Source organism: Thalia democratica, chromosome 8, assembly GCF_965202585.1.
Source record: "Thalia democratica chromosome 8, ktThaDemo2.hap1.1, whole genome shotgun sequence".
In the NCBI taxonomy this organism is placed as follows: Eukaryota; Metazoa; Chordata; class Thaliacea; order Salpida; family Salpidae; genus Thalia; species Thalia democratica.
Window position 1 is genome coordinate 56,393,118 of NC_139172.1, and position 72,089 is coordinate 56,465,206.

General features: G+C 26.6%; 1 protein-coding gene across 1 annotated transcript; it reads left to right on the forward strand.

Annotated features, from left to right (window-relative positions):
* Nucleotides 1-22,096: 22,096 nt before the first annotated feature.
* Nucleotides 22,097-30,653, forward strand: LOC145843328 (prolyl endopeptidase FAP-like). The gene is made up of 19 exons (XM_082950789.1): nucleotides 22,097-22,190; nucleotides 22,350-22,463; nucleotides 22,892-23,076; nucleotides 23,282-23,419; nucleotides 23,529-23,655; nucleotides 23,929-24,034; nucleotides 24,233-24,364; nucleotides 24,538-24,691; nucleotides 24,843-24,893; nucleotides 25,005-25,213; nucleotides 25,474-25,658; nucleotides 25,970-26,131; nucleotides 26,446-26,515; nucleotides 26,859-26,983; nucleotides 27,778-27,908; nucleotides 28,361-28,472; nucleotides 28,826-28,884; nucleotides 29,143-29,301; nucleotides 30,492-30,653. The coding sequence occupies exons 1-19, from the start codon at nucleotides 22,097-22,099 to the stop codon at nucleotides 30,651-30,653; spliced, it is 2,475 nt and encodes an 824-aa protein (XP_082806915.1).
* Nucleotides 30,654-72,089: the final 41,436 nt, after the last annotated feature.

Genomic DNA, 72,089 nt, shown 5'->3' on the forward strand with positions numbered 1-72,089 from the left:
ATCTCAAAAAACGTAGGAGGAAATAGATGTTTAGTGATTTGTACTTGTTCCTGTTTTTAGTTTTTTTTCTCTCATATGGAGTCTATTATACTCTCTGAATTTAACTAGGTGTATCTCAAAAAAACTTTTGATTTTAAAATATGTAAAAAGCAACTTATAAATTAGTTAGTACTTTACAAAATAAAATCAATTTGTGAAAAAAGTGAATTACCACCTTATAAAAATATAGTAAATTAAGAGATATAAGCTTGGAAGTGTTAGCAAATAAGTACTAGGCTTGAACCATAAATGAACTAATTTTCATTAAGCTTTGCTGAGTAATCTAAAAACAATTCTTAAACATATGAGTAGTCAACAGATAAATTATCATATAAAAATATACATACATTTACTACAACAATGGCAACTTTTTCATTTAATCTTAGTGATAGTCCATTAGTTTTTTATTTATAACTTTATAAAATACTAGTTTGCTAAATTTTATTAAACTATATAGAAAATATAGAGCTGTTGTTTATTTTTTTGGGTAACAAATTAAATTCTGCTTATAATAATGTAACAAGGTAATAAAGTCAATAATTTACAAACTAAAAGAATTTAACTAACTACATAATGACTTTTTACTTTTATATCTTTTACAATATAAAAATAAAATGAAAACTTACAATTCATCATTTGTTGTGGATACCATGGTTGCCTTAGTGTTGTGAAAGACATTCTTGACAACTAAAGTTTGAATTTAAATTTGAATTAGCCAATCACAAACAAGCAAAAAATACTAGTACTACTAAACTACATTTTAAAGATTTAGCTTTGTAAACCAGGTCTACATATGCAGCTACAGACATGGGGTGTAATTTTTTATAACAAAGTTTTATTTGAATACACTATATTAGTCACCAATTATGACAAGGATCCGCAGAATTTTTCAATAGAAGACCGAAACTTTAAGAACAAGTTTTCGCAAGCCACCATAACTTCGAAAATTTTACTAAGTTGAAGACTTCTTTAGAGGCAAGTTTTTTTGAAATAAGCGTTACTGTTTTTCTCAAAATTAAATTAAAAGTATATCCGATTTTTTTACAATTGGATTTTTTAACTTGTGTCTTTGACACTTTAAGTTTTCTAACTTGGGCCGCAGTTTTTCAACATCTGAGCTGAACTATATTGTTTTAAATTACCATCTAGTGTTTTTTTGCGTAAACAAAAGATTTTTGTTAATTATTTGTTATTCTAAAATAGTGATTTTTAAATTGATTATAAAAGAACAAATTTTAAGATACTTTAGTGACAAAAAATAAAAAAATTGTGTTTTTTAAACAAACAATCAAAACATTGTTTATTGAACGACAAAAAAATTGCACTCAAAATAATAAGTCTGGTGTAAAAAAAATTTTTGATTATTGGTTCGTATCGTACACCACTTGAATACAGTTTAACGTCTCTCTCTATATATATATGTATATAATAACACATGTATAAAAAGAACGTGCTGGTAATACTTAACTTATTTTTTTTTTGACTGACTAAAATACTTTTTATCAATAAGTCGTTTTTTCAAACTGTTGAATCACGCGTATGAAGTTTATTTTTGCAGTTTAAGTTACTAAATTTTTTGATTTCATTACTGAAAAATCATCAGTTAAATATAAACATCAAAAACACAAGTCACAAACTTTTAACTTGTTTACTATAAACTGATGATTTTCATACTTCATAGCATAAGCATTAAGATATTTACATAAATTATGTTTAAGACATATTTTCCTAACATCAGGAGTTAAAACATAATTTCCAGAGAATAAAACTACTTTTGAAAAATATACCTTAAACTTAAGCTGGAATATGACAAATAATTAATGTGATATTTAAAATAAAGTGTAACTTGTATAATTGTTCACAAAGTAGTTGCAGTTTTATAACTTTAAATTAAATTAGATAACTTTAAATTATTATTATTTTTGTTGTTGTTTTATACTACTACATAGTTAAAGTTTTTGTTTTTTCAACATAACAAAAAATTCAATGTATAAATAGAAGTTTATAAGAAAAGTTTAAGTAAAGTTTGTAAACTATGGACAGAAAAACAGTACATTTGATATTGTTATGTAAATAAGAACAATTTATAATCTAAAGTTTACATAAAAAGCTTATAAAAGCTCGCTTATTGTAAAATTTTTTGAAAATTTTTACCGCGTTTGAACAACTTTTGATTTGTATTGTGTGGTAAGTTGAGCAAATGAAATTGTTTAACTAATTTATACGTAGTTAAACATGGTAGTATTTAAACCAAAAAAGTAAAAGTATCCCAGTAAAAGCTTTTTAAAGTTTCCATAACGGTTATTTTGTTTCATATGCTAAACTTTGATTTGGTAACTTTTATAAATAATGTGTACAAAATTTGTTTGAAATTGTTTACAGTTACAAAATCTTAAGAAAAAATAAATATATATGTTTAATAAAATTATCAAAAGTCGTTTAAATAATTTTAGCCAGGAAACACATTGCCGCAAAATATTAAATACAAATATCGTTCGTAGGTCAAATAAATTCCGTGAATATTTTGACCTCTTACATAAAAAACCACATTATTGTGTAAAAGAAAAAGTTTCTGATGTGTTCAGTGCTTAGTTTATTTTTCATTGTTTAGTTTAGTGCTTATAAATATCTATTTTTAGTTTTTAGTAAAATATTGTGTTTATTCAACTTAGTTTTACTAATTAGAGTACTAAAAAATTTATTTCATGATTTTTTTTGTGTTATGTTATTAATTTTTTAGCTTAAGTATGGTCCTCAATATTTCTAGTTGCTTATTTATGACATAAAAATTCGTTTTATATGTTAGAAAAATGTAATAACCTTTTTGTTTAAAGCTTGTTGTCAACTTTTAAAAGAAAATAACTAGCCTTGATTTGTAATTTTATACTTAAATTAAAAGCAAAACTAAAATACTGAATTAGTACAATCTAAAAAGTTTTAATATCAACTAAAAGTTTACCTTCTGTAGTTATTTTGTATGTAGTTCTTTTAAATAAACTGTTAGTCATGACTTAAACTAGTTTAATACTAGCTTATAGTCAAATTAATTCATTCAGTTAGAAAGAAATTAGTATGTTTAAATGTTTTTAAAGTTTTTTTTGTGTGTTTTGAATTATTAAGAACTAAATTTTAAGTTTAAAAGCATAATTATTCGGATATGTAACAAACTTAATATAAAAAAAAGTTTGAGAGTGTTAATAAATTTGACTGTTATAAACTATCATATAAAAAACTATATGAAAAGTTAAATTGTATAGAGACTATTTTAGTTACTTAATAAATATAAAAGTACTTTTTTTAAACGTATTTTTAAAGTAAAGTTAGTTTACTATACTTTTTAATGTTTAAAATGCTTGTTAAAAGATTAAGTTCAGTTTAAATCTATAATTTTTTTTAAATTAAACCGCTGATAGGTAATACTTTAAAATTTACAGTTGTATACAAAAAACAAAATATGGGTAGAGAATTATCAGCAATGCTCCACATGATAACAATTATTGTTTTTGGTCTCGGAAGGGCTCGACCTGCTAAATGTTACATCAAAGAAAACGGTGAAATTTCTCTCATGAAAAGTAAAAAAGAAAAGGAAAACAAATTGAAAAACAAAACTGCTAAATAAACAATTTTGTTGTAGTTGTTGATTTTTATAATTACTTCTTTTAGTTGATATGTTTTATATTGACTTTATTTTTCTGTTTCTGTATTAATAGATCTAAATTTAAAAGTATACGAAAGAAGTTATGATTTACAATCTCATCTTAAAATTAAAAAACAGTCTTTATTAAGTTTTCTTACATTCTAAGCTGCGTAATTTTTTAAATTGTAAGTAATTTCGCAACGTATTTTTTTATTATTGAAACACTTAAATGTTTGCTTAACACTTAACTGTGTAGCTGTTTGAGTTTATAAACTATGTGACAAAAACTTAAGAAATAGAATACTTTAAGCAGATATTTTTTATAAAACCTTCTGATTTTTATTTAAAATTTTTAAACTAAATCTATTTAAAACCAAGTATGCAAATTTTGGTATAACAACAAAACTTTCTTATCTTTTTTGCAACCTGATTTAACTAGAACACATTTTTTTCATACTAATATAGTTTAGTACTACAACTTTCATGCATAGTGTTTTATTAAAACTATAAAAAAAAAGTTTATTTTTTACTATATAAAAAACTAAAGTATAACTAAAAGTCTGTTAGACAAAATAAATACTTACTCAAATTGCTGGATAAAAAGGTTTAAACAGAGTATAAAAGTACTGTTTTAATCGACAAAAAATGTGAATACTGTCAAGTTTAAAATTGACAAGCATAAAAATATATAGTTGAAAATGTATTAAGCTAAAATCTGAAGTTAATCAATTTAGCATTGCAACTCTTCAACAATTGAAACTTTAACTTATTTAATAAAGACTGTTGCATTAACTTTACAAAACCCAACTAAAAGTTTAGAATTGGGCTATTTGTAGTGTTACATCCCAAAAATAAAACTGATTGAAAATATTTAAAAACAATTTAAAATTATCAAATCAGATTAAATTTACTAAAATTACCATAACGCGCGTAACAACACAATTAAACTAATGACATGCTTATTAGTATTTGGACAACCTTAAAGTAGAAATATATTTTGGAAGAAATAAAAGGACGTTAAACGAAATATTTTTAAGGTAATTTGCTAAAAGTGTACGGAAACTCTTTTTTTTGTTATTAGACGAATATGAATGGTTTTAATATCAGTTTTTAATAGTAAATACAAAACAAAACCAGTTTCCACTGAGTATTTAGTAAAGTGATAAAAATTACTATGTTTAATATATATGTTGTACTTTTTTGAAATGTCTAACTAACAGAGTTATCTTTAAGATATTTATTTAAGAAAACAGTTAGTTTATTTACTATCTATGCTCTACATTTAATCTAAGTCTGTGAACAGTTTAAACCCAAAATTATGTTATTGATTTTTGTACAGTTTTAATGTAGTTTTGAACAACTGAAAGTAAATTTTTGTTTTTTTTTTAAACAATATTTAAAACCTCTCAAATTTTCAAGTTGTTTTTGTTTTTATTATTTTGTATTGATCAATTTAAACATTATTGACCCTACTACACACACTTTCATAGAAGCAATTAAACTTGTTTTCTAGTAAAGATCAAAGTTTTATTATATTTTAAGAAAGGATGCGCTGTATGTTTTCTGCAAACTAGTTAGTTTTTATAGTTGTTGCAATTTATCTAAATGTTATGAAATAGTAATTGTTACCATACTTGACTTACAAAGAATTTTTTTAAAAGTAGTTATATTCTATTTCTTAATATTACTGGTCCAATATCGTTTAGTTTTCGAAAAAAATAAAATAAATTAACAACAAGTTTAAAGCAATAACTAATTTTTTAAATGCAAATAATTTTTAAATATTTTCTTCTAAGTAAAAAAAATATTTTAGATATACTTTATTTATCACTTTAAAGATTATTTAACAAAAGGTGTACAGTACATTGTATATTCTTAAAATATAGCATTTATTTTAAACTAGGTGAACGTTTTCAAAAGAACATGGATGAGAAATATTGTAGTTTAAAAATAAAAAATCTTGTAAGCTTTTTTGCCTTATATTTTCATTTCATCAAATTTAAACCTTCGAAATTATGGCTAAAATATAATTAAATTATATAGACTATTGAAACTAACAAAAATTTAACAGACTACTACTTTTTAAATTTTGCATTTAAATGTTTATTTTATGAAATAGTACTCAGCTTGTAGATATAAGTTTATAAAATATCTTGAAGAATTGTTATAGTCAATAGCATAGTCTTTTTCAAATTATTTTTAAAAATTACCTAAAAATTTAAATCAGTTTTTTTTAAATCCTAACATTGTCGTTAAAAAATTAATCTAAAAGTCTTATAAAAGTATAACGTTTTAGCTTCTATATTTAACAAACACAATTTAAAAGTAAATCTAACATAGTATTGTTATTTAGGTGTAACATAGTTTGGCCTGTCAGTAAAAATAAACTTTTGTAGTAAGAGAAAATAAGCAAGATTATTTTGACATAATTTGAAATAAATGTATCGCTCCGATTGATACCAGGCTATTTATAACTTTAATTGATCAATACATGTTAACTTGGCTGTATTTGAATCAAGTAAACAATTTATTTTGTTTTCAAAATGTTCACTTGCCAAGTTTCATTGTTTGTAAAGAAAGTTTTCTTTTCATTTACAGATTTACCAGAATTTATACAATTTGGATTTTTTTTCATCAAAAACAAAAACTTTTATCTTTTTTTACTAGTTATACCTATATGTGCACTAAAATAAATACTTTTTTTTTATATCAGTGTAAGATTTGTAAAGTAATGATTTTTTTCTTGAAGTTTATACCAGCTATGTAGATTTTAAATATTAGTACAAGCAATTTCGAACAGTGAACAGCAGTTATTTTTAAAAGATGTATAAATGATGATCTAGCTAGAACATGTCAACTTTTTATCAGTTAAAAATATACAGCTTTTAAACAACTACTTTATCGAAACAACGACTTATTTATGTTAGTGATTTACAACAAATATTCATAAAAATATTTCATTAAAACAAACATAAGTACTTCATCTACGTTTTTTTAGCAACATACATCATACCGTGGTAAAGTTGTAATAAAACAGTAAGTTTGTTTGTTTTAATATTTTTATATGAATTTCACTATCCTTCAATGTCAATCAAAGAGTAGTTTCTACCGAAACCAAAACATTTGAACAAGCTGTATACACCAGTAGATTTAAGGTAATGTATAAATTTTTAACCACTTTTTATGTGTATAAGAAATTATTAAAACTTTAAAAAACTTTAAGCGTTAATTTTTGTTCGGAAAGTTTTATAACTTAAAGATTATATTAATAAATATAGAATAAAATTATGGTTAAAAATAAAAACGCTTAAAATTGATAATCTGAGTTTTATGTTGTAAATTGTGTCTAAGTTTTAAATACACTAAAAAAATACTTAGATACCTTTAAGAACAGTTTATAACTAAAAAACTTTAAGTAAGCATTTGTAAATATCTTTTTATTAAACAATGTAAAGCAGAAAAATATTTTTAGAAAAGCTTTGTAAAAAATTATAAAACGTTTTAACACATTCTTACAATCGGTAGTACTTATTTTTTGAATAATTTTTTTTTGCTTTTAAGTCTTTCTTTTAAACTAAATGGCAAAAATGTTTGGCCTTTAAAACAAAAATAAAAAAAAAAGTATTAAACTTTCCTAAAAAACAAATTAACTCAACCAAAATTAAAAACCAAAACCGTTTTAGCTTTCGATTAGTTAGTTACTAAAACCAAGCATAAATTAAATTAACATTGTTTTTAGAGAAAGAAGTTCATAGAAATTTATAATAACAAACAAACGACCAAAATAATAGTTAGAATAACAAAAATAATGTTCATGTTCTTCAATCCGTTAGTTAAACTTCCGAGCATACATACTTTGCAGTATAAAAATATTCTAAAGATGCCAGCTTTATTAATAAGCTATAATTTGATAGATAACTAGTTTCGACAAAAGTCTAACAAAATCTAGTTTTTCTATCAAAATTCAAGTAATATAATATTCTTTAATAATCCAACTTAATTTGTACATAAAATAGTTCGACACAAAACGTTATGAAAAAACTGTAAAAGATAGTGCTGTAATAACAAATTGAAGTTTTATTTTTACTTGTGAAAAACTCCGTTAAAATTTAAACATTATCTATTATTCAATCAGATTTGTTTTAACGTACTATTTAACATTTCATAATAACTATACTATTATTTTAGGTTTGTTTGAAAATATAGCTTGTAATGTTTGTCTGAAAAGGTATCAACAAGTAGTATATGTTAAAATTTAATATATATGGTCTAAAAAAATTAATACGCTTGAATATTTTTAGAAAACCAAAATCTATAAAAATGTTCGAAGTCGGATAAAACATTTTTTTTGATACATTTAAAGTAGTCAAGAAAAGCTTATAAATCAGTTTTTAAGCTCGCACGAAAAAGTTGCAAATCGAGCAAAGAAAACAGAGCAGAGAGAAAAAAGGGGCGAATCACAGCAATTATGACGTAATAGAGATGCAAGCTGATTTGTTATTTCACCTGTTGTTACAAGTAGATTAAGCTGATTGTTACGTTTTGTTTTAACAGTTTGACATGTTGGATTATCTTTTTGATTTTTGCAGTTTTGAGTGTTTGAAAAATAATTTATTTAATTTTCAACAGCAACCTTTATATTTCACTTCATGCTTATTAGAGTAGATATTTTGAAAGTTACTTATTTAAGGTTTTAAAATTTTGAACTTTTATACGTGACAAGCTAATTTTTATTGCAAAAAAAAAAACTTCAAATATTTAAAAGAAGTAACTTTTTACTGTATATTATTTTAATATTTAGAATTAATTACAAAACTCTTTAGTTGTTTAAAATTAGTAAAATTTTATATAAACAAAAACTAATTAAAAAGTTTAATCACGGAAGTCTTATATTTTAATGTTTTTAGAATATATCTTAATTTTGTTTTTAGAAAGTTATATATGAAAAGATTATTTAGCTTTTAATTTGTGTATCTATAAAGTAATATGAAATATAACTTATGAAATTTTTTTGAAAGTATAAGAAAAATCAGAGAGAACTAGTTTAGTTAGTTTGATATAAAATACTTACTTGAACCAGATTAAAAGTAAGTTTTTTGTAAAACAATACTTAAAAAAAAAATTAAAAGTATTAATTTTGCTACAAATGTTATTATTTTGAAAATTTAGTCTATGAACTTAAAAAGAGCATTAAGTTTGTTGAAATAATTTAAGAATCATTTATGGTACTTTTTATTGGCCTTTTTTTATAATTGAAGGCAGTTTGGTAGTTTTAGGCTAAATATCGATTAAATTTTTGTTAAAACAAATAAGTTTTATAAAATAAAACAAGTTGTTAATTAATTACTTAAATCATTAGATTTTTATAATTGCAAAAGATCAAATTAAGCATCGTAGGTTTTTTTTGCTTCAACAGCTGAAAATGAGTTTAAATTCTAAAGTATGTACAAATATTTGGAAACTATTGAAACAACTATATAAACAATTTTTTCTTTTATATTAAAGTAAGGTACATATAAGGGCAAAACTAAATTTTATAAGTAAATTACGTAATTTTAAAGAGACCGTTGGAAAATTTCTGCTTTATGAATTAATAATTTAAAATAGGTTATAATCAATAAATCAATTTAAACACGTTATATCAACTTTCTTAAAGCTAAACTGGTGTAAATTTAAAGGGGTTTAAGTTTTAGAGATAAAATATTTAAATTAAAGCTTAGCAATGTATTAAATCTTGCTTAAAAAAATACATTTTTCAAAGAATTAATTAAATAGAAGCAAAAAAAAACGAGCTAAAACTTATCAGTAAGAGTTTATTAGAACTCGTACAAAGATGTAAAAATAAAAGTAATAAAATACTTTTAAGTAAAAACGAAACTTGTTTTACTTGCACTTCCTTTAGTTTTATTTTATCTAGATTACTTATTAACTTTGAAATATAAGAATGAAAAAACGTTTTTTTGTAATTATTGTTATGTAAGTTGTTTTTAAAATTGTTTACACAATTAGTTAAAAAAAAAATTAGATGGCCATATTCTATTTATGGTTTTATAATTTAGTTTCCTACTTTAATTCTAAACAAGTTTAAAAACTTTAAGTTTAAAATGCTACTCAAAATATGTTTTCTGCAAGTAGTAATAAATAAGTTTTATAAACAAGTTCAAGTGTATATATAATTAACTTTTGTTTATTTTTGTTCATACAAGTTAAGCATTTTATTTAATGTCAGCACTCAGCAGTATACTTTTAAAAGTTGTATTTTAGAACAAAAACATTTTTTTCTAGAACTTTTTTAATAAACAAGTTTTATAGAAAGCTTAACCTCATAATTAGTTTAAAGTATAGTACAGTTAAACTACGCATACACAAAAACATTAATTTGTTCAGTAAAAAAATATTTTAGAAAACTTCCATAGATATTCAGCTTTAATAATTTGTTTTAAATATATCATTTTAAAAGGATTATAAGATATTTAAGTATATAAAACAGTAAATTTTTAAAATAAATAATGTTATTTTCATAAAACATTGTTTCGGATTAAAACCTTGAACAATGAAAAACTGTTTGTGGGTACGTTTGGCTTTGTTTTATATTATAAATCTTTTTAATTTGTTATTTGTTATTCAAACATGCGCAAAATATAGCATTGTTATCTCAAAAGTATATAAGAACTTAAATTTTCGAAAAGTTTGTAATCGTTATAATGTTTTTTTAAACAACTATTTGATATGGATTCAAATATCTTTTTTAAAACTTTACTATAAAGTTTTTAAATTAAATTAAGTTGTTTACATAAAGTGTACATATGTGCTTTTATTTTAAACTTACTTATGTGAAGGACATAAATGTATGGGTAGTATTTAAAGTTGAAGTTGATAAAAATTGTTTATAAAACTTAACATGATCTCAGATTAATTTCTAGTTGTATTGCTGTGTGTGTAATATAATATATTTATAAGCTGGCCTATAGAAAAAACTTTCATAAAATATTATGTGTATTCAAGAATTAGTTAGTATTTTAGGTAGTCTGTGAGTTTTGTTTCTTTCTTTATTTTTTTTCATGTATATAATGTTGTAAAAAAGTGAAAAATAAATCATATTAATTAAACGTTAGATTGTAACTCAAAAAGTTAATGATAGTTTTTTTCCAAAATCTGCGTGGTCAATAAAATTTTATGAGTATTTAAAACATCTATTTTATAAAGTTGTGTGTTAATTCGAAGGTAAAATTAATCAAATTATTAATTTAAAATTCTAAAGCTTAAAAATCTTTATGCTAACTAAATATATATATATACTTTTAATTCGAAATAAGATATTATTTAAATTTAATGTGACTTATTTAGGAGTGCACATGTTATCAAATTAAATAAATGTACAATATTTCAGTTAATATTTATCAAAGTAATTTTGAGTGACTATTAATATGCTCGTAAAAAAGTTTTAGTAATTTTCTGTTAAAAATTTAAACCATTTGTTTTTTTAGTTTCTACTTATTTTCAGCCTAGTTAAGTAGGTATTATTTGTTCTAATTTTTAAACTTTTAATCTAAACTGGTAAATAGTATTCTTAATTGCAACTAATTCGTTCTACTTAAAAGTAAAACTTAATTTATTATGAATTTTAAAAGTATAATTAGTATAAGTTTCGGTAAACGCTATACAGAATAACACATCAGTTTAATACTATTTCGTATTTGTTTTTAAAGCTATAAGTAGATAAAAACAAGTATTTGTTTACTCAATTTTGTTTTTTTACGTAAATTATGTTGTGTAATTTTTCTAGTGAGTCTATATAAACTCTGAAAGCACAAATGTTACAAAAAACATGTTTATACGAGTTGTTTTAGAGAAAAACTCAATAAATTTTTTCACATGTTTACCAGCGATTTTTGCTATATTTGGCTGTGAAGTAATAAAAAGTTTGATCAGTTTATTTTCAGAATGGTACGGCCATCAAAGTAGCTCAGAAGGGAAGTAATTTACCTCAAATGCTTTTGGGGAAAAGTCTTTAGTGTTATGTTGAGAAAGTTTCGAAAGATCATTGAAGTTTAAAAGCAGATTTATTCTTAGAAATTTGGCGTCGAATTAAAGGCAATTAAAACTTAAGTTCACATTAACTTTTAGCTTAATAGAATTTTTAACAAATGTATATAAAAAAATTATTCTTTTTATGTAGATACTAAAAAAGAAAACCTAGTTACTTTACTTATAAAAAATTGAAGACTACTTTGAATTATAAGCTTTTGACATATAACTTAAAAAGTTTCAAAACCAATTTTTAACAATTTTTGGTAGAATAAAAGGTAAAAATTAAATAAACTAAACTTAACAAGTTAGTTAAAACTTTTTGGCATAGTTTACATGTGAAAATTTCTATTGAAGCCTAAAAAAAGTTTAACTAAACACAGTATACTAAAAATAAAATAAGTTTATTATGGTAAAAAAAAACTGCTTAAATCTTAACAAATTGCAAAAAAAAAACAATTTATTTTAAGAAAAACTAAAATGCATAGCATGTTTATCTTAAAATTAAACTTTTAAGCACTACATTAGTTAAATCAAATTTTAAAACTTATTAACACATTTTATTTCAGAATATATAATTTACGTAAAAATCTAAACTAAATCGAAAACAAATATGAAGCTATTTTATTACATGGCACTATTTGGCTTTATTGTGCTGCTTACAGATACTAAAGTGAGTTTGAACTAGTTTAATAAGATAAACTGAGTTAGTTCAAATAAGTTTTACAAGCTTTAAACTTCATCTAAAAGATACAGTATGAAATAATATAACTGATATATTTTATATTATTATAGTGTTAAACGTTCAAATTAAACTGTTTCAAAAAACAGTTTTATTACTTTGAAGTTTAAATTTTTGATCGTGTAAATTAAAAGTTAAGCTATTTATAAAACGGTATAAAACTAAATCTTGTGATAATTAGTTAGGTTTAAAAGTACTTTTGTTGTTATTAAAATCAAAAACTTTAAAGAACTTGTTTCATGCATTAATATGCTTAAAAATAGCCTTAATCATTATTGTGTAAGGATATTTTCAAACTATGTATTTATCAAAATGTGTTAATTTCATGAAAATTGAAATTAAACACAAAACTACTGACATATATCTATCGAAATAAAATGATATTTATTGAATTTACTTTAAATACAGTAAAAGCTAGAACTTAAATTAAGTAATTTTGTAAAACTTAATTAAAAACTATTTTTTTTTTTTTCAAGGCACAACTGACCAACGATGACGAAGAAAACGAAATCGGAAGCGGAGAAGCAACAAAAATGACGACAGTAGAGGCGGCTACTGAGAAGGTGATGACAGCAGAGATGACGTCAGAAGTGGCGACAAAAAAGTTGGCAACTGAGGAAGAGACACCAGCAGAAGAAACCACGGAAGTGGTGACATCTCAGGAAGAAGAAAGTGAAGCCACGACAACCACCAAGAAGGCAGTAGAAGCAGCAACGGAGAAGGCGACAACTGAAGCAGCAGCCGAAGTCGTGACGGAAAGTACTGCATCAACTGGAACCTGCTCAATAATTTCTCTCTGCTGCCTCTTCGTGTTCGCTTTCTAAACTACTCCTGAGTTTTCTCAACTTCTCCTGAGTTTTCTGAACTCTTCCTGATTTTTTTGAACTCTTCCTGAATTTTAAATCTGACTTTTCTAATTAACACTCGTCAGTTTTTATGTTTATGATTAAAGAGACCAAATGTTTAATTTGTTTTTAATTACTTTGTAGGTTTGAACTTAAATAAATTGAACAAATAAACAATTTGCAAGTTGCCTATTTTTCGTTAAGAGATTAAGTTGATGGGAGTAAAATTTTATAGATAGTAAGCATTGCAATTTTAGCAAATATAATTTATAAAAACTATGAGCTTCTAAAAAACAAAGATTTACTTTTCAAACTTGATTAAGCTAAACAAGCTTAAAAGTATTGAATAATGGTACTAGTAAATCAAATCATTTCTCATATATTCTAATAAATTTTTCACTTTCATTGTTTATACTTAAATATAAACCAAAAACCAGACTAAACCTGTCAAACTATGCAGACTAGCGAGTTTTCATCGATTTTTCTTACTTTTTCAAGCATTGTTTATACGATATACAATTCCTATTTCAATTTTCAACTACTTATCTACTGATAATAGATATGGAAAAATTAACTTAAATTTTAGTCAGTTTCGTGTAAATATCTAAAAAAAAATTTTTTAAACTTCCTTATAACACTTTTTTACGATAAAAATTCTTAGTGAAAACTTATTTTTTTGTTAGTTTATGATTTGCAATCATAGAAATAGAATTTTTAAGTATGAAATAACTGAATGTTTTACATAATTCAAGACTAATCTAGGTACTATCTAAAACAAACAACTTTTGTTATATCTAAAACACTTCTTTTTAATTCTTTTAAAGTTTCTAATTATTATACGTTTAATAAAAGCAAATCTTTTTGTACAAATTAAAATTAAAACTCCATGCATGTATTTAAGTTTGGGGTTTTCTCTTTGATAAACCTTTAATTACGTATTCGTATTACTTTTTATTGTTTCGTTGAAGATAACTTTTGAGAACCAATTAGCGTATAGGAATATGAGAAAACATATGATTAATTCTGCACTTAAATTTTTAATTGCTTCCTTGGAGTGTTTTTTGTTTTCAAAAAACAATTTGTTTATTTTCTTGTAAAATGTTTCATAACATTTTTTTTCGCCTTGTGACCACTTCCTGTGCCGAGCTCTTATAAGCAGGATGAAACTGAAACTTGTTCAGTTGAAACTTGAATTCGTTCGGTGTACAAGTTAATTTATATTTTGTTTCAGATCATTTAAATAAAAATGAGAGGTTATATTCTGATGGTTGCTGTTTTATTTGCATCTATTATGATCACTACTGCATTCAAACAAACTGTTAGTTTAGAATTTATTAAACTTTGTTGAAAAGTTTAAAGTCAAAATAAATTTAATTGTTTTATTGTTTATTTTATGGGTTTATGTGTGGCTAGTTTAAAAGTAAAACAATGAAAAAACAGATTTTAAAGATTAAAAAATGATGAAATATTACGTTTGAAAGTAAAATATTTTTTTAAATTAGTTTAGTAATAAGTTAAACGTTAAGTTTGTTATATTTACTAATTTTCAATTATGGTCCAAAGTATGATATATTAAGTAAAGGTCCATTAAAACCTAACTGAAAATGTTCCAATAAATTTTCAAATTTTTTTTTCAATAAAAATTTATTGCGATGTTTAAGCTTAAAGTTAAAAACTACTTCCATATGTAGCTTGCTGTTTACAAAAAGTCCCTAAACAAGAACTGTTTTATGCAGGGCGAACCTGGGTACAGTTATGACGACGAAGACGCTCCCGAAGCTCTCGAAGGGTCAGGGGAACCCCCTAAAACGGAAACAGACAAGTCCTCCTCATTTTCCCCACAAATGTGCCTCCTTTCCACTCTGACTTGCTTCATTCTCGCCATGTTTGTATGATTACACAGAACTTTTTTTTCTAAATTTGTATAAAAGAACACAAAAACAAGTAGATTTGTTTTTATGACTTGAAACTAAAAAAAACTCAATTTTTTTTGAACAGAAACTTTTTTAACAGAAAATGTTGTTTTAAGTTTGTCAAAATTAATAAGTTATATATGTTCAAGTTTTCTAGTGATTAAATAATAACTTTCAAAATATATGAAAAATACTTTTAAATTTTTAAACATAACTTTTGAAACAATTTAGTGTTTGTAAAAAACAATTAGAACTTGAACAAAGTATCTCATTTTGTTTGATAAAGCAAAAATTTTAATGTGCTATACTACTTTTACGCTAATCAATGACATGAATATACAACTTTGTTTCAAATATAGGTGCTTTTATTTAAAATATGATTTCAGTTGTTTTGTACTTTCTGTATTCAAGTACTTAAAATATTCTGTTATATTTTTTTGTGATGAAGTATCAAAATATTATCAAATATCTGAAAAACTCTAACTTTCTTCTAACTTCTAAAAATTTTACATTATAAACTTTAATTTAAATAAATTGGTAATTTTTACAAGAAAATCTTTCTGTTAGATTTTTAAACTTTTCAGATTTGTTTGTACTTTTTACACTTTTCCAAAAACTTTTTTTTTCTAATTTCGAAATCTGTTATAACATTTGAAATGTTTTTAATAAAATTATCTCAGTTTGTTAAAACTTTAAACCGATATATAATCACATTTACATTATTTTTATTTAATTTAACAAAACAATGTCTTAAGTTTTTTAAACTTTTTCTTTTAAACATATTTAAAGTTTAGTTTTGGTATCATTCTATTGAGCAATAACTGGAAAATGTTTTATTTTTCAATGGAAACTTTAAGACAAAAAGTATAACTTTAAAACAGTTTTTTTTTAGTTTTGAATTAATATTGTTTAGTTAAAATTAATATTTTAACTAAACTGACTCCAAATGCTTTGATACCAGAAAAATGTAATAAAAATGTTTTTATTGCATTCATATAAACCCAATGTGTTTTATAGTTATTACATATAAGGTTAATATTGGTTTACTAAAGACCTAATATTTTTTCATACTAAAATTACTAGATTTAGATCTTTAGAACATTTTAGTGCTTTTTCCAAAAAAAAAGTGTTAAGTTTAATTTATAGCTTATTTTACACGGAAAATTAATTTCTCAAAAACATGGTCAAAAAACCTTGTACATAGGAAGAACTTTTAGTCATCGTGCTACACATCACTTATTTTGTTTAACTGTTTCGAGATATTAATTAAAAATTGAATCAAGAAAACAAGCCGGCTGAATAAAAAACATGTTCCAAGTTTTTTCATAACCAAATGTGTCATCAAAAACTTTTTGTAAAAATAGAAAAATATCCGCTTGAATATGTTACAGAGTTGTAAATGTTTAGAGATTAGTAAAACTTTCAAACGACCGAATATGGATATAATAATATAAATTGTTCTTTAGTTTCAATATAAATCAAACGCACAAGTTTGTACTTAAAGTGTTGTGTACTTTGTTACGAATTCCATTCGACTATTGAATAATTTGGCTACCTACCTAATGATAAGTACAAGTTGAATGATTAGAAATATACTAATTCTATAATAAAATTGTTGTTTAATGTTGAAATATAATAAAGTTCCTATTACATATAAATCTGAATGTATAGTATAAGATAATAAGAAATGGTCCACTGAAAACTCAAACATACTGAATAAAATGGCTTGTTATTATATAAAACCTTATAAGTTTTAAATGAATTATGATTGCTTAAAAATACTGACACTAACAATAGTTTTACAACCTGCTTAAACAATCTTAAATTTAATTTATAAAATTAAAGTCATAGATGTACTTAATACATAAATAGATGTTATACAAACTTTTTTTTGCATACTTGTTTTCTGACAGGCGTTGTAACATTTTCCAATTCTGTTGCTTATATTTTCCAGACAGCGAAATGCTTTTAGTAGAATAAAGTATTTGCGAACAAAAAAGTTATTTTGATTTTCCGATAGGTTTCGCTCTTTGGATTTTTATAAACTTACGTTATCTTTGAGTTTAAATAAAGTTATTTTTTTTATAGTTGCTGTTTGTATAAAATACGTCCACTTTTTAAACTTTTTTTCAAAAATTATATAATATATAAACTTCTATTTAGAAACTGTGTTCTGTCTAGTAGACGTTTTTTGTTGAATGTTGGTATACAACTTGATAAATGCTTTTATGATTAAATTATATATGATATGCTGTTAAGTAGCTAAATTTATAGTAATGTAAAAATACTTGATGTTTGGCACACAAAAATCAGAATATACAAGAAATCAATCAAAAATTTACATTAAAAAAAAACTAAGCATTTTGGTTATCAGCTGCAAATCTAAGGCGCTTCTGATTGGCTAATACTTTAGCTGTTTTTATTTTAATTTTTAGTTAATGAAACTTTTTTTATTGTTTTTTTTTTATATATTTCGTCAAGGTAGGTTAGGGATAAGGGTATAGATTAAAAACTTTGAGTAAAAATGATTACGGGTAGGGGTTTAGATATCATCAGTATATTTGTTGTTAATGTTAAAACTACTATAACATAACTTTACCTAATTTGCATAATGTTCCAAATTTCCAAAACCTTACAACTGCAGCCGACCCGTATTTTGGTGAACCTAGTTAATCTCTTTGTTTTATTTCCGAAATTAACTATTTATGACGCACAATAACTTGATATACAAACATTACAACACAAAATAAAACCACAAAATTCACAAAAATATTTACTCAGCAAAAGTAAACATTTCAATGGGCGTTGTAATAATTAATTATTTTTACGTACACTTTTGCAGAAAATAGTTCAAATAGCTTCTTGGCACCATGTCAAGAGCTAATCAAACAAATCAAAAAAAAAGTTTTATAACTAATGCATATGTTATATAATACTTAATGCAAAAGTAAACACAAACTATTATTTTTGTTGCAAGCAATAAAACAAATTCAAAGTATGAACTGTGTCGTTTAAATATTTTTGTTCAGATAAGATAATCATATACTAGCTACTGACATACAAAAATTTATTTTATTTTAGTATATTAATTACCGTATTTTTAAAAACAAAACAACAAAGCTTTTTTTTGTACTCAAAACTTTACTTTCAGTATTTGTCACCTGTCAACTAATTTATAACATAATTAAAAAATAAAGTTTTTAATGTAATTATCATAGATATTATTTCATGTAAAGCAAAAGCTTATTTTTTGCAAAGTGACATTTAAAGTTATCACAACATATTTCATACTTTAAAGATTTTTCCATAGGAAAGTTTGATATTTACTATTTAAACAATCAACTATAAATTTTGTTCAGTTTCTAATTTTACAATTTGGCAATTAAAATCTAGAAACAAAAACATTTATTTAAGATTAAAAACGAACATATAAAACATTAGAAAAAGTTAAAACATTGAATAAAAGCAGAAGCACGTATTATCACTGTTTACATAAAAAATTGCTTGAAAATTAAAAAAAGTAATAGAAAATAAAGAAAAATTTAAACACTTTTATTAATATTCAGTAATAAATTTTAATAACTAATTAAACAAAACTGGAGTTGTTAGAACTGGATATGAATTTTAACACCATCTAAGTTTATATTGAAAAAGTATTTATTTATATCAACCAATTATTTCTCATTTGTTTTCATAACTGCCTACTTTGCGGAAATTTGAAAGTTTATCGCTTTCTTTCGTTAGATATCGCCCCATTACTAGTTAATTACCCATTTACTCATTCACCCATTACTAGTTTTTGCCCCCCCCCCCCTTATAGCCAAAACCGCTCATAAAGAGCCGATATCGACTACTTTATAAAATCCTGGTTTAGACTTACATGTAGTTTTCTTTTATAATTTTATATAAAAATTATAATTTTGTAGTATAGCTTAAATATCTCTACTTTTTATGTAGTTTTAGCTGAACTAAAGTTATAATATTTTCTTTCAAAAGTTTAAATCTTAACAAATTTAAAAACATCAAATATTGTTTTTTAAATTAAACTAAATGTTAAATTTAAATCATCAATTATTGATTGTTTTTAATAATTAAAATAAAGTATTTTTTTTTGTCGAACAAGTTTGTACAAGCACTTAAAGTCAAGTAGTCTGTTCGTACAAATGAAATAAGTCATTGTTATAAGATTAATTTTATTTGATCAAACAAGTTTACCATGGTTAATGAACGAAACGAAACGAAGTAAAACGTTTTACGACTCTTTAACCAATAAAATTTTCGGTTATAACACAAATCAAACATTAAGTTATCGGCAATCGTAAGTTTGAGGTTGTTTCAAATACTAGTGGCAACAAAGTATCTCTATAGTAACGATGACACAAACTTTTTTCTAACAAACAAGCATACAATTATATAAGCAGATACACTAGAATACTTTACTCGTGGTCTTAAGTTTTTTGGGATTAAAAACTGTTTTCATTGGTTTTTAAAGTTAATTATCTAAATTTTAAGAAGTACTAAAACTTAATAACAATACCAAGTTAAATATTCTAGACATAAACACCTGATAAATTAGTTATAATATGTTTATCAACTTTAAAACAAAAATTATAGGCTTATAGACAAAAAAAGCGTTTAATAACATTTTTTTTAAATAATAGTTTAAAAATAGTAAAGTTTTGATTTAATTTTTTGTTGGTTACATAGTATTAAAAAAACACCTTTAAAACCAGTTAGTTTTGTATAGATATGTTTTGTTTATAGATAAAAATTGAAAAAAAGTTTTTTGTTAAACATAATATGCACAAATAACATATTTTAACAGATATAAAACATTAAGCATGGAAGTAATTAAATATTTAAAAATAATTATACTAACGAAACTAATTGTTATGAAAGTGTTAGAATTTTTATTAATCAAGACCAAGTTTTCTTAAATCATATCACTTGAGTTAATTAAGTCTTGTAAAACCAAATAACACTTAAAAACATAAACAAGCATTTAACAGCTTTTAAATTTTTTAAATATTTTAAACACTTAATTGTTCAATGTTGTAGTTATACAAACCTACAAACAAGTTAATAGCTTGTAAAAAGTAAAAGCAATATTCAACCATCAGTTGATTTAATAACTTTTAAATTACAACCAACAGTAAAAATATGTTGATCGATATTTATAAAAATCGGTATTTTATTGCTACTGGCCAAAAATATAATTGTATAAATGTAATTAAAAGTTTTACTTTAGTATTTCGATAGGAGTTCGAGAAATTAGTCACATTTTATGTTTATAAATTGAAATTATCGTAAATGTTGCACGCAAGTTAAAAATGTGCAGAGTAACGCCGTAAAAGTAAACAAACATTTCTTTTTACTTACCAGCATTTGCTAATTATTAACAAAAACTTTAAGGCAGCTTAAAAGCTTTTGTTCTAAAAGTAAAACTTATTAAGGAAGTTTGTACAGAAGACAATTAAGATACAGTTTAAAAACGAGTTGGGTTTCTATTGATTTTAAAGTATAAATTGTTTTGTATTTTTTTAAAACAATTTTTTAGCATCGTGTAAAAAAAAGATTATTATCAACTTTACAAGTTGGTTTGAATCATTTATAATAGCATCCTTGAAAATATTTTTGTTTGGTATGTTCATGTTGTTACTTAACTTTGTTTTTGAAATATTTTAAAGTAATAGAGTAATAAGTTCAGCATAAATTGCAATATTAAACTTTTAAAGCTCAACTATTTTTGTAAATAAACTTATTAAATGAACGTTCTTTAAAACATTTTTTCTTAAGTTTATTTACAAAAGTTATATATGTTTTCATACATTCTTTGAAACACATGATTAACATCAAAACAAATGATAATAACCTTTTTCAATTTTAATTTATTAAAATCGATTATTTTTTACAACAACACACTAATAGCGTAGAGCAGAGAAATAATTTATATGATGAGTAGTTTGTAATTATAGCAGCTTTTTCTTATCAGATTTTTGTATTGTTAGTAGGGAAATAATTTATTGTTGTATTAGAGTTTAAAATAATGCAGTTTAGTTTGATGCTTTTTAACAGTTTAATAACATTTTTAAACATTTTGTTTTTAAAAGCTAATAAATACGTTTATCAATAAATGTTTTACAGAACTGTAATATAAAACTTAGTACAAAACTTTTTATTTTGTTTTAGTATTTTTATAAGACTTTTGAAATATGAATATTGGTTATGTTATGTTAAGCTTAAAAAACCTTATTTACAGCTAAAAAACATACAAAGTTGTAATATAATGCTAAAAACATAAACTTTAATATACATGTAAAAAATAATAAGTTTAATAAATGTTAGCACTTACTTATAATTTTTGTTTAAACATTCTGTATTAACTGTAAAACTTCGACAAAGTAATAAGTTTTTAATCACAGCAATTTAGAAAAGCAAAAAAGTAAAACTATATCAAACTAAGTTTAGTCCTTAGTTTGCATTTAAGTTATCGATAAGCTGTTTTAAGAAAAACAACATATTAAACTACTTAGTTATTGATAAGTTTGTATAGTAAAAACTAATAGAAAAAATTATATATGAGTTTCTAATTGTATAACTAAGGTCTAAATTTTTAACATCTTATGGTTTAAATAGAAAAATGAAAGTTGTAAAATATACTGTATACAAATATAAAGCATGCTCTTACTTAAAGTACATCAACTTTATATACCTTATACATATCAACCTTGTGTAAAGTCATATACAAGAAGCATGCTTTTTGTTTTGTTTACATCGCATAATAAATTGTTAAGATTAGGGTATAGCAACAAAACTTGTTTTGTTAGAAACAAAATTAAAACATATAAAAGATAATATTAACTAACAATATTAATCAACAGATATATTTATAATGGGTGGTAAAACGAAGCCCATAGTAGCAGCAGTTTTGTCTGTATGTGTCGTTGTAGCTGTAGTTGTACCTTGTGTGGTGCTACTGCCTAAAGGTTAGATATAAATATATTAATTAAATAAATAAGTTGTTTTTGTACCTTGTTTCTAATGCAACAAATTTCTTTTTTTTATACAAAAACTTTGTTATTAATCGTTAAAAAATAGGTTAGTTAAAAAAATAATATTTATTAGTACTTATTATTTTTCTACAGATAGCGCAGGAGACGACCCTGTAGATCCCTCAACTTTACCAAAATTTGATTATGAAGACCTTTTTTCCAGCAAATACAGTTACGACTATTTGTATCCTAACTGGGATGATTCTAGTTAGTTTCATTTGCTTGAAATTGTTTTGGGGTGACATTTGAACCTGTTTAGAACTATAAACAAATTACTTTTATTAACCTACAATTTCGTTGTTTTATAAAAAACTTTACAAAAACCTCTACAAAACTTTAATGTAACTCATATTTTTACTTCAATAGTTTTCGTTCGACTACTTAATCTACAAATAAAATAGTACGATATAAACTGCCTGATAAAATTGGCTCCAAAAACGCGTTAAATTTACAAAATTAAAACAATGAGAAAAACTACGGTTTAACTAAAAGAAGGATTAACTTAGTTTTTGTAAAAATACATCTTTGCTTGACAAACAAAACAGTTAAATTTATTTTTTTACCATATGCAAAATGTCATACTACAAAAATTTTGACTTTCAAGTAACCTTATAACAATTGTGACGTCATTACAGCCGCTTCGACAACTGATTACGTCACAATGCAGGACAACTACGATATTGTAAACATTGATCTCGGAGCTCCAAACGACCCTCCAACTCTGCTCTTCCCGGGAAGTTTGTACCAAGATAACAGTTATCAGGGATACTCGCTTTCTGCAACAACTGACTACGTTGTTTACTGGAAAAATTACCAGAAAGTTTGTTGTTTTGTAAAAAAGAAAAGTGACGTTAACAGTATTTTATAAAGGCTAATTATTATTACAAATAAGTTCAACTGATTTTCATAATTTCCTTAAACTAGTTTGGATGTAAAACATATACCCAACTTAAGTTCGGTTCAAGAAAAGAAAAATCAAAAACTTAATTTTTATACCAAAAATCAAGGTTCATATTAATTTTAAGGTTTGGAGACACTCCTACTTGGCAGACTTTTACGTTTATGCAAAAGGTAGCAGTGTAGAATTGGGTGCAACTCTTGCAGGATTCCCTCGAGATGGTAAAATTCATTACGTTGAATGGTCACCAGTTGGAAACAAATTGGTCAGTTATTGTTAGGTTGCTATCTTGTTTTAAGGCTTTGTTGTTAATATTATGCATCATAGTGCGTTTTTACATATCTTACTTTTAAAACATGTACTCATGTAAACAGGCGATAGTCTACGGGTGGGATCTATGGTACATTGATTTCGATGCAGCTTCCCCAGCTTTAATCAGAATAACAGCTGATGGAGAAGAAAATAAGGTTTACAATGGGATACCTGATTGGGTGTATGAAGGTAAAATTAATATTTGTTACAGTTTGTACAAAAAAAGCTAATTTCATAATAAGATCTTTAGTTAAGTAAACGAAATTAATTTTTACTTTAGAAGAATTTTTATATTTAAAAATTTAAAAAACAGATTATTTAAAATAGTATTAAGTTTATAATAAGTTAAGTTAAGTTTTACATACTTCTAAAAACTAAAAAGTACAACTAAATTTTTTTGTGTGTAAACTTATCAAAAATTGTATTTTTAACTGAAATTAATTTTTCTACAAATATTTAAAGAGGAATCAATCGGAACAAACAATGTACTCTTTTGGAGTCCAGGAGCCACAAGACTTGCTTATTTGAAAACGATTGAAACTAATACTCAAATCATTGAATACAGCATGTTAGTAACATCATTATTTGTTTCTAGTTTTACTATAATTATTTGAAAACTTATACATTGCTTAAAATATTTAAGTCGTTTTTAGAAATCTTGTATCATTTGTACACTAAAATTACTTTAGTTAAAACTAAAATGTTGTTAGTAAAGTACTAACAAAGAACAATTTAACAAAAATTTTATTATACTAATATTACACAGGTATGACCAACCACAATATCCAAGAACAGTAAAAATTGCCTACCCAAAAGCTGGAAGTCCAATTGGAGAACCTGAACTTTATGTTTACGACCTTGGATTAGATGCTAGCCTTAGATTAGATGCTCCAGCAGAGTTAGTCGATACATATATATACTAGCAATCATAGTATTTTGTAAGTTTACAGTATCAAACACGTTAAACTTTAAAATTATATTTTTATCTAAATTTTACCTTAGGCTTTTGAAACTCGTCTAAGTTTGTAACTATAAAAATTGTAATTCAAATAAAGTTGATATGTTTTAAAGGTTTCAAAACGCCGCTGAAGGATTTTATTTCCACCGTTTTGTATGGAATAGCGAGGACATTGCGCTACCAACTTGGACAAACCGTGTCCAGGACAAATCAATTGCCAAGTGGTGCATTTATGACGCAGCTACAACGACTATGCCTTGTACTTTGGTTAGTATAAACTGTTTCAATATTTGTTCATCGATGCAATAAAGAAAGGATTTTAGACATAGGTATACAAGACTAACTATTCTGTTTGAAATAAAAATTACTGGAACAAAACTTCTTTATGATCTTTAAAACGAAAAAACTACCATTTTAGACTGGAGATAACAACATAGAAGATTTAACTGGAGACTGTTGGGTTGGAAGTGTTAGTTTAAAACTGTTGATCAAATACTTTTAAAGTAAAGTTTTATATCAGTGCTATTGTTCTTCAAAACGTTTATGAAATATATTAATTACGAAATATTGAACAAAACAGTTCAACCCGTTCGATGTGAAGCCGAAAGGAAATGCTGGTGATTACTTCACAATTTACGCGAGACCTAATGATGATGACGCAAGCGACGGATACTGGCAAATCATGTTCCTCAACCCAGGTAATATGGACGACGACCCTAAACCGTGGGTTACCAAAACCAACTACGACATCGTTGAATTGATTCACTATGATGATGAAAACGACTTTTTGTTAGTTTGAAATTAAAGATAAATTTCGACATTTTGACCAAGTTTTAAAATTCTATTTTAGTTCGCAAACTTATAGGCTTATCTTAGCTTTAATGAGCTTAAAACAGTTTAATATTTTACTGTGTACATTGTAATATTTCGTTTAAAAATAAATGTTCAAGCTTTTTTTTGCTTTAGCGCATTCTACGTTGTGAAATTAATTTCCTACAGTCGTTTGTATTTATCAAGTTGCACAACTTAAATGATCGTTTTCAACTAAGGTACTTTTTGGCGGTCTACCCAACGAACAAGGACCGTCACGTGATGAGAGTGAAGTCAACGGACCGTAACGTTGTAAAACCTGAATTGATGACAGGAGGACTGATGGACAAGTACGAAGATAGGTGCAGGTGGATAGCACCAAGTTTTAATCCAACCAATGACCACGTTGTTATCAACTGCAGAGGTCAGTTTTTACTAAATATAAAACTTTTATGCGTTTAAAATATTCGAAATTTAAAAGTTGAAATTCTTTTTTACAGTAATTTAAATCTACTAATTCGATTCTTTACGATTAGATAAATTAAAACATAATCATCACTAACTAAAAATAAGTTGTCTTTGATTTTATTTAATCCCATATATTATTAAATTTTAGCTTCGAAAATTTTTAGTTAAAAAAGCACCACTTACAACTATAGCTTTTTTTTTGAAATATAGATTTTTTTTACTTAAAGTACAAGTAAAATTTTTCATTTCATATATAATTTTATAAAGGGCCCATGGTACCATTGACTGTAAGAATTCCAATTGATCCTAACACCGGAGACTGGGGTGACGATGTTGTTTTGAAGAGCAACGACGATCTTTCCAACAGCATAAAGCAAGTTCAATGGCCGGTAAGGGAGTACAACAGCTTCAAATCTAAAACTGGATACAGTTAGTTTCATTTGTTGTATTGTTTCTGTGTGCTAGCAATTGCTTTTAATTGTATTGCAAAACGCTTTTTAAAATTATAAAACCTCTTTATTTTAAATTTTAAAAGTATTAATGATAAAAACTACCTTATGTAAATATTTCTCGAAAAAGTGTACAACTGGTATAAGAAAACGCAATAAAAATTTTAAATCAAACATTTGCACTGACTTAATTTTTATTTTTGTATATTTAAGTTTAATCAAACTTATATTATACTGCACAGGAAAAATTGTAAACTTTTTAAAAATACTTTACACATCTTATATTAATTTCAGCATATAACTACGAATTATGGAAACCAGCTACTTTTGATCCTAACAAGAAATATCCTCTTGTAGTTGAAGTGTTAGTTTTAGTTGATAGTATAATTTAAAGATACTAAAATACTGTTTCTTGTGTTTCAACTAAAAGTCTTAAAAAAATAAACTAAAGGCACGCTTTTTTGTAGACTGATTTAGAAAATTAAAACACTTGATAAATTATTTAGTGAATGTCACTAAGTTTTCATAAAATTTAAATTTAAAAACTTAGTGCTTTTACTTTAAACTTATAACCTTTGGATTTTACACTTACATAAGAGAAAGAGTAATTGGTCTTTCAGTTTTAGTATTTTTTATTCTTAAACAAACAAAACTGCAAAAATAAAAGTTGCATTTTTAATAAAAATAATAACTTTTTAATACCGCAGATACGCTGGACCAGAGTTCCAAAAGATCCAAAGTACATGGACCAAGGCGTTCGCACAAACTTACATGGTTTCTGAGAGAGAAGTTATTGTTGCCTCTGTAGATGGAAGAGGGTCAGCTTATCAAGGTTTAATTTACTATTATTTAATTAAATTTATTTTTTGTTATCGTTGCTATAAATTAAAACTTTAAAATGTTTTACAACCAGTTAAAAAGACTAAAATAGTATATATAAAATACCATAATACATCATCATTTACGTTTTGGGTGTACCACTCGATGACCGAGAGGTTTTTTGTGCACCCAGGTCCTTGGACCAAATGTTTTTTGACCTTTTACGTTTTTGTTCAATAAACTTACTACTATTGTTCAGTAACACTTGAAAAATATTAGAAGGTTTTTTTTTGTAAGATATAGGTTAAACAAATCTCGCTTATTTAATTGCGTTAGTGTAGTAAGTTATGTAGATAATATACGTTATAATAATTAAATCGCTGTTTTTTACGAATATAATTAATCAACTAACTTACATTTAGTTTTGTTTTTAAGTGTCATAAGTTTACTAGCAAAATATTTATTTTGTAAATATTTATTCAGTATCCGCCCATTGTAATGCGTGACATATTAATAAATAAACTTTTGCATTGAACTTTTGGAAAAAATAAAAGTTACTATTATATGCTCTTAAATGTTTTTCACTATTTTAATTTTTCAAAATTTTGAGATAAAGTTAAGCATTGCTAAATTTCAAAGTCTTTACAAAAAAAAAAGATGGACTTGTAATATATACTGCAAGTATAGCATATGTTAACAAAACTGGACTGTGTTTATTTTAAAAGCTTTAAAACTTTTTTAAGCATCGAATAATACGTAAAATGTTAAAAATTTCTTATCACAATCTAATAAAAAAATATATTTCAGGATACAAATTTATGAGGGAAGTTTACAAGCAATTGGGTATCTTTGAGCCTCAAGATCAAACTGAATTTGCGAACTACATGGCAAATAACAACAATTGGATTGATAAAGATAACATTGCTATCTGGGGATGGGTTAGTCTTAATACTATTTTGAAAATTTTTATGTGTAACTGAATTAAACTAAACCAATAAATTGCTTTGATTTTGAACCAAAATTTGAAAATATTGTTTTATAACCGAACTTTGAATATATTAATTTTATAAAAACAAGTATCAAAATTAAAAACCAAGAGTTTTGAAAATACATGAGGAGTTAAGTGTTAAGTAGAATAAACCTCAAATTTCTATGAAAGTATAAACTTAAGTTTAAAATATATTAAATGATACTGGTAGCAAAAACTCTCTTTCTTAAAATAAAAATTTTAGATAAAACTAGAGTTCATAAAAAGAAGGCTAAGTTATGTTATAAAAAATCTTTAAGCAGTTTTTTTAACTGATGAAAAAATAGAAGTTTTGTATATCTACTAAAATATTAAGCATAAGTACAGAAATCAAAGTATAAATTATTATCGTAATTAATACAGTCTTACGGAGGATACACAACCTCCCACACATTAGGTTACGATGGTAACCAAGCCAACCCAATTTTCAAATGCGGAGTTGCAGTTGCCCCTCTTGCCTCATGGAGGTTCTACGGTTAGTTTTGTACAAGCTTAATACTTTTTAAAGCTTTTTTGTCTTCTATACTCAAAGTTAATATGTATTCAGTCTTAGTCTTTCAAATAGTTTTGTCTGTTTGTTAAGTTGCAACTTACATTTATTTTTATTATAGCTTATTTAAGAACTTCCGGAAGCTTGTTATTTTGTGACGTCATAAATGACTGAATGCTCGACGATAATGCTTTCGTAAATAGAACATTACAAGCAACTTTTTATATCAACTATATTTTAGATACACATACATACTTAACTATAATTAACTAATTTTAAAATGTTTATAAGCTTTACTGTTTTGTAAAACACGTTTGGATTAAAACTTGTATTTATAGATGCAATGTACGCTGAAAGATATTTGAGAATGCCAGATGAAAACCCATCAGGATACGATGTAAGTTTTCATTTATTATAAACATTCAAATTAAAAATCATCGACGAGTTTTACTAGTTTTAATAACATGCTCAAAAAATAAATTCATTTTGTTTGAATTTCATAACAATAATTTCCGTAAAACCACGTGTTAAGTTTTGTATGAGAACATATCAAAAAAGGTTGAAACTTTGAAGGATTTCTGATAAAGAACCTAAAACTATATAGAAGTAACTCATATATCACTTAAAATTATTACAATGAAAATAACTTTAACAGGGAGCAGAGATATTCAAGCAAACAAACTTGGACGGACTCAAGACACAAAATGCGTGGTACACCCTGATCCATGGTACTTCCGATGACAATGTCCACTTCCAAAATGCTGCTGTTATGGAGAAGGCTCTCGTTGAAGCTGATGTTGAATTCGATGACTTCGTTAGTTCTATAACAAAATATTTGTATAAAATATTATTGAGAATTTATTGCGTTACTTTATTACAAGTTTATAGATATAAAAAAAAAGTTTCAAAACTAAAAACATTATTTTTGCATCACGAACAAGTTTTAAAACTTTGTTTGAGTTTTTGATGTATCAAAACTTTGGTTTAGTTATAAGTGCTTGAAACTCAAGAGTGGCATCAAGAGCTATAAAGCCTCAATTCGATGAATAATTTTATGAATTTAATTGTCAATTGGTTTTAATTACTTCTTAATCATAAAAAGAAATTTGTAATAAGATTATATATTTCTTACTAACCATCTTTAATTATTGAAAAAGTGAATGATTATATTAGTCTTTAAGTTTTAATTTGGCTTAATTTAAAAAAAAAAGAATTAGTTACAACTGTTTTAAAAAAGCATAAATGTAAAATAAAACTTGCTTTTAAGTGCTTGATTGATAATTGTACAAACTTGGTCAAAAAGTAAACATTTGTGTTTCACCACAACAGGTAAAATGTTATGCAAACAATAAACAAATATATCGAAAGCGCTACCTTTGTGTTACTGGCACAAAGTTTATTATTAACTTTAAAGTGGTGCCATTGAACCCTTACATTGTGCGTTGTACTAACTGATAAGAATTTACAAGTTAGACAATGCTGTTTGATGAGCTTTTAAAACTTTTTGTTTGTTTAAATGACATTTATTGCTTCATGAATTGTCACGAGTTGCTATTTATTTCTGTGATGTGGTGTAAGTTTCATTTTTTCACAAAACAAACATCTGTAACTATTTAAAAACAAATATTTTTGTTTTCAAAAAGCGTTTTTCTATTGCTGCAAAGTGAATGTACACTTTTTACAAACAATTTAGACAAATTAGCAACTAATAGTCTCAAAAGCGTTTTGATATTATTTACACATTATGTTAGTACTTAAATATTAAATCTACAAACTTAAACAGTATACACTTATTTTACCCTTTTTTGCAAGCTTCAACATTTTGAAAAAATATGTTTAAATATTTAAAATTCATGAAAAACGATACTAAGCTAATGATATGGTTTCTCAATATATACTTTTAGGGCAATACCATATTAAAAATTAACAACCAAACACTGATCAAAAATAGATACATTAAAAAAAAGTATGTTTTACATTACTAAATATAAGCATATTTAACAGTTTTACGCTGATCAAGCCCATTCAATCAACATTGGCAACGCAAAGAGACATGTTTACAGGCAAATTGACCACAGACTGTCATCATGTCTCGGTAGGCTGAACAGTTACTACCCTGAGTCTTACTTGGAGGTGGAAAAAACAAAATCCAGCGATAGATCTTAGAAATAACCGAGAATGTGGAATGAGAGGGTGATTTCCGATTGGAGAAATTTAAATTGTCCTTTTAAACGCTTTATAGTTTATTTTTTCTGTATTAATAGAACTTTTTATATTAGAGATATTTCTTTAAAAGTTGATTAAGGATTCGCAAAACTTTATTATAAATTTTGAAATCTTTTAAATATGAATTTTATATGGCCTTTGTTTAAACTTTTCTGTAAACTTGTTATTCTTGAAACGACCGAATTACATTTACTTTTTATTTTATTTTACTCTACTTAACGCCATTCCAAGTTTTTGTTAGTTGCAGTTTTTAATAACTTAGACATTTAAATTTTATTAAAATACTTTTATTTTGTAGTAATTTCCATGACAGAAATACAAGTATAATCTGAAATGTAATACTATTTTTAGGTTTAATTTGAATGTATATTTAATATAATTGATTTGTAGTGGTTTCATAATAATTATTATTATTTTACTAAAATTTTTTAATTTGCATATAAAATCATAAAATAAGGAAATATCAAAAGCCCAAAAATTTTATTACAAATTTTTAACTAACAAAAAGTATAAAAGTAACATAAGCAACAAAAATACTCGTGTATATCATCGTTATCATAGATTTAAAATAGTTGTGCTTAGTAAACCACTAAAAAATAAACTGTGTGCACTTAAGTAGTTTAGTAAATAAAAATTTAAGAACTTTAAATAAGCTTAACTTGTATTACGAAATAAATTGAAACTTTTTGAGTGCTTACAAGGTAGCTTTTAAGAAAGATGTGTAAAGTATTTCGAAAACTTAATGATTACAATTTTTTTGTACAAAGTTACAGATTTCTAGTGACCTACCGAATTCTAGTATTCAAATCAGGCCAAATAATGTCTTTTTGGTTTCGGGTCGGGCCGAACTCTAGTTTCAAAATGAGGCTCGGATCACTAATTTTAAACGATGATATGAATTCGGATCCGTCCGGATTCATGGGTCCCCTAGATCGTTTTAAGCCTGTTAAATTATGTGTACTTGATTATCTATTAAATAAAATACAAAATTCTTAGTAAAAGTATTGAAGTTAAATTAGATTAAGACGTAAAAAATACAGGGTTATAAAAAAGCAAGCAGTTTAAAGTTTGAAACGAACATAAGTTAATATATGTCAATAAAGCTATCTTTTTATTTGTGGCTAGTTGTGTGTTTAACTTCGGTTTTCCTTTTTCGATTAGCATTGATTCTAAGCTATAAAGCTTACCTAGAGCACACTTCTAGAAGTTTAAAGTTATTCTCAATGTTTGAGTTTTAAAACGGTACACGTTAATGCAAATGATCAAAAATAGCACTAAAAACAGCAACTCTTCAAAATATTTTGCCCGATATCTTTACCACTAGTAGATACTCTGATCTAAAGATTATTAATTATTTTTTTATAACATATCAGTCTAATATTTCTGACTATTAGTGTTCCAACAGTTTTTGTAATAATGCTGGTGTTATTTATACATATTGTGTTTTTCAAAAGTATTTATAACTTATTTTTAAAATCTTAACGAACTCTTCCCTAAGTAGATAGTTGTAAAATAAGAAAATTAGTAGATTTCAGAATTTTCACCAGTATTGTTTTTTTACTATATAAAAACTAAAGTGTTGGTATTATGGTTTTCAAGAAATTTCTGTATTTCAGTTCATATATTGGTTTTTTAAAGTATTTCGAAATCAACAAATTTTGTACTAAAGTATTGCTCTATATATATAACAATCCAATAGGCTTATATGTGTGTATTGCTAAAGCAGCTAGAGGAAGATTGCAGTACCTTTTTCATTTTAACTTTTTAGTGAGTAAGTGTCACATTTCTTTTCGTTTTTTTCATATTGAGTTTTTTATTTTATTTAAAGTATGCTTACAAGTAACATAACGTTACGTACAATTTGATGCAAAAAAAACAACAACATCAAAAACTAGTTTGCATATATCAAAACCAGACTTTTTTTTCTAAATTTAACTATTTTATTTTAAAAACTTAATCTTTAAACTAACTCACCTTAATCAAACATATAATAAATAAAATAAAAAAGTTTTGATAACTAAAACTTGATAATTTTAAATTTACATCTTGTTATTATTAGTCTTGTTTCGATATATGTGTAAATTAGATGCAAATTTTTGAATACATCAAAAAATCTAGCCTAAGTGATCAATAAATTGACAATAATAAATGTGTTGATTAGAAAACCGAAGAATTAAGAGCCTTAAACTGGAAAAAAGTTACTGTTAATCAAGCTGGAATCATAAAATAAATATGTTGGATCCTAGTTTCGGATTCATACCAGATAATGCCTTTTTGGATTTGGTCGGTTCTTAATTTCAAAACAAGATTCGGATCCAAATCCGGCCGGACCTTAATTTGGAGAACGTTCGATTCAGAAGCTTTAGGATTCGGTAGATCACTAAATTTCACTCTAAACTAGATCACTTCAAATTAGCTAGGACTTGAAAAGTAATATTTTCAAACTTGTTTTTTTTTAAGACAGGTAACATTATTGTTCCCACACATAATTAGTTTCTAGTTTTAAAAACAATTAATCAAAGAGACTACAGATACTTTTTCACTTCAAGTAGTTTATATAAACTTCATACCAATGTTTTAAAATTTAAGTCTATTCAATTTTAGCCACATACCTAAACTTCTAAAATAAAAAACTATAGATATATTAAAATACTGTTTTGATTTTCCGACGGGTATTTTGCGTTCAAAGTTATAAGTTTTAATATAATATAACTACTTGTACTTAATTTTGTATAAGACTCTACATTACTTTAATAAAAATATTAAAACATACAGTTATTGAAAATTAAAATTATTAGTCAACCTTTTTAAAGTTTTTAATTTGTTTTGTAAAAAGTTTTTTTTTAGAGTAGATCTAATATAAGTATAGTATTTGGGCTTCCTTTTTTGTTTATAGACAAATTTTAACCATTTTAAAAACTTTAGGGTTAAATTAGAAACTAACAAAAGAAACTTTATTGCCTAAGTATATTAAACTTTTTTATAATAATTTTTTATACTATCCAAGAATTTTGTTTAGCGTCGGTGTACTATGTAATACTATTAAGTCTCTTTATAAACAACTTTATCTCATTGATATATTTTTCAAACTTATTTTAGTTAAAAAAAAAATTATAATTGCACTAACAACATGTGTTTGCTGTAAAACTAATAAAAATAAATTTCATAAAAATAAGTCAAGTAGGTGGTTTTTAATTCAAGCTCACTAAGATGATTTTAAAAGATTCCAGGTTGATATAGATCAGGGTTTCCCAAACTTTATTTCAAAAGGCCCCTTTTAGAGAAAAAAGCTATGGCCCCCTCAAACTAGATTTATCAAAAAACTACCTAAGACCTTTTTTTGATCATTATCATTAACTCCAGAATATTTAGTGTAATTTTCAAATTATTGCCTTGTGGCTGCCCCTTTTACGGCTTGTGGCTCCCTAAATTTCATAAATTTTTCCCATAATATGAAGTATAAGTTTCAAAACTACTATTAAAAACGCCTGAAACCTTTTATTTTTCTTTACTCTTCATCATCAACTCAAGTTTATCTAGTGCAAGTTTCAAATTATGACCTAATGCCCCCCCCCCTTTGCTGCTCACTTAGCCCACTTTGGGAGACCCTGCTATAGACTTTTTTATACTGTAGATAACTAGTGTTTCAAAGTTTAATGGAAATTAATACGTTTTTATTTTTAATTGTAAAAAATCATACACAAACGAAGTTTAGTGAAGGCTGTGCGATAACATAAATGAATAAGTTTTAGTAAACGATTAAATAATTTTAAGTGTATTGCAAAACTACAGTTTTACATTGATAACACTACTAGTGATTATTAGTTACAATAAACTTAATAAACTGTAGTTCTGAAACAAACTTAAAAATCTAATAAATTAATTACCTCAAGCTTTTTAAGTTTTGGTTTGAGCAAAGTTTATTAGCTTTATTGAAGTGATTTTGAATATAAGTTATGACAAGATATCAACAGGAAAGAATTAAAATTTAATAGATATGATTGTTATCGTAAATTGTTTTAAAAGCAAGCTGGTTATTGGAATTCTGATAAAAAATTGTCCTGTCCTAGTGGATGTCCAAATGGGCGTATTCCAGGTTGTTCTAGCAGCGTTTCTAACAGGTTTTCGTTTTTGAATTTTGTTACAAAGCGTAAAACATAAACTTTATAAAAAAATAAGCAGCTTTGCCAAAATTTTTGCCTTATCATCAAATGATCTGAAGCAACTTCTGTAAGTTAAAGAAAGTTGATATTTTATGTTCAGAGAGACTTGTTACATTTTGTAAGTAACTCAAGTTCCTAATTACTTCAAGGTGAGATCTCCATACATTTCATGCCCATGGTGTAGCTATAATCTTAGTAAAGGTTATTAGATGCAGCATTTTTTAAAACACATCAGTTTTGGGACAAGGTCGCTTCATCTAATCGTAGATTGGTATCATTGGTATAAACGTTCAGTATTTTGGCGTGATGTTGATAGAATACCCACGACCCAGAAGTTATTTAGCAGTACTTGTGAGATTGGCTGCTTTTGAATGCTAAGTTTAATAGAAAATTTTAAACATTAATTATAATTACAAAAAGAAGATAAGATAAATTTTTTAACTTTCTTTTTGCAAGTAATTTTCATATACAAATTGAAATGTAAAAAAATGTTACTTTATAAGACAATGCTAAAAATTTTTTTTTAAACAATCTAAGAGTTTTTTATACTAAAACTTAGTTTACCTTAGGTTTGTTTGCTGCAAGAAAACTTTTTAAGGTAAAACTGTGCCTGCAAGTCTTTTTATTTTTACATCAGTAGGGAAAGTATTAAGTTGTCTCAAAAGTTTATTAAACATTTTTATAGAAATATTAAGATATAAATTGATTCTACTTGTCCAATAATTAAACTTGCAGAGTTTTTTATAAATTTGACAATGGCTCTACTTAAACAAAACTATTTAAAAAGCAAAACTTCTTACATATAAGATTATACTTTTGAGTTGATTTAATAATAAAGTACAGGCAAACTGACATTATGATAATTTCGGAGAGGTTTATAAACAGCATTTCAGTGGAAAATGCATTATGACGTATGATTAAAAAATTATAATATTATTTTCAATATTTGCTTAAGCTAATCACAAACATTTGTTAAGTGGATTCTGTTCAAAGTGTTTGAAATTTTCTTGTTCTTTAATATTTTTATGAATTGTGTTTAGTTATGAGTAGAATTGTACGACCTGTTCTACCAGAAACCTATTCAGATTTTCGTTTAATTCCACATGGAAATATCAAGTAAGTTATTTCAAATAATAACTAGTATTTAATAAAATTTAAATGGTGATTTAAGATTTTTGTATCATACAAATAACAAGATTTAAAAGTTATTTTATATAAAGTACTAAATTATAACAGCTTTAGTTATAGACAAAGTTTTATGAAGTATGTTGTATAGTACTTTTAATTTTGAAGTTAGGCTAGTTCTTTCTATAAAATAAAAAGTATACTCTTCAAAAATCTTAGAACAAAACTGATTTATTTCATAACTAACTATGCAAATTTTTAGTCTCAAGTTCGTTGAAGCAGTTACACTGTTGAAAAATTTAACTAAACATGTTGTTGAAGGTAAAAGTCCAAATACTAACAAAGTTTACCTTGGTGAGTTATACTGTTAAAAATACATAACATTGAATAAATAATCATTTAAATGTTTATCAGCTATTTTCATGGTTGCCACACACTCAGGGAACTCAGGGAATTTTGATTCTTATTTTAACTCAGGGAAACTCAGAGCAATTTTGGTTTTTTATAAAAATTTCAGGGAAATTTTAAGATTATTTAGAAAATCTCAGGGAAAATTTTTTCTATATCTAGAATGAGATTTAGTTAATCCAGTTTCAATATTTTGTTCAAAAAATTTTATTTTATTTGTTTTTAAGTGCTTATTTAGAAATTTTTTAGCCTTGCGGCAAGTTCTTCAATATTCTTAGAATTAACATTGTAATTTTTTAATAAATGATAAAAATTTTAAGTATTTGAAAAAAACTTAGGGAAACTCAGGGAAGTTTAAGATTACTCAGGTAAATTTCTGGTCACTCAGGGAAGATTTTTTGACTCAAAGAGTGGTAACCCTTTATTTATATACAATATTCTTAGATACAACGAATAAAGTTAATGCATACAAATTAGGAAGGAACAACAAATTTGTTTTTGCTTTTATAATTTTTGTGTAGAAAAAGTTTAACTACATTTTAATATTAATAAATTTTTCTAACAATCTTATATAAGTTAAAGGATAACTGTTATAATTTTGTGCTTTTTAACAAAAAAGCATCTATTTATTCCACTGATTCAAACTTAAGCCTTTGTTTTTAATATTTAGATAGGTATAGTTCTACTTACGCTTTCTTTACTTTAAAGATGTTAGTTGCTTCATTGTGTTTTAAATTTACATAGCTTTGAATTGTTACGTTTAGAAGTATCAAGTTAGTGATTAGGAGACAATATATAAAAGCTAGTTAGACTAAATTTATTGTAATAATAAGTTTAACCCAGAAATTTATGCAACTACCCTTCTTGGCTATTCTTTGTTAAGCTAGCTTGTGTATCTTAAAGTGTTAGCTAATTTCCAACTTAAAATTATTATGGCTTTAATATTAAACATTTCGTTATACTATTTTACTTTTTAAAAAAACTTCTTAAAACAGTATATAATAACTTTTAATTGTATTAAACAGAGGACATTATCTACGCACTTTTAGAGATCGGTGATAGAATACAATGTTCGATAAACATTTTTACCAAAAGTGCCAGAGTGAGTTAGTTTTTGTATGCCTCTTAGTCTTTAACTTTTGAAAACTTTACTATGCTAAAAGAACTTGCAATCTAAAAAAAGTTTATTTTTTGCTCGAATGTTTTATCTTAATTCTAGCTACAGAAATAAATAGTACAAGTAATTGGTTAAGCACATAGAATTATCAATTTTAGTTCAAAAATTCTCAGTTTGATCACAAACCAAAGAGATCAAGCAGTAAATTATATTTATTATTAAAATTGTAACAATTATTTCAGCTTTACTGATATGTTTTTACAGCGTCTTGAGCTTGACGAACTGTTTTTAAATATTCCGATGGAACCAGAGTTTTTTGATCATTTGGACATAAAAAATGATTGGCATGAAACATTAGACAGTTCAGGTATCTTAAAACTATACTAAATATAAATAAAACTAATTTATTGATTTTATTTATGAGTTTAAAGCTTCTTGCTATAAAAATCTAAAAAGTTTATGTATATTAAAGACTAGTTAAAAAAAAATATATTCAAATGTGCACACAAAACTATTTTGTACTTAATTATTTAGTGAAAACTTTGGACACTAAGACAGAGTTGTCTTTTTCAGTGCTTATTGATTTTAGGATTTAAAATGTTAATAAAGAAAACCATATATTACCACAAAACTTTCTTTGTCATGAAAAGTGTTTATACTCGCATATTTGGAAACGCTATGCAGTATATTGATTTATATATGTTGCTTTTAGAATTAACTTTGTGTAATCTCTGTATATGTTCTGAACTAACAAGCAATTTTAAATTAATTACGTTTTTAAAAACTAAAAATAGTTGTAATTTACCTTTCATAACTAACAAATTTATTAACTAATTGACTAGGTCTTTCTTTTAGGTTTTTCAGTTAGTTTATTGTCTTTTTGTAATTGATGTTAAGCTTGAATAATTACAAAGGAAAATATTTTTGTTTATAGAAATGCATCGTGTTCAACATTTGCTACAAGAATCATTGAAAATTAGAAAGATATCACTCAAAAATAGGTTTGTTGTTTTATTTTAGAGCTAATTTTTAGTACTTAATTTTTAGGCTGAAGTTTTTATAGTTTACGTTACTTAAAGCTTGATTATAAGTTTAGTAACATTAGGGTGTAACGTTTATAATAGTTTTTAGGACTAATAAAAAAATTTTTAGAGATGAAATATTAGGACGATTTAAGGAATTTTCTTATCTAGTCATACACTTGAAAGAAATGGCTAATTGTTCCTGTGTAAAGACAAATGAGTATAAAAAAAATGGAGTCTTGGCAAATAAACACAACTACGAAAGAAGTCTTATAGAATTAGAACTCCTAAGAGGTAATATGTTTTTTATTGGAATTCATTAAAGTTAAAGTCTAAAATTTGAGATGAGTTTTCTTAGACATTAATATTGTTTGATTAGTTGAAGTACTTATAATAATAAAAGCAGTAGTTTGACACATCAAAATGATGTAAACTTATCTGTAAAGATTGATAAACATGACAGAAACGTTATCTACTTCAAAGCTTATTTGTATACTTAAAAAGAATACTAAAACTTTTTGCAGATGATGTTTGTGAATGCCTCATCGATTTAGGAGAAGAACTTTGTGCACAGAAATCGAATGTATGTTTTCGTTTATAAATAGAAGTATAAATTTTTATTTTGTACACTCTTATTTAAAATTATATTACAAACTCGGATCTAAACATACTTATTTGAAATTTAATTCAGTTTAAATAAAAAACTTTTAAACCTACTTTAAAATTACTAGCTTAACTTTTTTACATTCGAGTTAACTTTTTTAATCATAAGTAAAGTTTTGAAATAAATTGTTTCAACTGAATTTTGAATGCAAATTCAATTTTTGCAGTTTTATTAAGTTTTACTACTTAATCTTTATTTTAATACCTATTTATTAGTTTAATTACCAGTCGAATGTCATTAACTATTAAATGCTTTCAAATTAAAAAATATATATAATAAGTACTTTTTAGATATGTAAGTTTGTTTATTTGTTAATCTTCATTCCTTTGATATCTATGTTTTACTTTATGGTTAATAAAACTTCAAGTTTAAATAAGTAATCATTTTCCCAATTTTATTGCCGACTGTGCTTTTAATTTTTTAATATGATACTAGAAGTACGTTAGCACATAGTTTTAATTATTAATAAAATATAAATGTTTTCAAATTACAGAATTTTCTGGGGAGATACGAAATCACTTTTGCATTTAGGGATATGAAATATCGAAAAAATCTAGTTTACAAAGCATATGAATCAGTTTGTTAGTGTTTTTTCTTTACCAAGTCACTTGTAATTTAAGACTTTATTATACAGAGAAGATTAAAAAAATACCTGTATTTATCTATCTTTTTTAAAATATATTTGATTAATTCAATTATGTAAATCAAAAATCTTAAAAATTTTAATTGATGTAAGTTCTATCTAAGGTGTATTTAGCTAATTTAGGACTATTTTTTTATTAAAGTTGGTTTAAATAGTAATGATTCATCTAAAGTAAAAATCTTAAAAAAGTATCTCATGATTATGTTAAAAAATATATGCGTTTTTAAAACTAATATTTGTTTTTTTTTTTATTTCAGTGTTAGAGAGCAAAAGACGTCGTTAGTTTTTATAGTTTTTATTTACAGTATTTTATGTAAAATTAATAAAATTTTTTAGTAATGTTTCAAAAGATTCCAAAACTTTTTCCTAACTTAGTCTTAAGTTTTGCATTAAAGAGAAATATTTCTCATCAGTTTTCATTTTTTATCTAAAATAAGAGCATTTAAAGCTGCTATTTATTAGACTTTCGTTATATTGTTATATCAAAAAATGCAGTTCCCTTTAAAACAACAATTAATTTTTTTTTACATAATATAAAAAGCAAAAAAAAATAATAACTCTGAATTTAAGTAGTATTTAAGCTTTAAGAAAAAAGATTTAAGAACATTTTATTTCAACTTAATTTGTTTAAAATTACCATTTTAAAAGCACTTATAGCCTTGATATTTGTTTTATATCTCTCCTTACATTTTTTTTCTTCAGATTCTCGTTCTAGCAGAGATCGTCGCCCAAGCATGGATCACCGGAACGGTAATGAGTACAGGATAAGCAAGAACATTCAAATGAACAGGAGGAGTCGGAAGAGTAGCGTGGAATTTCACAACAAGAACAAAAACACCAGCACTAAAACTCTAGACAGAATGGAGTCGGAAGCAAGACACGATGAGTCTAAAGTTTTGAGAGCTGCTAGATCAATATTAAAGAAAAGAGAAAAAGAAGGTTTGTGTGTATATTATTGTAAATTTCAGCGCAATATAATAAGTTATAAACATACTTTTAAAAGCTACATAAAATTTTAACAAAAAATTGTACAATTAGACGTAAATAACTACTTTTTACTTTTGTTTTTACAAATTACCTTTATTTATGTTTCACTTAGTTATACTAATTAATTGAAATTGGTTTACCTAATACTAGTTTTAGGTATTTTAAGATTGTTAGAAGTACTTATGGGGGGTCAAGACATCTTTTAAGAATAAACAATATTTGTTTATATTTGACTTAAAGTATGAACTATAAATCAGTTTTATAGTATATTAAAGTTCAAACTATCTTTGATATATAGCTGTTTTTGTAAAAAAAAAACTGTGTACTTTGGATCAACCATAAAGCCTATAGCTACATTAACCACATCGACGTAGTGGTTCAAGTTCTACACAACTTGTATAACTACTATCTTTTTGAGTTACACTAATCTGCGCTGCATTGCAGATTCTGCTCTGGTGGTGTTATCAAAGAAATGAGATGGTCCAAATTTAAAAACATAAATTATTAATCAAAATTGTTTTCTGTTTTGTTGTACTAATTTAACTATATCAAAAAAACTATTCCAGTTTCTTTAGCTGACTTACTGATTATTATATCTGAGTTTTTTCTGAGTTCAAGATCAACAGTAGTTTTATTGAAACAACTTTACAAATTATTGTTTTTTAAATTGTTTTGTTTATTATTTGAAATCTATATCAGTAGAATGTAGATACCAGTTTGGCACTGAGGATTATTTTTCTCAATCATTCAATGGTTTATTATGTTGTAAATGCAAAGCAAGACTTCGAATCCACTAATTAATTCTTAATTAAAAAAAAAAACGCTCACTATTTAAAAATATTTTTGTTGAATTATTTACCAAATGTTTTGCAACTGATATGGTAGTTTACCAATTCAGCTACTGTTGTAAAGCAATATATTGGATTGACAACAAGACATATTAGAAAAAGGATAAAAGAGCATGTCCCAAAGAGTAAGTGTAGAGAATTTTTGCTTTTCAGAAAAGAAGGATAATATACAGGTCAAGGTTTTAAATGCATCTAAACGTTCATCCATTGCAGAACATTTGGTAAATAATTCAACATGTGCAAACAGTTATAATATAAATAGATTTAAAGCTATTAAAACTTGTAGTAATGTTTTCGACTCGATTAAAATAGAACCTATTTGTATTTTATTAAGGAAACCTGTTTTAAGTAAGCGAAAAGATTTTGATTACACTGTTTCTTTATTTTCGTAATACTTAATAAGTGTTATTCTCAAAATATTGATGCATAGTTTTACTGTTGATCAATTATAATGTAAGTAAACTTAAATGATTTTAACTTTTACTAATTGCTTTTGGCTTTTATTAATCTTTTGATTACTTTATGATTACTTAGTTACTATATGAGCTTGTAAAATCTTATCTCTTGTTAGATTTGTACTCTACTGATGAGAATTGCTCGAAATATTAAATATGAATATAAAATATTAAGTATGAATTTGTGTATCTTATATATCTTATTGTGTACTGTTTTTACCTTCTTTTTTGTAATTTATACAAAGCTTGTAAGTTTTGTTTTTAACCACTACCACTAAAGTTATTAAAAAGCTAGTTAACACTTTTATGTTCTAAAATTGTGTTTTAGCATTACTGAAATAAATATTAAGTCTTTCCAAGCTAAAAAATTAAATCTAAAATGCTTTTTTTTTCGAAAAAATATAGACTGCTGAAAGTTTGTACTACGCTACGTGCCTGCTGTTAATATAGTTGCTTTGGAGCATTCTAAATAAAAAACTTATTTTCTAAAAACAATAAAAATTAAATTAATTTTCAGTTATAGATGATAGCACTTCTACTAAAACATTGCAACAAAAAGAACATGAAATACAGCAAGAAAAAGCAGCGATTGTTAGAAAGAATTCTGATCGCATACAAAAGATTCACGATATATCTACAAGCACAAATTCTTTACAAAGAAGAGATTCTAATCTCCGAAAAGCTGTAATTTCTAAACAACAAATTAAAAGTATAAGAGAACAAAGCAAAGGTTTGTTATTAGAGTCTTTAAAGTGTTGGTAATTTTATAACTTATCGGATATCAACATTTCCTTCAAGTTTCTTAACAATTTTTATACTTTGTCTAAATCATTCCTTTATCTTTGATAACTGATCACATTATTCTTAAACATTTCGAAATTTTAGAATTTTGTTTTGTTTCATTTCAAATAATTATATAGATTATATTTTTTGATCAAATTGTAATAGTTTTGTTTTTTAATAAGTTTTATTAAAGTCAAACTGTATATAAACTCAAAAATATTCACTAGTCTTTTAAAACACAAGAAATCTTCCATCAAAGTTTGAGTTTAAGTTTTTTATTTTTTTGTTTACTTGTTTTATTGTGTTTGGTTATCATTTTTTGAGAATATACTAGTATACTTTTATTTAAACTTATGACTCTATGAACATTTACTTTTTTTAGTTTGTCCTGGACAAGACATTAAACTGTATCCAAGCGGTGTGCGACTCGATAACTGAAAGGTTTTTTCGTGCACCAGATCCTAGAACCAATTATTTTGATCAATTTTTTTTTGTCTAATAAACAACCTTTAACATCATTTAAGAATTACATGTTTTTGACTAACATCTTTAATATAGGATAAGAATAAATAAAGTTGATTGAATTAAACATTAGTATTTTCATAAACAAAAAGTTGTCCTCAAACTTTTGTTTAATTTAAAAACATTAGATATTTAAATAAAAGTTAGAATTAAAAAAAAAAGTTATCTACATCACAGAAACTTTAGTTAGAGATGGAGCAACAAGCACAAAAAGTTTGCAAAGGAAAAACTCTGAAATAAGAAGGATTCAAGAACATAGCAAAAATGAAAAAGGTATGTAAAGTTTATAAAAGCAGTTGTAAAAAGTCTGTAAGCATTTAAAACTTTTCAACAGAATCTTTTAACAAAGACGGCACCACTAGCATGGGTAACTTAAACAATACTGAATCCGTTTTATCTCAAATTTATAACAAACAAGAAAGAAGTGACTCCGATATGTTTGAACCAAGCTTTTCTAATGGTAGATTTACAAAATACTATATGCTCTTTATCATGGATATTTATAGCTTAAAATTAACAGATATACTACAAAGAGATGGCAGTACAAGTACGAAGACTTTACAAAGAAGAAACTCTGAGGCGGGAAAGTTTAAACACACTCTGGAACAAAGTAAGATCCACCTACAGAACAAAAAAAAAGGTAAGTGATTACAGATATCAAAACAACTAGTCGTTTGAACTAGTTGTTTATTGATACATACTAAAAATCAAATAATATTAAAGTTTTGTGCTTATTTAACATTAACTTATAATATATTTCTTGTGCATATACTCAAATTCTTTCTGTTAGTAATTTTTTAAAGAAATAAATCAACTTTACTTTTTTTAAAACTTATAAATGGTGATAACTTCGATTTGAAGTAAAAACTGATCATTCTAATTTTACAGCTTTTAGCATAGTATTAATATAAGAAATAAATTACAGATCGTTTTAGTAGAGATGGAGCCACAAGCACTAAAAATTTACAACAAAACAGCTCAGAAATGAAAAAAGTTAATTATGTTGCTTCGGAACTAGAACCTAGTTTACAAAGGCAAGCTAGAAAAGGTAATTTAATTATTATATGTTTTGATTTTTTGAAAACAAATAAAAGAATCTCAACTTCTAGAGAAGAAAATGTTCTATTTAAATAAGATTTTTTTTTATATAAGCACTGAGGAGGTCTTTGATCGAAACTTACTTTGCAAAATCAAGTCTTGTAAGAAAAAAAAGTAATTTAATTATAATGTAAAAAACTACTATCTAAGCATTTAAGTAATTTTTTAAAACATTAGTTTTGTTTTTAGAACTTGTAGAAGAAGTTAAAGCTTTAGTGAAAGCAGATGCTGAAATTCAGAAAATTAAATCTGTACTCAGCAGAGAAGATTTCAGTAAGATCAATCTGAGTAAGAATGGTAGCTAAATTTTATAAGTTATTTTTCTTTTAAATAATAATTATACCTTTAATGTTTTTTAGTACCATTGAGTAAAGATGGAACAACTAGCACAAAAACATTGCAAGCAAAACAATCTGAAACACAAAAACTCAATACAAAAAGTGTAAAATCAAATTACAAAGACAAAAACAAAAAAGGTTTCAATCAAAACATTTAAATAACAATTAAACCTTTTAACTCGTTTTTTTTTATAGAATCTCTAAGCAGAGATACAACAACAAGTACAAAAACTTTGCAAAGAAGAGACTCTGAAATTGAGAAAATTAAAGCAGTACTTAGCAAGGAAGACTTTAGTACGAATTACCGAAATGAAAAAGGTGACTTTATTGAAATTAAACTTATAATATAAAAGAAAAATTAATATATTTTATTTTAGAACCTTTAAGCATAGATGGTACAACAAGTACGAAAACATTGCAACAAAAACAATCTGAAGTAAGAAAACTTAGGCACCATCCTTATCAAGAAGATGATAAGAAAAAGGGTTAGTTTTTTAAGTTATTTTTGTGCTGTATAACTAATACTTTCTCTTTTTAGAACGACTAAGCAGAGATACCACAACAAGTACAAAAACTTTGCAAAGAAGAGACTCTGAAATTGAGAAAATTAAAGCTGTTTTGAGCAAGGAAGACTTTAGTAAGAATTATCAAAAAGAAAATGGTAATTTTGTTTTCATAAACATATAACATCAAATAAAAATTTATAAATTTTGTTTTAGTTCTAGAACCACTAAGCAGAGACGGTACAACTAGTACAAAAACATTGCAACAAAAACAATCTAAAATACCAAAACTTAATACAAAAAATGCGAAATCAAATTACAAAGACAAAAACAAAAAAGGTTTCAATCAAGACATTTAAATAACAAATAAACCTTTTAACTCGTTTTTTTTTCATAGAATCTCTAAGCAGAGATACAACAACAAGTACAAAAACTTTGCAAAGAAGAGACTCTGAAATTGAGAAAATTAAAGCAGTACTCAGCAAGGAAGATTTTAGTAAGAATTACCGAAATGAAAAAGGTGACTTTATTAAAATTAAATTTATAACATAAAAGAAAAGTTAATACATTTTATTTTAGAACCTTTAAGCATAGATGGTACAACAAGTACGAAAACATTGCAACAAAAGCAATCTGAAGTAAGAAAACTTAGGCACCATCCTAATCAAGAAGATGATAAGAAGAAAGGTTAGTTTTTTTGTTAATTTTATACAGAAATCTAAGAAAGGATTCATTCAAAAACATATTATTAAAACAAACAACAAATAAAATCGATTTCGGCTAACGCTTATCAACTACTTTTGTTAGCAACTAATTTTAAGATTAAATTTTAAATAAATAAATAGTTAGAGGTTTTATCAGAAAAAACAATCAATTAACACCAATTAGCATAATTGAGCAAAAATTAATTAGACATTCACAATTCATAACTACATATTTAAAAATAGTTAATCAGTAGTTTAACTAAGATAAACAACAATAAAAAAACAAACAATAAAATAAGCGACAAAATTTAAATAAAACTAAATAAAATTTAAAGTTTAATTTTATTTTAATTTATAACAACTTATAAAGATTAGAATTATTAACGTATTGTTGCTTGCACAAATTAGCTTTGAAAGTTTTTATAAATAAAGATTCTAAAGCGATTGGTGATAATCATTACGAGCTTTACTTATAATTGAAAAATTACTATCACTATAATTTCTTGCACAATCTGAATTTTTTAGTAAGTTTTCGGCAATCACCGATGATCTGTTAGATGGTTTTTTCAAACCCGTGTCCATCCAGCTTCTGAGGGATTTAAAATCATGTTGATCCCTTCTAATATGGAATCTCTGGGATTAGCTCGTAATGATGATCACCTAAGTGTTTTAGAATCTTTATTTATAAAAACTTTCAAACCTAATTTGTGCAAGCAACAATACGTTTATAACTCTAATCTTTATAAGTTGTTATAAATTAAAATTAAATTAAATTTTAATTTTATTTTGTTTTCTTTGAATTTTGTCGCTTATTTTATTGTTTGTTTTGTTATTGTTGCTTATCTTAGTTAAATTACTGATTAACTATTTTTAAATATGTAGTTATGAATTGTGAATGTCTAATTAATATTTGCTCAATTATGCTAATTGGTGTTAATTGATTGTTTTTTCTGATGAAACCTATAACTATTTATTTACTCAAAATTTAATCTTAAAATTAGTTGCTAACAAAAGTAGTTGATAAGCGTTAGCCGAAATCGTTTTATTTTTTGTTTAATTTAATATTTTAATAAATTGTTTTTGAATGATTCCTGTCTTAGATTTCTGTATAATATATGTAGTACTAAAAGGTTAATTAATTTTAGTACTGTACAATAAATACTCTCTCTTTTTAGAACGACTAAGCAGAGATACCACAACAAGTACAAAATCTTTGCAAAGAAGAGACTCTGAAGTTGAGAAAATTAAAGCTGTTTTGAGCAAGGAAGACTTTAGTAAGAATTATCAAAAAGAAGATGGTAATTTTGTTTTCATAAACAAATAATATCAAAAATAAATTTATAAGTTTTATTTTTATTTTAGAACCACTAAGCAGAGACGGTACAACTAGTACAAAAACATTGCAACAAAAACAATCTGAAGTAAGAAAACTTAGGCACCATCCTAATCAAGATGATGATATTAAAAAAAGTTTGTTTTTTAAATTAATTTTTGTGCTGTATAACTAATACTTTCTCTTTTTAGAACGACTAAGCAGAGATACCACAACAAGTACAAAAACTTTGCAAAGAAGAGATTCTGAAGTTGAGAAAATTAAAGCTGTTTTGAGCAAGGAAGATTTTAGTAAGAACTATCAAAAAGAAGATGGTAATTTTGTTTTCATAAACAAACAATATCAAAAATAAATTTATAAGTTTTATTTTTATTTTAGAACCACTAAGCAGAGACGGTACAACTAATACAAAAACATTGCAACAAAAACAATCTGAAGTAAGAAAACTTAGGCACCATCCTAATCAAGATGATGATATTAAAAAAAGTTTGTTTTTTAAATTAATTTTTGTGCTGTATAACTAATACTTTCTCTTTTTAGAACGACTAAGCAGAGATACCACAACAAGTACAAAAACTTTGCAAAGAAGAGATTCTGAAGTTGAGAAAATTAAAGCTGTTTTGAGCAAGGAAGACTTTAGTAAGAACTATCAAAAAGAAGATGGTAATTTTGTTTTCATAAACAAACAATATCAAAAATAAATTTATAAGTTTTATTTTTATTTTAGAACCACTAAGCAGAGACGGTACAACTAGTACAAAAACGTTGCAACAAAAACAATCTCAAATAAGAAAACTTAGGCACCATCAAAATCAAGAAGATGATATAAAAAAAAGTTTGTTTTTTAAATTAATTTTTGTGAATTATGATTAATACTTTTTCTTTTTAGAACGACTAAGCAGAGATACCACAACAAGTACAAAAACTTTGCAAAGAAGAGATTCTGAAATTGAGAAAATTAAAGCAGTACTCAGCAAGGAAGATTTTAGTAAGAACTATCAAAAAGAAGATGGTAATTTTGTTTTCATAAACATATAACATCAAATAAAAATTTATAAATTTTGTTTTAGTTCTAGAATCACTAAGCAGAGACGGTACAACTAGCACAAAAACATTACAACAAAAACAATATGAAGTAAGAAAACTTAGGCACACTCCTAATCAAGAAGATGATAAGAAAAAGAGTTAGTTTTTTAAATTAACTTAAGTGCTGTACAATTAATACTTTCTCTTTTTAGAACGGCTAAGCAAAGATACCACAACTAGTACAAAAACTTTGCAAAGAAGAGACTCTGAAATTGAGAAAATTAAAGCTGTTTTCAGCAAGGAAGACTTTAGTAAAGACTACCACAACAAAAATGGTATGTTTACTTTCTTTAAGAACCACATTTTTAAGTTTTTTAGATTAGTTTAAAGTTTGAATAGAAATAAATAAAGTTAAATAACTCAGTTTTTAGAGTAGTATATTAAAGCTTGATAAAAGTTAAATAATTCAATTCATAGAGAACTGCACAGTGAAGGAGCCAATAAACAATTAAATCAAAAATTTTTATATAATTTATTACTTTACAATCGCTTCATGCTTTTGCAATAGTCATAAGAAATCATAAGATATGATTATTGTCAAAACATGAAATTTTTTTAAAGCAATAAACTGTATAAACTTTTTGATTCAATCGTATATTAAAGCTTGTTTTGATTAAGAACTTAAATATGTTATAAATTAACTATTGTAATTTTAAGTTGCTAGAAACTTTTTCAAGCTGTAACTTAAGTTTAATATTTTGGCATTATCTTTTACTTTGTTATTGAACACAATAAAAAAATTGACGGTTAAGAAAAGCATAATATGACACTTAACTCAGAATAACTTGACATGAAAAATTCTATTTAAATGTTAGAAAAAGAGTGCTTAAGGTAATTAACTTAGGTGTAATAACTTGTTATTAATTCTAAAAAATAAGTAATTGTAAAAGTCTGTGTGCTTCCAGAAAACATAGTTTTGTATTTACTATTTTGATCTATTAAATTTTTCAAACTGTAATTGTATAGTTGTACACATATAGTTTAATAGTCTCATTTTTCATAGAGTTTTTCATTTTAGATTTTAAATTTTGACTGCAAAGTTTTTTTTTCCTTTTTTTAATTTTTAGCTCATTATAATTTTGATTAAGTTGGGTATGCAGCTCAATGACCGAGAGGTCTTTTTGTGTATCCAGATCAAAAAAATTTGAGCATTTTTTTGTTTTTGTTCATTAAACCACATTAAGAGCATATACTCCTATTAAAAACAAGCCTTTTTAAAAGACAAAAAATACTTAAAATGTATGGTGTACTAGTCTTTTTATAAAAAATGTATAAAAATTAGCTAAGATATTTTTAACTTTAAATTAGAAATATAATTTAGTTAATAATATAACTAGTTAATTTTTCTGAAGTCTATTAAGTGAAGGACTTAGTAAATTTAAAAAAAACAAATAAAATGTTAAGTATAAAGTATATATTTTTTACTATAAGTCTGATATATAATAAAAACATGACAGTAATTGTTACAATCCATATTAAACCAATTGTTATTTTAACTCATTAACATACTGAGTAAGGAAAATCCTTATATATAAAGTGTCAGTACAGTAATAAAATATATGAAAATTATTACTCAGGCAACCAAAAATGTCTCAAAGTAAAAACTTTTAAAATGACCCTGGTTTGTTGAGTTATTAGCCATTTCATTTCAAAGTTTCACACCCTAGTAAGCTATATATTTAAATTCATGTTTACTTTCTCACCTTGTAAGAAATAGTTTCTTTTAAAAGATCTTGAACACACCCAGCTCATATTTAAGTGAGTTTTCAACAGCTAATATTAGCTTATTATTTTAGGGTTACTTACTCTTTCATTATATTTTTATAATGAAAGATATAAGTACTTTAATTATAAGATTGCACTTACATTTTTTTGTATTGTATAATTTTGTACTCGTTGTAGTTTAATTTCATAAGTACATTGACCATTATAGTCTAACACAATAAACCGTATCTTATGTGACTTATGCTTAAGTATGTACAGGGATTTTAGTTTAGAAAGTACCTTGAGTTATATAGATGACCAATTTTTTTAACAATTTATTGTGTAATGTTACTATATGTTTTACTAGTTTAGAAGTTACTATCGAATGTAATACCCAAGCACTTAAGACTATATACATTTTTTAAGAAGTGTTTTACCTAATTTTATACCAAAATTTATGTTTTTCCAATTCTTTTTTATAGAATGAAAAAGCTTACATCTACTTTTGCCAATATTCAATTTAAGTCTTTTTAATAATAATTTTATTTACAAAAAGACAACGACGTTTCACCCAAAATAGGATCTTCAGGTTTCAAAAGTAAACATAAATGATGAAAATGGATAACTCAATAAAAAGTGCAAAACAATTAAAATAAACAAATCTATAAAAATCAATACGCTAATTTAACATTATTGTTAAAGTAAACAAAAATAAAAAATCATAAATAATCAAAGTTCTTTATACTTACAAATATTAATATGTTGTATATAGTTTTAGATACTTATAGCAAAAATTGCTTACAGCAACACAAATCGAAAATGGCGTTTAACAAATAAAAGTACGGATAAATGAGCAAAAAAAAAACAAAAAATTTGTTAAGTTTTAAAATATAACTTTCTTAAGTGCGAGAAGTTGTAAAAAAGTTCTTGTTTTTTATTTAAATTGCATTTTTTGTTAGCAAGCGCAATTTAAATTTTTTCAGGTTGCAGGTTTAACAGATCTTACCTATGTTTTTTAATTCCCCAATGTTATGCATAATGTTCCATTTTAGTTCGTGGCATATGCTATTGTTTTTTAATTTCCAAATCTACTTAAAATGTTCTGTTCCTTGGAAATTTCTTTTATTTTTATGTCACTAATATGCGCATACCATCTCTTTTTAAATAGACCTCCCGTAGATCCTATATGCTCTTTTATTTTGTTTTGTGTAGTAATTGTTGCCTTGTATACCACATTCTCCTGCAAACTTTTTATTTATAGTTTTGTTTATTTTAATTGTCTTACACTTTTTATTGAGTTATCCATTGTCATCATTTATGATTACTTTTCAGGCCTGAAGATCCCAATTTTGGGTTAAACGTCGTTGTCTTTTTGTGAATAAAATTACTTTTAGTATTGTCTCCAAACATTTTTGTCGAGACATTTTGTGTTAAAACAATACTTTTCACACATACTTAAGTCTATTTACAATAAGCCAGTCTGAAATAATTTCAAGTTCCAAATTAAAGTTAGCCCTGTCCTGTAAGTATATGTTTTGTTTAAAAGTTATATATAATAATGTTTCATTTGCAAAATTAAGAACCCTTAAACTACTATTGTTATACAAGTCACTAATATGTAATAAAAACAATACCACTCCGAAGAATAAACCTTTTGGCACTCAAACATAATTATTTTTATTACTTAAATCATACATCCAAATTTAAAAGCTGTTTTCTTTAAGTTAGATATGGTTTTAACAAAAACTACATTTGCCCTATTATATCATAGCATTTCAATTTGTTTAGAAAATATCTCTGTCCATATTATTAAAAGCTTTATTCAAATCCAAAAAAACGCACATACTGCTTAAACTTTAACGAATGTAAACAGAACTCCTTCAACAAACTCAGATGAAGCTAAGGTGGTAAAATGGATTCTCTAGAACTAAATTGAGGACTTTTTAAAACATAATATTTTCAAAAAAACTATACAAACAGTTGTGTTTAATTAAAAAAAAACAAGCTTATAGGAGAGAAATTGATCCACAATTTTCTAGTAATGTTTTGATCCTGACTTGAACATTGTTAAAGTTTTTTGGATACTTGCTTTCATAAAATGTCTGTAATTAGTTCACTAATTACTTTAAATACAAAACTGTTTATTCTTTTAAGAACTTTAACTAACACGCTATTCTCACCACTAGTTTTTTTAAATCTAACTTTCATAATAACTTTTCAACTTCTTTCGCATACAAACATAATAAAACTGTTGCTAATATAGTACTGATTAAAAAATTTAGAGCGATACACTTTTTGTACACGTCTGTTTTCCAATACTAGAAAAATATGTGTTAGGTTATTTAACTATATGTTAGTTTAAAGAAATATTTAGCTTGTGTTCGAATCGGTCATCTTCTTTTGTTTACTAGTGATGTCATTTATTATTTTTTAAAATTTTATATGTACATTTAGTAAAGTTTTAAAGCCTGTTTAAAGTATCTTTTTTTTTTTGCGTACTGTTTTGATTTTTGTAAGGTAACTTCTGTTTTTATTTTTTATTTTTTATACTTTAACTGGATTGATAAAGTTTTTTTTTCTTAAGTTTTTCTTAACTTATACTTTTGTTTTATAGATTTTAGTATGCTTTCGGTTTAGATCTCGATTTTAATATAAAGCAGTAGATAATTTTTAATCTGGGAAATTTTTGTCATTAATCTCTTTAATTTTTGATATCAAAAATGTTCATTAAGTATACTGTTTTTAGAAGCACTTAGCAGAGATGGTACAACTAGTACAAAAACATTACAACAAAAACAATCTGAAGTAAGAAAACTTAGGCATCATCCTAACCAAGAAGATGATAAGAAAAATGGTTAGTTTCTATTTTAAAAGTTTTTGTGATTTATGATTAATGCTTTCTATTTTTAGAACCTCTAAGCAAAGATACCACAACAAGTACAAAAACTTTGCAAAGAAAAGACTCTGATATTGAGAAAATCAAGCTTGAAATTATCAAAATTAAATCTGCATTAAGCAAAAGAGAGTTTATTGAAGAAGATCCGAAAATGTATAGTTAGTTAGATTGCATTTAATAGATTTTTGCGTAAAAATCAAAAACTTAATTTGTTTTGATTTGTAGTACAATTTTCTATATAAATTGAATTTTTTAGTCCATAACAACTATTAAAATCTAAAGAAACTTTAATTTTTTTAAACTTCTAATGATTAATACTATTTCAGACAGTTATACAGCTTTAAATAACAAAACAGAAAGGCTATAATATAGCTCATAAATAACTATCAAGTGAAATTTAAACCAAACTATCTTTCACAAAGCTTTCATCAATTTATTTAATATTTTCATTGCAATAACAGAATTTTATCGGTAAGATGTCAAATAAATTGATGAAATTTTTGTAAAAGATAGTTTGGTTTAAATTTCACTTGACAGTTATTTATCAGCTATTTTATAGCCTCTCTGATTTAAACTTAAATATTTATTAAAATAGCTATAACTATGATTGTTTTATAGAACCTTATTATGAATATCTATAAAAGTAAGAATTAAAGTTTTAAGTTTAAAAAGAAAATTTACCGTAAATTAAACACTTTGTCGAAAAATGCAATAATGTGCAACTTTACAAGTTTTATGAAAACTTAAAGTACTCTCAAAGAGTCGAAATAAAAACTGTTGCATAAAATTACATGAAAAGGCTTTTATGTTAGCTAATTAAAATAAGTTTTTGTCAATTTACATATTAACTTATTAAGTTAAGAACTTAAAGCTCATTATAAGGGTTATGTGTTTTACAGACAACGAATTGAATAGTACAGAAGAACAAAATGTTGAATTTGTAATGCCACACTATGAAAAACAAAGTAACCAACCTCAAGCAAAGTCTACAAAACAGTCACATCTAAAAGATTCAAAGGAAAAAAAAGTAATTTCAGCATCTGATTATAAATTGATAACATCCGATATGGAAGCTGCGAAACTTGCTAGACATTCACATAACGATGTTTTCAACAATCAACCAGAGTTAAACTTCGATCAAGTTGATAATGAAAACTCACCTTCAGGTGCGAGTGTTGAAATGGAGTTGAGAACTATTCATACCGCCAAAACATACAAGGACGTTTCTAAACACAATCTCGCCCAATCTATGCACAAAGTTAGCCTAGCAGGGCTGCTTCCAAACGACCAGAATTTAAACTCTAAAAACTCAGTACTAGATGACACTTCGCAAGCAAGTATGAACGTAAACAACCCGGATACAGTTCATTCTTTGGATCAAACTTTGTCACAAGAATCTAATGCAGGGTCGGAAGCAGCTTTATCTTTAACTGATGATCTTATGGATGCTGAGGTCACGTTTGAGGTAGCTGAAAAAGTCAGAAAGTACTCAATAAGACCATATTCGTTGACAAAACCGCAAGAAGGTTTAAATGAAGAAGAATGTAAAAGAAGTAACGATAAAATTTCAACAAACTTACCTAATGCTCATGTTGAAAATGATGTAAATACTTTAAAACAGTACGGGCCAGCTGGATCAGAAAGCTACGACCCAAATTATAGTAATTTAGAAGATCAAAGTAATTATCATGATAGTAGAAAACAGTTGCATTTAAAAAACGACTTAAATATATTAAACTCGAATACACTTGTTACAGGGATACATTCTAAAAAGCCTATAACAGCTAATAAAAATAGATCAAGTGTAGAAAAGTCAAATGTAATTGTTACAAAAGTAAAATCAGAATCACCACCCAAAGAATATAAAAGAACGTCACAAACACTCAACTCAAACGTCCTTGTAAAAGGAGTTAAATCTGAGACGCCAATAACAGCTAATAAAAATCGATCAGGTATGGTAAACTCTAACACGCTTGTTACAGGAGTTAATTCTGAGACACCAACAACTTCTAATAAAAATCAATCAGGTATAATAAACTCTAATACACTTGTTACTGGAGTTAAATCTGAGATACCAACAAAAGCTAATAAAAATCAATCAGGTATAATAAACTCTAACACACTTGTTACTGGAGTTAAATCTGAGACACCAACAAAAGCTAATAAAAATCAATCAGGTATAATAAGTTCTAATACACTTGTTACAGGAGTTAAATCTGAGATACCAACAAAAGCTAATAAAAATCAATCAGGTATAATAAGTTCTAATACACTTGTTACAGGAGTTAAATCTGAGATACCAACAAAAGCTAATAAAAATCAATCAGGTATAATAAGTTCTAATACGCTTGTTACTGGAGTTACGTCTGAGACACCTACAAAAGCTAATAAAAATCAATCAGGTATGATAAACTCTAATATACTTGTTACAGGAGTTAAATCTGAGATACCAACAAAAACTGATAAAAATCAATCAGGTATAAAAAACTCTAATATGCTTGTTACTGAAATTCAATCTGAGACACCAAAAACAGCTAATAAAGATCAATCAGGTATGATAAACTCTAATACACTTGTTACTAGAGTTAATTCTGAGACACCAACAACAGCTAATAAAGATCAATCAGGTATGATAAACTCTAATACGCTTGTTACTGGAGTTACGTCTGAGACACCTACAAAAGCTAATAAAAATCAATCAGGTATGATAAACTCTAATATACTTGTTACAGGAGTTAAATCTGAGACACCAACAAAAGCTGATAAAAATCAATCAGGTATAATAAATTCTAATACATTTGTTACTGGAATTCAATCTGAGACACCAAAAACAGCTAATAAAGAAAATTCAGGTATGATAAACTCTAATACGCTTGTTACTGGAGTTAAATCTGAGATACCAACAACAGCTAATAAAAATCAATCAGGTATGATAAACTCTAATATACTTGTTACTGGAGTTAAATCTGAGATACCAACAAAAGCTAATAAAAATCAATCAGGTATAATAAACTCTAATATGCTTGTTACTAGAGTTAAATCTGAAACACCAACAACAGCTGATAAAAATCAATCAAGTATGATAAGCTCTAATATACTTGTTACAGGAGTTAAGTCTGAAACACCAACAACAGCTAATATAAATAAATCAGGTATGATAAACTCTAATACACTTGTTACAGGAGTTAAATCTGAGATACCAACAAAAGCTGATAAAAATCAATCAGGTATGATAAACTCTAATACACTTGTTACAGGAGTTAAATCTGAGATACCAACAAAAGCTGATAAAAATCAATCAGGTATGATAAACTCTAATACACTTGTTACTGGAGTTAAATCTGAGATACCAACAAAAGCTGATAAAAATCAATCAGGTATAATAAGTTCTAATATACTTGTTACTGGAGTTACGTCTGAGACACCAACAAAAGCTAATAAAAATCAATCAGGTATGATAAACTCTAATACACTTGTTACAGGAGTTAAATCTGAAACACCAACAAAAGCTGATAAAAATCAATCAGGTATAATAAGTTCTAATACACTTGTTACTGGAGTTAAATCTGAGATACCAACAAAAGCTGATAAAAATCAATCAGGTATGATAAACTCTAATACACTTGTTACTGGAGTTAAATCTGAGATACCAACAAAAGCTGATAAAAATCAATCAGGTATAATAAGTTCTAATATACTTGTTACTGGAGTTACGTCTGAGACACCAACAAAAGCTAATAAAAATCAATCAGGTATGATAAACTCTAATACACTTGTTACAGGAGTTAAATCTGAAACACCAACAACAGCTAATAAAAATCAATCAGGTATAATAAGTTCTAATACACTTGTTACTGGAGTTAAATCTGAGATACCAACAAAAGCTGATAAAAATCAATCAGGTATAATAAGTTCTAATACTCTTGTTACAGGAGTTAAATCTGAGACACCAAAAACAGCTAATAAAGATCAATCAGGTATGATAAACTCTAATACACTTGTTACAGGAGTTAAGTCTGAGATACCAACAACAGCTGATAAAAATCAATCAGGTATGATAAACTCTAATATACTTGTTACAGAAGTTAAATCTGAGATACCAACAAAAGCTGATAAAAATCAATCAGGTATAATAAGTTCTAATACACTTGTTACAGGAGTTAAGTCTGAGATACCAACAAAAGCTGATAAAAATCAATCAGGTAAAAAAAACTCTAATATACTTGTTACTGAAATTCAATCTGAGACACCAAAAACAGCTAATAAAGATCAATCAGGTATGATAAACTCTAATACACTTGTTACAGGAGTTAAGTCTGAGATACCAACAAAAGCTGATAAAAATCAATCAGGTATAATAAGCTCTAATATACTTGTTACTGGAATTCAATCTGAGACACCAAAAACAGCTAATAAAGATAAATCAGGTATGATAAGCTCTAATACACTTGTTACTGGAGTTAAATCTGAGATACCAACAACAGCTAATAAAAATCAATCAGGTATGATAAACTCTAATATACTTGTTACAGGAGTTAAATCTGAAACACCAACAACAGCTGATAAAAATCAATCAGGTATAATAAACTCTTACACTTTTGTTACTGGAGTTAAGTCTGAAAAGCCCATTGTAGCGAATAACAGAAATTCAAATAAACTTAACTCAAATATACTACTTAATGGGATAAATTCTGAAAGTAACAATAGTGTAGCCCAAAAATCAAGTAATAAAATGGAGAAAAGGAAGTCTACGAACCTGAGTAAAAATCCATCTAATATATCAAATATTAATCATAATAAATCACAAGAAAAAACAGTTTTAAATATTATTTCTACCCAACAATCAGCAGCTCAAAGTTCTATTCATTCAAAGCCTGAAATATTTTCAGTAAATGTAACTTCTTTCCAAGACAATTTAGACCACTTGAAAGGTGTTTCCGAGTTTCAATTACCTCAAGATTCGTCACAAGCAAACTTTACTAAAAATTTTTTAGGTGGTCAAGTGTTTGAAATAGATTCAGCCAAACCTATTTCAGCTGCTACGTCAATAGCTAGTGTGGCAAGCAAGCAGTTTGACCCCCGCTTATCGACTGAAAATCATGGCAGTAATATTCGCAAGTCTAGTTCAAGAAAAAGTTTTTTGTCCAAAAATGCAGTAGAAAAACTTACAGCTGACAATAAATTTCAAAAAATCGACAGTAAAGACTTCAATGTTCAAATGTCAGAAGTAAGCTATTATAGTAGCAATAACGACTATGGAAATAAACTAGAAAAACCTACTTCGATGGCCACTTCTTTTGCTAGTGGTAGTACTGAAATAAAAAATTTACAACCACCTTATGTTACAAGCCATGTTTCGTCTTTGAATTTGCTGGAGGATAAGCCTCAAAACGTTACTTCACAAAGGAGTTCAAATGCCCTAGGTCCAAACATGCTCGGTTCAAATGTACATATGGGAGTAAAGTCTGACAAACTAATTAGTGTACATAAATCTAGAGAAAATATAAGATTAAATGATTTATCTTCATCGAGCTCTGAAAGTAGCGAATCAGCAAACGAAACTTTAGCTAAAAATGGTAGCTTTGGTTGCTTTTTTGAAACACCATCAAGCACTGTAGCCAGCGACCACTTACCTAAAGGACAAGCAAGCATTATTTCAGTAAAAATTTCAGCAGACAACTCATTAGAACCGACAGAAAATGAAACTAACTCTGATCAAAAACCCTCTATCAAAAATTCCAGAACTAGTCTACTCGAGGTAGATTCAAAGAAAAGTGCTAGTGTAGTTTCTGTGAATTCTTACAAATCTGAGAGAAGATTATCTGTAAACCTACCTTTGGTCCAACCAAAAGTATCTCAACAAAGTTTAAGTTCTATAAGAAGTTTGTCAGCTACAAGCAGACCAAAAAGTCCATCTCAAAGTCAAGTTTATATTTTCGAACCTGATCAACATGCCAAAATTGTATCTTCAAAATCTAACATTCGTTTAAATGAATTTGATTCTACTTCAGAAACAACTAATGACATTAGTGATAAGCATAGTGATTCTCATGTTTCTCAAAACTTCTCTGATCAAAAAAGTGTCATTAAAATAAACTCTCAGAATCCCAATTTAAGCCCAAATGAAATTAATTTTGTAAACCCATCACCATCATTAATCAAAAATCAAAGTAAGGTTGAGAACAACTTCAAGGTAAATCCAGTTTTAAGAAATGTATCTCAATTATCTGAAAAACCTTTAAAAGCTCCACAATTGATAGTTTCTAAAGATAAACTGTCTCAAAACGTTAGCTGGAAACATTTTGATCAGCAGATTTCAGCTTCTAGTTCTAAATTTGATTATTTTGATGAACCAAGTCTTCATTCTGAACGTTTAGAACCTAACAAGTCAGCAAGTAAACATCATAAAAGCAAAAAGTACAAAGGTACTTCTCGACAGTCCGGAATTAATGAGATTTTAAACAGTTCTGCTTCAAAAAATGATAACACTTTAGCAGAGCATTCGATGCTTCCAGAGCAATCATTGTCTGTAAATTACACAGAAGGTAAACTACCACACAATATTTCAAGGATTAGTTCTAAAGAGTCAGAATTATCAAAACATGAAAAAGCATCAAAAAAAGAATATGACGTTTCCTCAGAATACTCAGAAGCAGCTCCGTCTATAAAGAAAACATCATCACTATCTTTGTCATTAGACTTGTCTCAAATTTCACAAGCAGTTGTGAATGAAAAAATAATGGAATCTCCAAAACCGATATCCGAATTTACTTCAGTTGGCAGTATACCAATCAACAGGTTTGACTCTTTACCAAATGCACAGAAAATGAACACACTTACAGTTCAACAAAAAGAGTTAAACCCTGTTAAATCTACGGATGAACATGCAATTTTAAGAAATTTAGAGCAGCGTACAGATAAGGTTACAAAAGACAAAACCAAACATCACCCTTCTGTCATTTCTGAAAACCTAAGCTCAATGAAATCTGAATCATCTGTTCTTTCTAATCAAATTAAACAAACTAAGTCTGGAAGTCTTAATCCTGATTATATTAATTTTAAGGTATCATCTGAACACTTTGAAGTAAATAAATCAAAAGCCACTACTAAAAATCCAAGTACGATAAAAACTGAGTCTTCCTATCTTTCTAATCAAGTTGGAGAAACTAATTCAGAAATTATCAATCCTAATTATAGTAGTTTTAAAGTAGCATCTGAACACTTTGAACCAAACAAATCAAAAACCATTGCTAAAAATCCAAGTACGATAAAAACTGAGTCTTCTGTTCTATCTAATCAAATTAAACAAACTAGTTCTGTGAGTCTTAATCCTGATTATAGTAATTTTAAAGTAGCATCTGAAAACTATAAAGGAAATAAATCGAAAACGATTGCTAAAAATCCAAGCCAGATAAAAACTGAGTCTTCTGATCTTTCTAATCAAAATGAACAAACTAGTTCTGTGAGTCTCAATCCTGATTATAGTAAATTTAAAGTAGCATCTGAACACTTTGAACCAAATAAATCAAAAACCATTGCTAAAAATCCAAGCCAGATAAAAACTGAGTCTTCTGTTCTTTCTAATCAAACTGAACAAACTAGTTCTGTGAGTCTCAATCCTGACTATAGTAATTTTAAAGTAGCATCTGAACACTTTGAACCAAATAAATCAAAAACCATTGCTAAAAATCCAAGCAAGATAAAAACTGAGTCTTCTGTTCTTTCTAATCAAATTGAACAATCTAGTTCTGTGAGTCTCAATCCTGATTATAGTAATTTTAAAGTATCATCTAAACACTTTGAACCAAATAAATCAAAAACAGTTGCTAAAAACCTAAGCAAGATAAAAACTGAGTCTTCTGTTCTTTCTAATCAAATTGAACAATCTAGTTCTGTGAGTCTCAATCCTGATTATAGTAATTTTAAAGTAGCATCTGAAAACTATAAAGGAAATAAATCGAAAACAATTGCTAAAAATCCAAGCCAGATAAAAACTGAGTCTTCTGTTCTTTCTAATCAAAATGAACAAAATTATTCTGTGAGTCTCAATCCTGATTATAGTAATTTTAAAGTAGCATCTGAACATTTTGAACCAAATAAATCAAAAACAGTTGCTAAAAACCTAAGCACAATAAAAACTGAGTCTTCTGTTCTTTCTAATCAAATTGAACAAACTAGTTCTGTGAGTCTCAATCCTGACTATAGTAATTTTAAAGTAGCATCTGAACACTTTGAACCAAATAAATCAAAAACAATAGCTAAAAATCCAAGCAAGATAAAAACTGAGTCTTCTGTTCTTTCTAATCAAATTGAACAAACTAGTTCTGTGAGTCTCAATCCTGATTATAGTAATTTTAAAGTATCATCTGAACACTTTGAACCAAATAAATCAAAAACAGTTGCTAAAAACCTAAGCAAGATAAAAACTGAGTCTTCTGTTCTTTCTAATCAAATTGAACAATCTAGTTCTGTGAGTCTCAAACCTGATCACAGTAATTTCAAGGTAGGATCTGAACACTATAAACCAAATAAATCGAAAACAATTGCTGAAAACCTAACAACAATAAAAACTAAGTCTTCTGTTTCTTCTAATCAAAATAAACAAAATAATTCTGGAAGTCTCAATTCTGATTATAGTAATTATAAAGCAGAATCTGAACACTATAAATCAAATAAATCAAAAACAATTGCTAAAAGTCCGAGCAAGATAAAAAAAGAGTCTTCTGATCTTTCTAATCAAATTGGAGAAACTTATTCTGGAGTTCTCAATCCTGATTATAGTAAATTTAAAGTAGCATCTGAACACTATAAAGAAAATAAATCGAAAACAATTGCTAAAAATCCAAGCCAGATAAAAACTGAGTCTTCTGTTTTTTATAATCAAATTGAACAAAAATATTCTGTAAGTGTTAATCCTGATTATAGTAATTTTAAAGTAGCATCTGAAAACTATAAAGGAAATAAATCGAAAACAGTTGCTAAAAATCCAAGCAAGATAAAAACTGAGTCTTCTGTTCTTTCTAATCAAATTGAACAATCTAGTTCTGTGAGTCTCAATCCTGATTATAGTAAATTTAAAGTAGCATCTGAAAACTATAAAGGAAATAAATCGAAAACAATTGCTAAAAATCCAAGCACAATAAAAACTGAGTCTTCTGTTCTTTCTAATCAAATTGAACAAACTAGATCTGTGAGTCTCAATCCTGATTATAGTAAATTTAAAGTAGCATCTGAAAACTATAAAGTAAATAAATCAAAAACCATTGCGAAAAATCCAAGCCAGATAAAAACTGAGTCTTCTGTTCTTTCTAATCAAACTGAACAAACTAGTTCTGTGAGTCTCAATCCTGACTATAGTAATTTTAAAGTATCTTCTGAACACTTTGAACCAAATAAATCAAAAACAATTACTAAAAATCCAAGCCAGATAAAAACTGAGTCTTCTGTTCTTTCTAATCAAATTGAACAAACTAGATCTGTGAGTCTCAATCCTGATTATAGTAAATTTAAAGTAGCATCTGAAAACTATAAAGGAAATAAATCGAAAACAGTTGCTAAAAATCCAAGCCAGATAAAAACTGAGTCTTCTGTTCTTTCTAATCAAATTGAACAAACTAGTTCTGTGAGTCTCAATCCTGAATATAGTAATTTTAAAGTATCATCTGAACATTTTGAACCAAATAAATCAAAAACAGTTGCTAAAAACCTAAGCACAATAAAAACTGAGTCTTCTGTTCTTTCTAATCAAATTGAACAAACTAGTTCTGTGAGTCTCAATCCTGACTACAGTAATTTTAAAGTAGCATCTGAACACTTTGAACCAAATAAATCAAAAACAGTTGCTGAAAATCCAAGCCAGATAAAAACTGAGTCTTCTATTCCTTCTAACCAAAGCACAATAAAAACGGAGTCTTCTGATCCTTCTAATCGAATTGAACCAAGTAAGTCGGAAAGCCTTGCTCCTGATTATAGTAAATTTGGAATGACCTCAAAACAGGCTCAAATTACGAAATCTAAACAAGAAAAAGAATCTCTTTCAAGCTCTTCTACTGAGTCTACTACTTTTATCAAGTTAACAGGAGAATTAGCAAACAAGGTTATGTCTGATTATAGTACCGTGGAATTCAACTGCATAAAAAGTGTCATATCTAGCAGAGATACTTCTGAGTCAGATACCACTGTCATTGGAGACGATTTTGAAAAATCATAATATAGTGTTTTATAAAAACTAATGATATTTTTTATCGTTTTTTTTTATCGTTTTTCTATGCAATGCATGAAATCCTGCTCACTGTGCATCTTTTATAATTAAGCAAGGTACTTTTTTAAATATCAGTATATATATACAGATTAAATTATACCTTGTAATAACTTTTACTCAAAAATAAACTTATTTATAGATATATTTTCTGTTTTTCTTACAATATATAACAGTTATGAATAGTTTATAGCTTTTTTTATAATTAAAAAAAACTTTCAAAGCACGTTTTAACTAAGTAGTTATACTATACATTTTCTTTATCACTAGCTTTTAATAGATTCAAGCCTTTTTAAATCATAAACAGAAAGCCAGTACAAAGAAAAACATTCTGTTTTAAAAATATTTTTCACTAAGAATTTCCAGCTAATTACTATAATACTAATTTCTTTTGATATCAATATTTTGATGTTTTTTTTAAATTAGTTAATCCTTTAAGAATATTTTACCAAAAAGCACTCACTGAATAAATCAATGAAAAAACAGATAGATTTTTTGGCATGTTTTTTAACATTTAACAAAAATGTCTACAAGATTAGTTGCTTGAATTAATAACAACTGAAAGAATTTCACTTTTTTACATTATATCAAGTATAGTTGAAATGGTCGTGTTTAAATTTAAATATATTGTTTAAGTTTTAACATTTTAAGTAAAAGTTGTATTTATTTTATCTCACTTTACATTAATAAAAAAACAAATAGTTTATATTTTGTAAAGTTTTAGGATGCAGTATGATTTTCAATCTATTTAAAGAACGGAATACTCTTTAAAAAACTATTATGTAGATTAGTGGTGGGAAATTTTTAAGTGGGCGGTCCAAATTTACCAGAACTTGAAATTTTTGCAGCCCGGACTAATTTTAAACGTATTGTTGATAAATATATACTACAATAATAAATAAGTATTCTTTAAAACAAACTCCTATGAAAAAATAACTTAATAGGTACTATTGTATACTTAATAAGTTATCATTTTAAAGTATTTGCTACAAAAAGATCATTTTATTAATTGTGCACGAATTGTTTTTAAGCTAAAAGTTTATCGCGGGCCTGACGTTGCCTATCCTTATTGTAGATATATTAAACTTTTTCGGCAAATATATGTCAAAGAATTTTTTGAAATAGTTGAATATTTTTTATTGTACTTATTCTGAAAGTTACTTTTTTTCTAACGAAAACTTTCCAAAAAAACATTTATTTTCTATGTTTCTAAAAACTGTTATAAAAGTTTTGTTGACTTAAGGCCTCAGTAGTCTTGTTGTTTATAGAACGACAAAAGAAGTGCTCAAAATATTTGGTCCAATAACCTTGTTTACAAAGAAATCTTTCGGTTATCGAGTTGTATACCACTTGGGTACAGCTTGGATCAGTGGTAATAAGTTTTTAGTGAAAAACTAAGTATTTATGTTTGGGTATGTGTCAGACAAGCACAGCGTCACTTTAGCACAAGGTGACACTATAGCACGGCATCACTTTAGCACGGAGTGTCACTCTAGCACAGCGTCACTTTAGCACGAGGTGATACTATAGCACGGCGTCACTTTAGCACGGAGTGACACTTTGGCACGGTGTCACTTTAGCACGGAGTGACATTTTTGCACATAATAATTTTAAATGTTTTAAAATGTTCATTTAAATAATGTTTAAATATCTAAAATAATTAACTTAACAAACAAATAATTGTGAAAACTAGTTCTAATACTTTTCAAAATATCGGCTTAAAAAAATTATGAATAAAGTTTTCATTATGGGTTTAAAATGAAATAAGAAATTTTCTAATCTAATCTAGCCAATATTTATTTCGGCCATCATCAACAATGTTGAGATGTTTTATGCCATCGATAATAAACAATGAACTTTACCGCAAGATCAACAACAACAGCTTCCGAGACAATCCTACGACCGGTTTCGTCCTTATTAGGACTCATCAGGCAGGAATAGTCGCGAGAAACCGCTATTGTGATCTTAAACAAGCGGGCTTAAGTACTAAGTACTGAAGCGACCGTTTGTGGGTAAAATTGAAAAAATGACACAGCTATATCATTCACAGCTCAACGTCTCAGACATTGTCAGCTTGTTGTGAGATTGTAGTCTGCTTAAGTACTTAGTACTTAAGCCCGCTTGTTTAAGATCACAATAGCGGTTTCTCGCGACTATTCCTGCCTGATGAGTCCTAATAAGGACGAAACCGGTCGTAGGATTGTCTCGGATGCTGTTGTTGTTGATCTTGCGGTAAAGTTCATTGTTTATTATCGATGGCATAAAACATCTCAACATTGTTGATGATGGCCGAAATAAATATTGGCTAAAACTGATCAAACGAGCGCAGACTACAATCTCACAACAAGCTGACAATGTCTGAGACGTTGAGCTGTGAATGATATAGCTGTGTCATTTTTTCAACTTTACCCACAAACGGTCGCTTCAGTACTTAGTACTTAAGCCCGCTTGTTTAAGATCACAATAGCGGTTTCTCGCGACTATTCCTGCCTGATGAGTCCTAATAAGGACGAAACCGGTCGTAGGATTGTCTCGGATGCTGTTGTTGTTGATCTTGCGGTAAAGTTCTAATCTAATCTAGTTATGCTTCTATTTTTTTGTTTAAAAGCTTAAAGTTTAGCCTTATTAAAATTATTTAAAGCATTTAGAAAAAAGAATTAATAGTCCTAGAGCCTGTATTTATTGCTAGCTTTATTAAAATAGTTTCAATGCAAAAACTTTAAAGTATAAGTATCAAAACATTTTCATATAAAATTAAATAGTAAAACAAGTTAACAAAGTTTTTAAATTTACTTTAGTTTTAATTTTAAATAAAGCTTAAACTTGTAACTCATTTAAAGCTTGTTAACTTTTAGTTTACATGTTGCATAATTCGTTTTTAGATTTTTAAACAATACAGTACGTAACGTGATTTAGGCAAATAACAAAAAATGCAAATTAAATTCTGTGCTAAAATGTAACTCCGTGCTAAAGTGTCATTCTGTGCTAAAGTGTCACTCTGTGCTAAAGTGTCAAACGTGCTTTTTTGACCCGTTCCCTTATAATTTGTTGAAAATATTTTAGTATAATCATGAACAAGCAAATAGATAACAAGTTTTATACTTAAACTAATTTTACCAATACAATATTGGGATTACAAAGTACCTGAACTTACTCAGCTAGTAGCTAAAATCAGCTAACCATCATATGCCCACAAGATTTAAGATTAAAAAATCATCGCAATTCCTTTGTCCTATTCTTCTCCTTCAATATCATAAATTTTTTTTTTTTTTATAATAACGGCATTGAAGCTTTGTATAGCGATTATCAAGAAGTTTTCCACATTTATCAATATTTAAGCTAATTAAGTCACGCTTGCAACTCACTTGTCTAGTAATTAGGTGATGTAACATATACGACCTAATCATTGTACAGCAGAAATTTTGGAAATCGCCACTTGTTTTTCTTCAAAACATTAGCAAGTCTGTGCTACCTTAGAATGGTGAACATGATATTGATGCTATTTCGTTCCATAACTTTTGTTAATCCTAACTTAATTGTAAGGAAACAATAGAGGTATTGTTAGTTGAAGGTGTAATCTTTCTTCTTTTGCACCTTGATAGGATCTGTGTTTTGTTGTCATAAAACAGAGAAACATAGGAGAAAAAATAAACAATCTAATTTGCACAGATAGCACACATAGGTGGTCTAATGAAAGTTGGGAAAGTTTTTACTTGCGCCACTTTGCTCTAGTGTCCATTGATACTGAAGTCCGCTGGCATTGGTACTCCAGTTTCTGCAAGACCGGTTAAGTCTGAATCTTTTAAATGAGGCTTATTTTTTAGTCTTAAACTCTTTTTGAAGATTTATTCATTTTACTTAATATATGATAATTGGATAACTTAAATAATTACAACTGATAATACAACAACAACAACAACAACAACAACAACAACAACAACAACAACAACAACAACAACAACAACAACAACAGTTTAATATAAAAAGTTCAATCAAAAGTTTGTTAGTAAAATATGTATAAAAATAAAAGTTCAAAATAAACTTAAAAAAACCATTACTTTTATTTTTAAAATATAAAGGAAAATAATATAACTAATAAAATCAACTGCTTATCTGATGATAAGCTGGTGTATACAATAAGATACAATGCATTAGACTGAGTAAGGAAGTTTAAAGTGTCTTCAATTCGTAACTAAGCGTAACTACGTACGCGACATGCTTTTTATACCAAATCTGGATAGCAACTGAAATGTTGTAAATGAAACTTGATGTTGAACTGATTAGACTGAGTAATACGGAAACTTTAGTTTAAATAATGTGTAAATATTGCATTTCAAACAAGGACGATTGTATACAATTTGCGATTGTCACTGCCATACGTTTAACATGGTGATTTTCGCAAATACTAAAAAGCTTTCCGAAGCGCTTGTCTTCGAGTTATATTGTTGGTGGGAAGTGTGCTTCTTAGATAAAGACTTTTTTTGAATCTAATGAAAAGTGATTCAAGAGTGTCTCTAGATCTTTAACCAAAGAATGCTATGCTAGAAGTACAGCTATATCAGTAGTTTATCTTAAACGTTAGAACATAACTATATGTAAACTTTTATTTAACAAAAGTGTTTTTAATTTACGTTTTTGTTACATAAGACTTTATTCTTGTAAATTTAGTTAGGTGACTAGTAAACCTTCCAATTTTTAATCTAGTTATAATTTCTGAACATTATAGAACTTTGTTTCATAAAACAGTTTTATTCAAATAAGTTTCTAAAATTAATTTTCTAGCTTGAAAATTAAACTTTGCTAAAACTATTTATATAGATAACAATGTTTGGATTTTTTGGACAAATAGTGATACTTTAGAAAATAATAATTTAATAAAAGAAAATTAATAAACTATAGACTTATCTTTAAAAAAATTCAGTTTTATGTTTAATCAAATAAATATAAGCTTTACATAAACATTAGTTATGTCGAGATAGTTTAATAATCTATATACTTAAAGTTTAAACCAACGCAACAAAATTGTTTTATAGTGTTTTTTATCTAAAACTTAAGTTTAAAAAAAACTTCTTATTAAACTCTATAATATAACTTTTAAATAATATTCAATGAGAAGTAACGTAAAAAAACTATTTAACATAACAAAAGCATTTTTCAGTTATAGCCTGCATTTATTATTTTAAACAATAAATTCATTTACACTTTTAAGTCAATTAGCATTAGTGTGCTTCAGTTCAATAATCGTTTTCTCTAGATACTGTGCTCACTTTGCTGACACTTGGTTTGGGATGAGAGATACTCAACTTGCTTTCTAATCTTGCAATACTCAGCTTACCTCTATCTACTAAGCTCATTTTACTATCATTAACTTTTGAGGCTGAACGTTTTTCAACTGTAGATGGAGTCCTGCAAATTTAATTTACAAAAATATATTCATTATGCGATGTTTAAGGTTTATTTGAAAAAGCGGTGATACTGTCTTAAACGAAATCATAGACTGAAATATTATTTAAATAATAAAAAAAAAATCAAAATCAAATTTTAGTTTATAAAAAAGGTTTTACCTTTCCATGGAAGGCTGCTTATGAGAATGTTGTCTACCAATGTTTATCCTAGAAATCCTTTCTTTTATTCCCTGTATTGACATAAGACTTGATCTGGAAGTCAAAGATGTTTTAGACTCCTCCCTAGCACCAGTTGTAGATCGCGGTGGGCGTCTAGAAGTGGATCTTTGACGAGAAACATACTCGTTGCGGTTAGAAAGTCGCGGAGATCTAGCTTGATTGGAGAGGGATTGAAGAGCTATGGATTGAGATTGGAGGCTAGCACGAGATGTTGCATCTGATGGTGGACTGTCATCAACGCTCGTTACGTGTTGAAATTCATCTTCATTTTGGCCTTGAGGTTGAGTCATGTGTATGGATAATGCAATTGACGATTTTATTAACTCTACCGCGTCTTCAAACTGTTTATCAGAGAGATAGACTTCTTTACCGCCATCATTTGTGGGTATTGTAAAATTTCTAATTGAATCCTCATGAATAAAAGAAGGTTGCCGTTCGTCAATTTCATTTATGTGGAGACCACTAGTTTCTAACTTAATTGGCATGTTAGATGCTATTGAAGGGCTTCTTTCGTCAATTTCGTTAATATGAAGACCATCGTTTTCAACTTTTGTAGGTCTGTAAGACACAACAGATGGTTGCCGTTCGTCAATTTCATTTATGTGGAGGCCACTATTCTCCAACTTAGTTGTTATGTTAGATGCTATTGAAGGGCTTGTTTCGTCTATTTCGATAATATGACTAGCGTCATTTTCGTAGTTTTTACGTGCTAATGATATAAGAGAAGGTTGCCGTTCATCAATTTCGTTTATATGGGCACCAACATTATCTTCTTTATGTGGCATATAAGATGCTACTGAAGGGCTTCTTTCGTCTATTTCGTTAACATGAAGACCATCGTTTTCAATTTCTGAAGGTTTGTGAGATACAAAAGAAGGTTTCCTATCGTCTATCGCGTTTACATGAAGTCCCTTTTCTTCAATAAAGCTACGCCGTCTGTCTGCTAGGATTATATGGGATTCTTGAGCCATACTTTTTGCAGCTGAAGAAATTCTTACAATAGATTCTTTGTCTATAGATTTGTGAGAAGATCTATCATCTGTTACGTGGCTTGCTTCATCTTCTTTTTCATCAATAACGTTTTTGTTGACTTTTCTACTCATGATAGAAGTAATTGATTCTTTTACTTTGCTAACTTTCGATGGCATTGAAGCGATGGAGTCGGGTTTATCATCGAGTTCGTGGATATGGTCATCATCTTCGACTTCGATTAAGTCTTCGTCGTCAATCAAATTACTCCTAGACTCTCTGACGCTCTTTCTCTTTTTGGTCAATGTGATTCTCTTCATCAATGAACCCACTGAAGAAGTTGTGTCTCCCGGAAGAGTGACACTGTCCTCATCTTGTGCTACTTTGTAACCTGACGTCAGATCAGCTATTTCACCTTCTGACTCTCTGGCGGTTGACAATCTCGACTCCAAGACAGAGTTTGCCATAGCTTTTGACATTTGTGATATGATAGATGGACTTTTGGCATCGATTTCAGTGACGTGATCGCTTTCTTGGTCATTTTGTTTCTTTTGTTTGTATGCTTGGTTTGTAACTGCTGATTTTATTAACTGAGCTGCATCGTCATATCCTCCTATATAATAAATTGAGTTTTAAAACTTAACTGTTCAAAATATAGATTTAATTGTTTGCTAACAAAATATCCTAGTGAAACAAGTTCACTGGAACATAAATTAAAAAAAACAAATTATACAGTAATCTTCCTTTGTTGTACCAACATATGTTTCTGTGTGTTAACTAATCAACACACTTCAACTGGGTTTCTTAAATTCTTTTCATTAAAAACCCAGTTTTGAAACTTTTACATTTGTTTATCAGCAGTTACATTAAAATTTTGGCTCATTCCAAATACAATACTTGCCAATAGTTACCTTATTGAAGCCTATTGAAATTTAAAATTAATTAAGTGTATTTAAAAGAACTTACCTTGAGATATTTTGCTTTCTTTTTGACCCGCTTGAGGCGAATCTTCTTCCACGTCATCGGAGATCCTAGAAGTTTTCATTTTGATCATGTTGTTTTCCGTGTCCTCTTGATCTTTATCGTCGATTGCGACTCCCATCATAGTTGCAGACATGGCGGCTTCCAACAATGTGGCCGACATTGCAGCTTCAACCAGCTTTGCAGTGACGTTTTCATCAATGTTTTTATTGATGGCAGCTTTAATAAGGGCTGAGGACAATTTAGATGCTGATTCCATTGTAGAACGAGCAACCTCTGCGTATAAAAATATAACATTTAAACATTTTCTACAATAACCTCTTTAATATGGTCTTTACAATAACCTCTTTTTGTCTGCTCAAAAATTTCTTTGAAAACATATTTAGCTAGAACTTTAACAAACTACTTGAGCTCTAATATTAAGTGTGTGTAAAACTAAATTCAATTTTAAATATAATTAAATTATAGATTTGTTTGTCCTATTGACGAAGCAGTATTAAGTAACTATTCCAGTTTATCTACTTTATTTTGTCATTAGCAGCTTCGAAATTCGAATTAAAAAAGTTTTGTTCAAAATAATCAATCAACACCTTCCAAAACTTTTATGAATAGAACTCAATCAGCAAATGACAACATTTAAAACGGTAATCTGGATTAGAAACTTAATAGTATTCCGTCGACAGGGCACCACTTAAGTAAAACCCCAATAGTTCAAAACATAAATATAACAAGTTGTGTCAAAAATTTACTTCAATTAAATATAAAAATTATGCAAACATTAGAAGTTATTCAAGTTTTTTTTAGCGTTTAAAATTAAAAAAATACTTTGTTTATACAAACACTATATTTTTAAATATCAAAGAAACAAATTTTATTTTATTTTTAGTAGCTGGAAATTCAATACTATGAAGTATTAAGACAACAACTAATTGACTACAAATGAATAAAAAATTATTTGTTCTTAAATGCTTACTTAAAATAAGGTATTTATTGTTTTTACCTGAAATTTTCTCCTGTTTCGACTGGTGGCTTCGAACGCTGCTTTCACTTCCCAATCTTCCAGTTGTTTCTCCCTCCTTGGAGACTGCATCTCCGTATTTCATTGAAGTTGTGTGAGCTTCAAAGTTTTCGTCAGAGATACTTTC

Coding starts and splice junctions, on each gene's coding strand:
- LOC145843328 (XM_082950789.1), top strand. CDS start 22,097: ATGGGTGGTAAAACGAAGCCCATAGTAGCAGCAGTTTTGTCTGTATGT. Junction 26,132..26,445: donor CAAATCTAAAACTGGATACA/GTTAGTTTCATT, acceptor TATTAATTTCAG/CATATAACTACGAATTATGG. Junction 28,885..29,142: donor AAAACCCATCAGGATACGAT/GTAAGTTTTCAT, acceptor TAACTTTAACAG/GGAGCAGAGATATTCAAGCA.